The 72,089-nt window shown below is 37.4% G+C and overlaps 5 protein-coding genes, 1 long non-coding RNA gene and 1 other non-coding gene across 8 annotated transcripts; 3 read left to right on the plus strand and 4 right to left on the minus strand.

The window, feature by feature from the left end:
• Positions 1 to 507: 507 nt before the first annotated feature.
• Positions 508 to 4,549, plus strand: LOC126612459 (uncharacterized). The gene is made up of 3 exons (XR_007619123.1): positions 508 to 737; positions 828 to 897; positions 4,004 to 4,549. It is a non-coding gene; the product is annotated as an uncharacterized LOC126612459 (long non-coding RNA).
• A 12,281-nt stretch (positions 4,550 to 16,830) lies between these two features.
• Positions 16,831 to 21,375, plus strand: LOC126610875 (homeobox-leucine zipper protein GLABRA 2-like). The gene is made up of 11 exons (XM_050279018.1): positions 16,831 to 17,059; positions 17,195 to 17,481; positions 18,129 to 18,246; positions 18,350 to 18,544; positions 18,659 to 19,033; positions 19,136 to 19,237; positions 19,360 to 19,569; positions 19,877 to 20,051; positions 20,153 to 20,424; positions 20,520 to 20,606; positions 20,708 to 21,375. Exons 1-11 carry the CDS (start codon positions 16,979 to 16,981, stop codon positions 21,089 to 21,091), a joined length of 2,286 nt encoding a protein of 761 aa, XP_050134975.1. The 5' UTR covers positions 16,831 to 16,978; the 3' UTR covers positions 21,092 to 21,375.
• An 879-nt stretch (positions 21,376 to 22,254) lies between these two features.
• Positions 22,255 to 22,968, minus strand: LOC126610876 (30S ribosomal protein S17, chloroplastic-like). The gene has a single exon (XM_050279019.1). The coding sequence runs from the start codon at positions 22,861 to 22,863 to the stop codon at positions 22,402 to 22,404; it is 462 nt and encodes a 153-aa protein (XP_050134976.1). The 5' UTR covers positions 22,864 to 22,968; the 3' UTR covers positions 22,255 to 22,401.
• Positions 22,969 to 28,260: 5,292 nt separating this feature from the next.
• Positions 28,261 to 29,739, plus strand: LOC126610465 (photosystem I reaction center subunit VI-2, chloroplastic-like). The gene is made up of 3 exons (XM_050278522.1): positions 28,261 to 28,493; positions 28,604 to 28,730; positions 29,412 to 29,739. Exons 1-3 carry the CDS (start codon positions 28,366 to 28,368, stop codon positions 29,589 to 29,591), a joined length of 435 nt encoding a protein of 144 aa, XP_050134479.1. The 5' UTR covers positions 28,261 to 28,365; the 3' UTR covers positions 29,592 to 29,739.
• On the minus strand, positions 28,802 to 28,875 carry TRNAT-AGU (transfer RNA threonine (anticodon AGU)). The gene has a single exon. It is a non-coding gene; the product is annotated as a tRNA-Thr (tRNA).
• A 106-nt stretch (positions 29,740 to 29,845) lies between the features above and the next one.
• On the minus strand, positions 29,846 to 33,833 carry LOC126610463 (rop guanine nucleotide exchange factor 12-like). The gene is made up of 7 exons (XM_050278519.1): positions 32,199 to 33,833; positions 31,984 to 32,100; positions 31,715 to 31,869; positions 31,551 to 31,625; positions 31,195 to 31,467; positions 30,768 to 31,088; positions 29,846 to 30,626 (listed from the first exon to the last, which is right to left on the minus strand). Exons 1-7 carry the CDS (start codon positions 32,443 to 32,445, stop codon positions 30,210 to 30,212), a joined length of 1,605 nt encoding a protein of 534 aa, XP_050134476.1. The 5' UTR covers positions 32,446 to 33,833; the 3' UTR covers positions 29,846 to 30,209.
• Positions 33,834 to 33,974: 141 nt separating this feature from the next.
• Positions 33,975 to 35,141, minus strand: LOC126610464 (probable E3 ubiquitin-protein ligase RHC1A). 2 transcript variants are annotated; one of them, XM_050278521.1, is made up of 2 exons: positions 34,802 to 35,141; positions 33,975 to 34,726 (listed from the first exon to the last, which is right to left on the minus strand). In XM_050278521.1, the coding sequence occupies exons 1-2, from the start codon at positions 35,139 to 35,141 to the stop codon at positions 34,188 to 34,190; spliced, it is 879 nt and encodes a 292-aa protein (XP_050134478.1). In that variant the 3' UTR covers positions 33,975 to 34,187. The 2 variants fall into 2 exon arrangements, with proteins under 2 accessions (XP_050134478.1, XP_050134477.1); XM_050278520.1 differs by having other exon boundaries at positions 33,975 to 35,141.
• Between the last annotated feature and the right edge of the window lie 36,948 nt (positions 35,142 to 72,089).

The raw sequence follows: 72,089 nt of genomic DNA on the forward strand, positions 1-72,089 counted from the left end.
TGTTTATAGAATTCTGTTTGTGAGCCAAAACTCTAAAAGTATTATTCTAACCCTCTTATCAAAGCTAAACAAAAAGAAAAAACATGGGCAATTTGGTAATTAAATGCCACAAAAATTTTGTTGTTTTTTACACAAATCTCACAGCCTAATAAACATAATACACACTAAAAATTGAGAAGTTTTTTTAACCCCACGTCTCCCACTTCAAAAAATAAACCCCTTCTTCCAAGTTCCACGCCCAATTTTATTTCCTTTTTTATTGGTTTATTTAAAAAATATTATATAAATATTTTTATAACAAATAATGGACACATTTAATTACACACATGTATCGTATGGGCACACGACTGGTTAAAAGATAAAAACAAAACAAAAATCTTAAACATTTTAGGAGAGTGGGAAGCAAAAGTGGGTGTAAGGCCCATGGGTCATATGGAGACCCAGAAGATTGGACTGAAGCCCAAAGCATTCGTTCACGACGGTACCACACTACCATCTTCCCCTGTTCTACCAACGGATATGTAAGAAAAAACCCTAATCTATCACCCTAATGTGTCAACAGTTTCAAAAACCTTTCATCACCGAAGGCTTAGATCGGTTGATATTAGTTGAGATTAGTTGGAGTTCGAAGTTTTGCTTTTCATTTCCTGCATTTTCTCACTAACCAAACAGACCCACTTCACAATGTTGTCTGTTTTCCGACATGATGTGTAAAATCTAGCTTCTCACGCAAAGAGGTAGGCATTTTCTTGAACTCCTTTGTTCGACTCGTCAAAGGATAAATGCTACTTTTTTTTAATTATTATTATCTTAATTTTTGTAAACAGTGTCTCCTGCTAGGTAACTGTTCTTCCAAGAGGATTTGGTTAATGTCGAATTCGAGGTCAACAACTGCAGGTAAGGCTTTTCGTATATGTAGTAACACGTTTTTTTGGGACAAATGAAGCATCAAAGCATTAGATGCATCTGTTATTTGGAGGTTGTGCAAACTTCATATGAAACATTAAACTGTGTTCGAAAGAGCTCGCGAGTTACCGTTTAGGCTTTCCATAGACTGTTTATGTAGAAGATTGGAAGTGAAATGATAAAATTAGGCCATATCTTTACATGTTTTGTTTATAATTTCGGGTTCTTTCTCAAAACATTGTTGTCTACGAATATATAGTTTATATTAGCTACTATCTACCATTTCAAAACAACCAACAAGGGGTAACATGGGATAGTTTGTTAGTATATATCTTCCCTAGTAAACAAACTCCGCTCTATGCTGCAGAGAAAATCTAATGGTATGGTAAAGGAGATCTTAAAGTGTCACGTATACGTTCTCAAGAAGGAAATCACCCTTTTCTGTTGTAAGTGCGATGTCAGTGTCCTACGGCTGTTGAAATAAAGCATTTCTTTCTAAATAAGTAGGGAATATCTTTTGAATTTGAAGAACTTAACTTCCACACAATCGTGTATTAAACTTTATTCTTCCGCAAGTAGGATGGCAGTGTCAAAACTACGTACTCTATTGGTTAATATAGTTACATTTCTCCTTTCTACTCTCCCTTTTATAGACGCAGGCAGAATAATTTTGGCAATTTTAAACCTCTGTGTATTGATCTTTTTGCTGCTCTTGTTCAAGTGGCTATCCTGATAAAAGCTGAGTTCTGAAATATCAGAGATTGACTCCGAAGCATTTCTGGAATTGGTATTATATGTTAGGGAATACTGGTAGATAGAACTATGAGGGTTATTAAACCGTTTACCCACCAGACTGCATGTTTCATGCCGTACCACTGGTAGATAGAGCTGTAAGGCTTATGGAAAAACATGGTTTTCGTGTGGCAGCACCAGTTATTGCATAGAGTGGGTATTCAACTGGAATCTGCTTCTACATGTTGGTCCAATTGTAAATGGTGGGCCAACACATCATCAATTACCTAAGGGTATATTTGGGTGAGGGACTTCCAAATCTCAAGGGATTTAGGCCAAGTGAGGAATGTTTGGGTGAGGGACTTCTAAATTCCAAGGGATTTAGGCAAAGTGATGAAGAAATGGATCACAAAAAGTTAGATAATAGGCCACATGAGAATTGCAAAAGCATGTGAGAGGGATTTGCAACTGACTAGTTGGAATTTAGAATGGATTTGCAATTCTCACGTGGCCTGTTATCTAACTTTTTGTGATCCATTTCTTCATCACTTGGCCTAAATCCCTTGGAATTTAGAAGTCCCTCACTCAAACTCTAAAACATTAGATAGGAGGATTGTAAATGCAGTACATGATTGTCACAAAGGTATCCAAGTGGGATTTGTAAATGGCTCGTTCCAAGTAGTCATATGCAAATTCCTCCCAAATGCCTTTGTAGTGTTCATGCGGTGCATTTTTAACCCCTCCTATCTAACATTTTGTGATCCATTCCGTGCTAACTTGGCCTCAATCCTTTGGGACGTGCAATTGTCTCATCCAAACATGGCCTAGAAGTGATACTTGAGTTAAAGGTCTTTTCTTATTTAGATAGATGGTTTGCCATGCTGATTTGAGATACTATTGGACATTATAGGAGTTGGTTGGTTAGAGGCCTTTTTCTGTTTTCAGTGGACAGCTTGTGACCATGCTTGTATCTATAATTATATCATATGAGTAAAACCCTTCTTTTTTTTCTCACCTCAAAAGAATAGAGATAAACCATGTTTCATGGTTCATGGGGTTTTTTAAGCGAGTTCAGTTTTGTTTTTGAAACATTACAACTTACAAGTGCTAAGATTTTTCTTATACAATTTGATTCTAGGTAATCTTTCCTATTGTATGACGACTTTCATTATCAATCATATCTTCCTTGGCCAAGGATTTAGAGTTTTCTTTGAATAAATTTGCAATGGGTCTATGTTTGCATTATTCTTTGAGTTTAGTTTTCTTGAAGAACAATGTATTGAATAAAATTATTGGTGATCATCCAATTTTAGGAAATGTGCATCCCTCGTTTAATTGATGATTATAAATGCATATGGCTCCATTAACTTTACGTCGGAGCTTGAAAAAAATATGGCATACGTTGGATCAGCATTTGAGTTAGTTGTAGACTGGTAGTTGATTTCATCCCTTTGTTTTGACTGATATGAAGCATCAAATTGTTAGGGAAAAAGGCCATTTAAAAAAAAACAATATCCAACCATTTGACAATGATGATGACATTCATTTCAGATCAAATTCTTTGCATCTACTGATAGAGTTGTCTGGATAGTGTGAGGGTTTTGCATAACATTTAGCCTGCTTGAAATGATTAATCTGACTATATTAGATTATGTGGAGTTTAGGAAGACCTAGCATGACTGATCTATCTATTTGTTGGTATTCAGTTAACGTATTTTAGTTTGTTGAAAAGTTAAAAACTAATCTAGAATTAGTTGATCCATATTTTAGACATTACCTTGACGAAATAGATAAGGGTTTGCTGGGATTGGATTGAATGCTAATACTTTAGAATGGTTGGTTGATGGAGGCTTTGCGTAAAATTGGAAACTGTAGTTTTAAATGGAGAAAAATGATAAAAATTCAAAATTGTTGTTTAAAGTTACAATTTGATTTGATTTGTAAGTTTAGTGGTAATGATTTTACATTGCAGGGAGTGACAAGGATATGCAATTTAGTGTAGCTTGTATAGTTTCTGCCAATCGTTTTTGCTCACCTAACCTCCTGTTATGCATGCATGAGTGTAAATTTATTTAGTAGTTCAATTACTAATAAGGGACAAATCATGGTGGTGAATCTATTTTTTCATTTGAATCGCCTCAATGATAGATACTTGTGCGTTCATTAATGAGTTGCATAAAATTGTTCAGACTGCATATTTCACAAAAATGTCCGTTGCATTTATTTCATTTCTGTATAATCTAGTCATTTTTCTTGGCACTATTTGCTTGTAGCTTTTCACCTGACTTCCATGACCACCATTCCATCTACTCTTCAATAGCTAACTGCCTCTCAAGGTTGGATAAGAAGTCTGCTTTATGTGCAGGATCTTATGAGCTTCATGTCAAGTATGCTAGAAATTGAGTGGTGTGGTATCCTTATTTGACTACCGCGTCCCAAGGTGGGCAGTCTTTTTTTACGTTTCATGGGGCCTGAGTCTGCCGCCATGTGGATTGCGTGTCGTGTTTATTTGCTTGGTGATTGGGAATTTATAACTAAATATCATTAGGAGTTGCAATTGGCAATCCAAAAAGGTCATCCTGCACTCCTCGAAATGCAGTTTCTACCTTATGTTTCTACACGAGAGGAGTGCAGGATGAATCTTTGGAGTGCTAATTAATAACATCTCCCTCATTTTATTACTCGTAGATGTTCATTGATGTCCTGAGCAGGTTCTTTCTGATGAACGAAAGACTTGAGAGCCTAAGGATTGTTCAATTAGACCATAGAATTCCATGTGATAGTGAGAGGTAGGTATTCAGCTGTATCTATTTGATTTTTACTAGAATGTATGAACATTTCCTGCGATGGCTTATATCGGGATTAAACCAAGTTGTGATTGTTTAATGAAATTGAACCCCGATGTTGAATATGTTTTCATGTGTGAATACATGGAATGGCTGCTTGGCAGCATGTCTCCAATCTTTCATATATTTATCTATATGCAGACTAATTGAATGATAAAACTAGTATATTTTGCATTCATGAATTTCCATAAAGTGAATCAGATAACGATGTTTACGCACGACACAAAAGAGAATATTTAATATATACCGTAATTCAGTATGAATGAGATGTTTATACAAGAAACAAACACCCAAAGTTGAAGGAAACAGTGATTTGGAAGAGGTAGACTCAAAACTTGATACGGGACATTCAAATATTTCTGTTCATTTGCATATCTTTCCAGGTTGTTAACTTTTCTCTTAGCAAGTTTAATATTCCAAACTTTGAAATCTTTTTCTTTAATCCTTCTTTCTTTTGAGTCCTTTTGTAGATTACATCATTTCAGGTTTTCCCCACCTCAAATTTACCAAACCTTCAATTCTTTGCCTTTTTTTTTCTTTCTTTCCAAATTGGAATATTTTCAATTAATGTTGTCACACCAAAACTTGTTCCACAAGAAAGCTGAAACTACTTGAAAACAAAGGTGGAAATAAAGCAAACCAAAGCAAAGATGCCACTTTCTTGTGGGTTTTTCTGGTTTCTCTTTTTATTTGCTTTCCTTAATGGATGTCAAAAAGGACAATGCAGAGATAAAGCAGATAGAGAGATGGAGAGAGAGGAGATAGAGAGATCCCAAATGGGGATTTAAATATTTAGGATCATCACATCCTATCCGTTTATCATACATTGTGTGGTTAAAAATCATTATGAATTTTTTTATTTAAAATTAACACAAACAGTACCTAACAAAAGTTGGCCGCATAATGTACGATAAACAATTAGAATGTGAGGATCCGGAAGGATCCTCATCCTCCAAAAGGGATAAGGATCCTCTTTGTGGGGATCTGGGAATCAATCAATCGTGTCCGTTCATCGTACATTATGCGGCCAGTTTTCGTTAGGTACTATTTATATTCAATTTTTAATTAAAAAATTTAAATAATTTCTAACCGCACAATATACGATGAACGGACATGATTGATTGATCCTCCGGATTTCCACAAAGAGGATCTCAAGAGGATCCTATTTAGCCCAAAAGGAACCTCAGGACAATAAATTTGAATATTTTAATTGGTTTTTTAAGAATTATGTGATTGTTACAAACTATCTACCGTTCCAAACTACCAGATGTTGGAGGAGGAGCACAAAGAAGGACATGATGAAACAACATTATAATTTGATGATTTGAATTGCAGATGAAATTAATCATAACCCATATGCTACCAAAACTATAATTAAGGATGGTGATGGCTATGATGATGCTGGTCACTTTATTTTATTTTTATTTACAAATGAAAAAAAAAATTGCATGGAGTTTTTTTTTTTTTTTTTTTTTTTTTTAACAAGTGAAATTATCTATACTGAAGGGGTGTGTTAAGTCTCATAATGGGCGGGCTATAATAATGTGGTTTAAATTTATTTTTTGTAAAAATCAAATCTAAGACCTTTCACTTATAAATAAAGAAAAATATCATTGACTGTAATACTAAATGGCATGGAGCTTTGAATCTTATGTACAACCAAAGGTCAAAGGTATAGGTGTGTTGATGGAAGATTTGATGGGAAAGTAACAAAAAATTACAAGCTCGCATTGTGAATTGGATCAATGTTGTTGGATCGATGTTGTGCCGTCTGACAACAAGAAGGATCAAGGTTTCCCAGAAAAAGTAGGGAATCAGTGGACCACTAGACCAGCTACTTCAACCTGCATGTCACCTAATATTTTAAAATGCCTGACAAGATTTTAATTTTCACATATCATATTATTGGGTTTTTGAGATCAATTAGGTATTCGAATATATTTGACTGTATAGTCATTCATCAAATTAATAACGCGACAAGCATGTGTAACTCATTTATAAATTGATTTGGAAATCACATTTGCATCACATAAACTTGAACTAGTGATTATGGACTTTCGGCTTCTCTTTGATCAATATTACGTATTCCAATATGACAAGCAATCATACTGTTTGGTGGGAATATAGTAAGTGAGGTTTCCGCATTGCATAAAAACAGGTTTCACATCAATATGATGAAGGATAATACGTTCAAATAGAGGGAAACATACATTTCAAATCTCAGGATGCAATGTGATAAAATTGAAACTTCATGAACCATTTAGAAAATCACCTCAAATGTGGAGAGAGGTAAAATGTAGTTAACTCAATCATAAACTCAAAATACTACTCGTAAAATTGATACATAAACAAAATAGTACTTTACCTTTAAAATTGTAGGTGTGGCCTAATTAACCACTCATTCTTCAAGAGAAGCCTATATGCAACTAGAACGCAAAGGTAGTAGTAATCTAAACCTTTTACATATTGTCATGTATTTTAGTTTGCTCACATAATATCGCGTGATCAGTTTGAAATGCTTCCATTTTAACGTGCCATTCTTTCCAAACAAAAAATTTCTTTGTAACCCTAATCCTTTTCTAACAGTACAATCCAATATTAAACTAGAGGGTGCAGGTCCCCAAGGTCCAGGTTACGTTGTTGCTTAGTAATTTGGGTTTTCCCTTAACTTCACTTTCCTTTTGTCCTCCAAAATTTATAGGGATAGAGGGAGGAGAAGCCTCTTCATTTTTTTTTATTTTTTTTTCTTCCTTTGTTTATTTCAATTTAAAAAAAAAACTAAAAGCAATTATCAGCTTCAAATAAACCCTTCTTTTATTTTCATATTAATATCAATAATTATTAGGTGTCCTATCAGAAAAGAAGGAGAAAATTAAAGCAAATGTTCCTCAACTTTAACTCAATTTAAGTAATAGTTCCTCAATTAAAAATTTGTAACCATTGATTCCTTACCTCATCAAAACGTGCAGTTATGGTTCTTTTCGTCAACTCTGTAAGAAGCTACGTCAAAATGAGTCATGTTGGAAGGACAATTGCTACAATTGAGTTTATTTTATTTTATTTTGAGGGAATGCTAAAAGAGTTAAAGTTGATGGACCACTGCTCTAGTTGAGTTAAAGTTTATGGACCATTGCTACAATTTTTCTCATTTGATTTTCCATATTTGCTCATTCATTTAGCCTTGGGTGCGTGGCACGTGACTCATTTTGACGGAAGTTCTAATGGAGTTGACGAAAATGATCATAACTGCACGTTTTGATGAATTAAGGGACCAGTAGTCACATATTTTTAATTAGGAACCATTGTTCCAATTGAATTAAAGGACCATTTCTACAATTTTCTCAAAAAGAAAAGAGGTATTCATCAATTCCCCCCCTGAACTTGTGATCATTGGCCAATTTCCCCCCTCAACTTTAATTTTGGCTAATTTCCCCCATCAACTCTCATAATTAGTCAATTTCCCCCCTCAACTTTAATTTGGTCAATTTCCCCCTCAACTCTCATAATTAGTCAATTTGCACCCTACTATTAATTTTTTTTAAATTTTCCATCTATTCTTTTTTTTTTCTTTCAATCTTTCTAATAACTTCCAACAAAGTACTAAAATTAACATAAACTCACCTGCATAATATAGGGTAAAATGTACAAAAACATAATACAATTAGTATGTGATATGGGTTGATTGTAAGAAAAAGCTATGAATCGGGTTTAAAGCATGTAGAAGAAGAAATAATAATCCTAAATTCATGGATCAGACCTATTTCAATAAAATGGATTATTCTTAATAAGGAGTCGAAAATTATGAATTGACTAGCCATTTTTGCACTAAAGCTCGATTCTCCGCAATTTACTTGAACTTAGCTTTCACTTTTATAAAGAAAATTGTATTCACATACAAAAATGTACACATCAATCCTTTTCGTTATCAATTTTGTATAGTAAAAATCAAATAAAATTACTCTATACTGATTTATTATGACTAATAATACTATTTATGATAAATTGTAAAATTCTAAATTTTAATCTATTTGTAATAGGATAAAGACATAGGAAAATGATTAACATACAACTTATTTAGTTTCTTACACACACTTGTTTAATTATGATCAAATTAAAAAATTAATAGTAGAGTGCAAATTGACTAATTATGAGAGTTGAGGGGGAAAATTGGCCAAATTAAAGTTGAGGGGGGAAATTGACTAATTATGAGAGTTAAGGGGGGAAATTGGCCAAAATTAAAGTTGAGGGGGGAAATTGGCCAATAGTCACAAGTTCAGGGGGGAAATTGATGAATACCTCAAAAGAAAATAATAATTGAGGTGCAAATGTTTATTAGAAAAATTAGTTTTAAGGACAAAGAATTGCGTGCCTCAACATGTGAGGCTCTTGTCTATTTCCTATCAAGTCCACAACATAGTAAGAGGATTAGGTATTTGACCCAGAGAAAGAAAATATATGGACAAATATCCATGCAGTGCAGATGCATATGAAGATGCAGATGCAGATGCAGCCGATGCAGCCGATGCAGCCGAGCTTAGTTTGAGTGGGCTTTTTTGGTAAATTACTAATAAATAATTCGAAAAGCTTGGAGCCAAATTCATTAATTGCATTCACTCCTTTCAACCTTTTAAATGACAAAAGGACACAAACAAAGAAAAATACTAGTAAATCCACAAAAGAAGTCACTCACACTCACACCAGGTACTTCCATCAGCATGTGCTGGTTGTTCGTGACCTATGACTGTATGTTTTGACCTTCCTTTCTTCCTTCCCGTTAAACTTTTTGTTAGCTCCCTCCTCCCCAGCTTCCTCTTGTCTTCTTACTATATGGCTTGGATAACCCTAAGCCAAAGCTCATTAGTCTTAGCTCTCATCTAACTAACTGATTAATCACATAGTTCGAGAGTCTCACAACATAATATATAAAGTAAAAAGCATTTATATAGTGATATTCTATATATTAATAATTTATATCTAGTTATAGAATAAATCGTAATAGCTTCAATTGGACCTAACTATTTATCACTTATTGAGTTTAATGCGTGACTCAATTATCCCATTTATTTTGATATCGTCACTAATACCAACACCACCATCAAAAGTACCAATACCCACAATCACACCTTATTAGTGGGATATCAAAATAAACGGGCTAAATAGGTCACTAATTAAACTCGTTGTGTAATCATTTGTCATGTCTAACTTCTACATTGTAATAATTTATTAGCTTTTAAAGTTTCAGATTAAGAAACTTGTCTCCACATAGTACTAATTATCATTACGACCTTCAAGATGACTCTTTTACATAACTTCTTAACCACTATATGCAAGCCTTAGCTAGACTAGGTCTCTTATCTTTTTTCACTGTTTACATCTTGAAAATTGACATGCTAATGATGCTATTAGTGCAGTACTTTGTATTCATACAACTTTAATTATTATGAATAACAAGTATTTTTATAATAATAAAAATAGTTTGGTCCAAGTGTTTGTCTATCGAAAAATTCTTGTTGTAGTTTAAAAGATACAATAGTTGGGTGAAAGAAAATTATACATTGAAAGTTTCGCAAATCCGAAATAGGAAAAAGGTTTCATATGTACATCATACACTGCATAAGTAGAAATGTGAGAATGCCATGTCGGATGAGGAAAAGATCGTTGAGATATATATTAACATCGTCCTAAAGTTGTGTTAAAGGTTTCTTAATTAGCACAACTATCTAATTTATTAATTTCCATCAAATACGAATTTAACTAATTAATTATAAGGTAGAGAAGAAAGAGGGTTTTCATTAGTATATATATGATATTAAGAAAGGAATAGTCGTGCTGGTTGATGTTAATTGAATTGAATCCAAAACAACTTGCTGAGTAGTGAAGATTATGACCATTAGGTGCTAGTTACCGTAATAAATAAGACGATCATCTTTATAATATTTGAGAATCTTATAGGACAACCATTCAAGTTGAACCTTACAAAATAAAGACCCCACAAGGAAAGGTAAAATACCCTCTTCGAAATAAATAATAAGATCCCACAAGGACATGGGATCCCATTCTTTCAAGTTAAACCTTTTAAAAGCGTTGTTCCATATGTGAGTTAGGCTAGTTGCCTAAAGATAATGTGTCGATTCTTTACATGATTGCGTCCAAATTTGACTCATTCTTCTGGTTTATAGTAATTTAGAGTATCGCCCTTTAAAGTTTAAGGCTTCTCAATTTTTTATTATAACAAACTCTTCAGAATCTATAAAGTTTTATAGAAGATTGAATTGCACTTTTTCTTATTTTTAGTAAATAAAAATTGAATCTGCATTCTATTGTTAATCTCGTTCTACTGGATTGTTCTTGAGCTAAGCTTTTAAAACCCTAATGTTTTCAAAGTATTAACATGGAATTCTGATGCTAAAATGACATGGGTTTACTTATTAAAGGAAAGAGAGATTTAACATTTTGACACTTAAAATGAGAGAATCTTGTGTACGACGAACAGGCACATAAGCAACAAGTATACAGGAACCCTAAGATTGTATTTGGGAAAATTCTGAATAATTTCATTATTAATCAATTCAAGGTGTGCGGGTGTACATATATATATATATATATATATATATATATATATATATATATATATATATATATATATATATACATATATGTATGTATGTGGGAAGTGGAAGCTGCAAGCTTCACGTGTCTCAACTTTGTCATAGAACTTTGGCAAAGTTATCTGTGGTACCCATGAGCTACTGTTGCGTGTGGGAAGTGGGTGATTGAACAGTACGATTCATGTGCTTTCTACTTCGCCAGAAATCTTCGACAGAATGCCCATAATTTTCGCAAAGCTGAGTGTGCGTGTGACAGGTGCTGACAAGGCTGGAAAAGTAGGTGCCTCTTCGATTTCTGAAATCGGCCCTCGTGGTCTCTGAGCAGCCCAGCTTTTGAGAAAGCAAGCCTCTTCGATTTCTGAGATCGGCCTTTGTGGTCTTTGAGCAGCCCAGCTTTTGAGAAAGCAAACACCTCTTCGATTTCTGAGATCGACCCTCGTGGTCTCTGAGCAGCCCAGCTTTTGAGAAAGCAAACGCCTCTTCGATTTCTGAGCAGGCGCCTCTTCGATTTCTGAAGCTTCGTCGAGTGCAGATTTTTATAGGGGCTGACATTAAGTTCCAAAGCACACTTGATTATCCACCAGTAGAAGCTCCATTCTTGCACTTCTAAGATCTTGATTTGTCCGACCTCTTCTCTCTTCAACACCTTTGAAAATGTCTGGCCCCTCCGACCGTCGTTTTGACTTGAACCTTGTTGAAGAGGCAGCCCCGCCTTCTCCAGACAACATATGGCGCCCATCCTTCGTCTCCCCTACTGGTCCTCTTACCGTTGGGGATTCCGTGATGAAGAATGATATGACCGCTGCGGTAGTGGCCAGGAACCTTCTCACTCCCAAAGATAACAGACTACTTTCCAAACGGTCTGATGAGTTGTCTGTTAAGGATTCTCTGGCTCTCAGTGTTCAGTGTGCAGGTTCTGTGTCTAATATGGCCCAACGCCTATTTGCTCGAACCCGCCAAGTTGAATCATTGGCGGCTGAAGTGATGAGTCTCAAACAGGAGATTAGAGGGCTCAAGCATGAGAATAAACAGTTGCACCGGCTCGCACATGACTATGCTACAAACATGAAGAGGAAGCTTGACCAGATGAAGGAATCTGATGGTCAGGTTTTACTTGATCATCAGAGATTTGTGGGTTTGTTCCAAAGGCATTTATTGCCTTCGTCTTCTGGGGCTGTACCGCGTAATGAAGCTCCAAATGATCAATCTTTGATGCCTCCTCCTTCTAGGGTTTTGTCCAGTACTGAGGCTCCGAATGATCCCCCTCCGGTGCCTTCTCTTTCTGGGGCTCTACCGACTGCTGAGACTTCTCCTAAGCAACCTTTGTGAAGGCTCCCTCTTGTTTGTTTATTTTGACTCAAGTATATGTACATATTTGTAACTTATCGGGGATATCAATAAATAAGCTTTCCTTCATTTCAACGTATTGTGTTAAATACACCAAAGCCTTCTTCGCTAAGTTCTTTGAATTTTCTTTTGTTGAAGCTTGTATGTTGAAGCTTTGTGAGTGGAGCATATAGGTTGAGGTAGTGTTCCCTTAATTTCCCGAGTGAGGAAAACTTCTCGATTGGAGACTTGGAAAATCCAAGTCACTGAGTGGGATCGGCTATATGAATCTTAGAACGCCATTGTGTTCTGTCCTGTGTCATGTCCTTCGTTAGATCCAAGTACTCTAAGTCTTTTCTTAGGGTCTCTTCCAAAGTTTTCCTAGGTCTTCCTCTGCCCCTTCGGCCCTGAACCTCTGTCCCATAGTCGCATCTTCTAATCGGAGCGTCAGTAGGCCTTCTTTGCACATGTCCAAACCACCGTAACCGATTTTCTCTCATCTTTCCTTCAATTTCGGCTACTCCTACTTTACCCCGGATATCCTCATTCCTAATCTTATCCTTTCTCGTGTGCCCACACATCCAACGAAGCATCCTCATCTCCGCTACACCCATTTTGTGTACGTGTTGATGCTTCACCGCCCAACATTCTGTGCCATACAGCATCGCCGGCCTTATTGCCGTCCTATAAAATTTTTCCTTGAGCTTCAGTGGCATACGGCGGTCACACAACACGCCGGATGCACTCTTCCACTTCATCCATCCAGCTTGTATTCTATGGTTGAGATCTCCATCTAATTCTCCGTTCTTTTGCAAGATAGATCCTAGGTAACGAAAACGGTCGCTCTTTGGTATTTCTTGATCTCCGATCCTCACCCCTAACTCGTTTTGGCCTCCATTTGCACTGAACTTGCACTCCATATATTCTGTCTTTGATCGGCTTAGGCGAAGACCTTTAGATTCCAACACTTCTCTCCAAAGGTTAAGCTTTGCATTCACCCCTTCCTGAGTTTCATCTATCAACACTATATCGTCTGCGAAAAGCATACACCAAGGAATATCACCTTGAATATGTCCTGTTAACTCATCCATTACCAACGCAAAAAGGTAAGGACTTAAGGATGAGCCTTGATGTAATCCTACAGTTATGGGAAAGCTTTCGGTTTGTCCTTCATGAGTTCTTACGGCAATCTTTGCTCCTTCATACATATCCTGTATAGCTTGGATATATGCTACTCGTACTCCTTTCTTCTCTAAAATCCTCCAAAGAATGTCTCTTGGGACCCTATCATACGCTTTTTCCAAATCTATAAAGACCATGTGTAAATCCTTTTTCCCATCTCTATATCTTTCCATCAATCTTCGTAAGAGATAGATTGCCTCCATGGTTGAGCGCCCTGGCATGAACCCGAATTGGTTGTCCGAAACCCGTGTCTCTTGCCTCAATCTATGCTCAATGACTCTCTCCCAGAGCTTCATTGTATGACTCATGAGCTTAATTCCCCTATAGTTCATGCAATTTTGTACATCGCCCTTATTCTTGTAGATAGGCACCAAAGTGCTCATTCGGCATCTTCTTCGTTTTCAAAATCCTATTGAAAAGGTCAGTGAGCCATGTTATACCTGTCTCTCCCAAAACTTTCCACACTTCGATTGGTATATCGTCTGGGCCTACTGCTTTTCTATGCTTCATCTTCTTCAAAGCTACACCCACTTCTTCCTTCCGGATTCTACGATAAAAAGAGTAGTTTCTACACTCTTCTGAGTTACTCAACTCCCCTAAAGAAGCACTCCTTTCATGTCCTTCATTGAAAAGATTATGAAAATAACCTTTCCATCTGTCTTTAACCGCGTTCTCTGTAGCAAGAACCTTTCCATCCTCATCCTTGATGCACCTCACTTGGTTTAGGTCCTTTGTCTTCTTTTCCCTTGCTCTAGCTAGTTTATAGATATCCAACTCTCCTTCTTTGGTATCTAGTCGCTTATACATATCGTCATAAGCCGCTAACTTAGCTTCTCTCACAACTTTCTTCGCCTCTTGCTTCGCTTTTCTATACCTTTCACCATTTTCATCGGTCCTATCCTTGTATAAGGCTTTACAACATTCCTTCTTAGCCTTCACCTTTGCTTGTACCTCCTCATTCCACCACCAAGATTCCTTTTGGTGTGGGGCAAAGCCCTTGGACTCTCCTAATACCTCTTTTGCTACTTTTCGGATACAACTAGCCATGGAATCCCACATTTGGTTAGCTTCCCCCTCTCTATCCCACACACACTGGGTGATTACTTTCTCTTTGAAAATGGCTTGTTTTTCTTCTTTTAGATTCCACCATCTAGTCCTTGGGCACTTCCAAGTCTTGTTCTTTTTTCTCACTCTTTTGATATGTACATCCATCACCAACAAGCGATGTTGATTAGTCACGCTCTCTCCTGGTATAACTTTGCAATCCTTACAAGTTATACGATCCCCTTTCCTCATTAGAAGAAAATCTATTTGTGTTTTTGACGACCCACTCTTGTAGGTGATCACATGTTCTTCTCTCTTCTTAAAGAAGGTGTTGGCTAAGAAGAGATCATATGCCATTGCAAAATCCAAGATAGCTTCCCCATCCTCGTTTCTCTCCCCAAAACCATGGCCACCATGAAAACCTCCATAGTTGCCTGTCTCCCTGCCCACGTGTCCATTTAAATCTCCTCCTATAAATAACTTCTCCGTCTGAGCAATTCCTTGCACCAAGTCTCCAAGGTCTTCCCAAAATTTCTCCTTCGAACTCGTATCCAACCCTACTTGAGGTGCGTACGCACTAATCACATTGATAAGTTCTTGTCCTATTACAATCTTGATTGCCATGATTCTATCTCCTACCCTCTTGACATCTACAACATCTTGTGTCAAGGTCTTGTCCACGATGATGCCAACACCGTTTCTCGTTCTATTTGTGCCCGAATACCATAGTTTAAACCCTGAGTTTTCTAGATCCTTTGCCTTACGACCAACCCACTTAGTTTCTTGTAGGCACATAATATTTATCCTTCTCCTCACCATAACTTCTACTACTTCCATAGATTTTCCCGTCAAGGTTCCTATATTCCACGTTCCTAAACGCATTTTGCTCTCTTGAACTCTACCCTTCTGTCCTAGCTTCTTCACCCTTCCCCGTCTAATAGGATCAAAGTACTTCTTTTGTGTGTCCCGTGTAAAGTTGATAGGAACATATGCTCCCAAACAACTTTGAGTGGAGTCGTTCGAAAAGAAGTTTCTATAGCCCCCTTGCTCATTTAACACTGTATCCGGGTGCCGATGGAGATACAGCGACCCTTGCTCACTTATCACTGTGCTCAGGCCACACAGCGCGCCACTTACGGGTGACGCCCTAGCTTTAGCGCGATTTCGTTCTGGATTCATTTTCATAAGGATTCGACGTGATCATGGAGTGCCGGCTGTCGACTACCTGACGCCCTCCCCCTCCTCCTTTATCCGGGCTTGGGACCGGCAATGTAAGATAAACTTACACGGCGGAGTTCAAGTTAAACTATATTTAGGGAAAATATGAATAATTTTATTATTCTCCAATTAGAGAGAGATATATATAGGAATTAAATGAGTTACTTTACAAGTATTTCATTGATGTGGGACAAAAAAACTATTTACAACTTAACTAATATATACATCTCGCAACATCATATTTGTGTGAATGGGTGGAATCACCTTACTGATGATACAGACGAACACTAAAATTTCTCCTAAAAAACAAGAAATGAGAATAACAAACTCCACATAGCATCTATCACTTCCATACTTCCTTTTTGGGTATTATTATGCTTAAAAGGACAAAAGATGAGTAGTTATTCAAGGAAAAATGTTTGAGCAAAGAGACCTAAAAGGAGGAGAAATATGAATCCCAAAACCACAATCATTCAACATATTTACATTACTTCTTTTATCAATATTATTTAGAGCTAGTGGGATCCAATCTAAAACCCTGTGATGATTCATTCCTAATTGCTTTGTTGTGCCATCAAAGAGGAAGGGGGTTGTTTTGTCATTTTTGCGTCATGGAGGGAAAATATAAACACATCTATCTATATACATTACATACATGTGTAAACCCTAATCCTAAGTAACAAATTAATTTAATTAGTAGTGTATGAGCCAGCCACCAAAGCCTAGCCAATAAGCTGGCTAGCCATTAGGCTGTAAAATTTGGAATAAGGAGGAAAACAGAAAATTCCGTTGAGGCGTTAGATATATATTCAACTGCTTCCTTGTCAAGTTAGTTGAGGTCAATTCTCTCACATTCCATTTACAGAAGAATATCTAACAGTCAACCCCTACCAGCCCTCTCTCTCTCTCTCTCATCAAATCGAACCCTCCATTCCAACAGCAAAAAATAGAAAAGAGCAACTCTTTCAGTTCATTTTGTTTTATATCCTTAATCAACTACATCCGCCCACCTCTTTGTGCAGAGCTAGCTAGGTAGAGCCACCATTGTCATCCCATAAAACAATCCCATTGGCCACTCTCTCCTTAATAATACCAAGAACATGCACTAAGCTTGCCATGGGCGTCGACATGTCTAACAATCCACCAACTTCTCGGACCAAGGACTTCTTTGCTTCCCCAGCCCTCTCCCTCTCCCTCGTATGTACTTCTTCACCAACCCTCATCCATTTCATTTCAACTAGTTAACCTTTTTAATCTTAGCTTTATCACTAGTAAAGATAAATCCTCTTTTGGGTTGTGCTTAATAATGTTTTTTGTATTTGGGTTTTGAAGGCTGGGATTTTTCGTGATGCTGGGGCGGCCGCAAGCAGGGAGGTGGAGGAAGGAGATGAGGGCAGCGGTGGAGGCGGAAGTGCAGCTGTAGGGAGTGTCCGCCGGAGAGAAGACACAACGGAGATTAGCAGCGAGAACTCGGGCCCTGGGAGGTCGAGATCAGAAGATGAATTTGACGGAGAAGGAGAGCATGACGAAGATGATGTTGATGGAGACAACAAGAACAAGAAGAAGAAGAGGAAAAAGTACCATAGGCACACCACCGAGCAAATCCGAGAAATGGAAGCGTAACTACACATTCCCTCTCTTAATTTTTTAACCCCTAGTTCAAGCGAAATTTAAGACGGTTTAATGTGTTATGACTAGGAACAGATATGGCCTAGTCACATCTTCATTGGAACACTTGAACCAATGAGTCGTTCCTGCAAAATGAAAATAATTTTCGCACATCTCTTCTCTTCTTTTGCACATTTCTGTTCGTTGATTCGTTTAATTCTGTGACAAAAAAATACCAATTTTTCTGTGTAAAATACCATGTTTTAATGGAGGTTGGATTATCAATTCAAAAAAAAAAAAAAAAAGGAAGTTGGATTAGTTAGGATTTTGGAATTTGAACAAAGCACATGCTTTTGTAATTGGTCGGTTTAATCTCTTTTAACTTGCATGCAGCTTTTTTGAAAAAAAGATTACTTTACCATGTACGATGTAAAGGTTCAAAGAGAGTTGGTGACATAAATTTGCTCATCACAAAAGAAAACATACAAACATTGAAAAGTCTTTTGGCTCTTTGTTTTACATACAATTTAAAAATATTGATTAGTTTCCCAATTGCAGTGATTTAATTTTAAAAATACTAATCTAATTTTGAATGTTTTAATGTTTTCGTTCTTTAACCAGATTGTGTTAATCAATTGAGAATGTTACTAATCTGCAGGTTGTTCAAAGAATCACCACATCCTGATGAGAAGCAGAGGCAGCAACTGAGCAAGCAATTAGGCCTTGCTCCAAGGCAGGTCAAGTTTTGGTTTCAGAATCGTCGAACCCAAATCAAGGTACTCGATTTAATTAATCTTCTGACAATTGTGATCGCTTTCACACCAGCTGTTGGATTATTGGTAATGAAAAATTGGATACTTATGGGTTTATTTTACACAGGCTATACAGGAACGCCACGAAAACTCTCTGTTGAAAGGTGAAATGGAGAAACTCCGCGATGAAAGTAAGGCAATGAGGGAGCAGATAAACAAAGCATGCTGCCCCAACTGTGGCACTGCAACCACTAGCCGGGATGCCACCCTCACGACCGAGGAGCAACAACTGCGAATCGAAAATGCCAGACTCAAATCCGAGGTCAGAAGTTAGAACTATTTCTTCAACGACATGAAGCCCCAAAAAAATGATCGATCAAATATTATTTGTCACATACTTTGGACTAATGAACTATGTTTCAATACATGTCTGTAGGTCGAAAAACTCAGAGCAGCTCTTGTAAAATACCCTCCCGGGACATCCTCTCCTTCCTGCTCCGCTGGTCAAGACCAGGAGAATAGAAGCTCTTTGGACTTCTACACTGGAATCTTCGGTCTTGAGGAGTCGAGGATTATGGAGATAGTGAATCAAGCAATGGAGGAGCTTCAGAAGATGGCTACTGCAGGCGAACCACTCTGGGTTCGGAGTGTGGAGACTGGCCGTGAAATACTTAATTACGATGAGTACATCAAAGAGTTCAACATTGAAGTTCCTGGGAATGGGCGGCCAAAGAGATCCATCGAGGCCTCCAGAGAGACTGGGTTGGTGTTTGTTGACCTTCCGCGACTAGTTCAAAGTTTCATGGATGTGGTACGCACTAGCACCTTTCAAGAAGCTGCAATATACAAGTCTTGTTGCTTTTTTCTTGCAAGAATTGTAAGCTAACCGCCTCTGGTATTACGTTGTCTGCAGAATCAATGGAAGGAAATGTTTCCATGCATGATCTCGAAGGCGGCAACTGTTGATGTTATTAACAATGGTGAAGGAGACGACAGAAATGGTGCAGTACAATTGGTAAGCTGCAAAATTTCCTTTTCAACGTGAATACGCAGATCAACATGTCTGCAGCATGGATCAGAATATTCTGCAGATGTTTGATTTCATTTAAGAAAACTCAAAGTCGAGTTTGGTTGCAGATGTTTGCAGAGCTGCAAATGCTTACGCCCTTGGTTCCCACTAGAGAAGTGTACTTCGTTCGATGTTGCAAGCAATTGAGTCCTGAACAATGGGCTATTGTTGATGTTTCGATTGACAAAGTCGAAGATAACATAGATGCATCCTTGGTGAAATGCAGGAAGCGTCCCTCTGGATGCATCATCGAGGACAAAACAAATGGCCACTGCAAGGTACGCAAACGTGTTTCCAAATTTGATCGCATACTTAATTATAATCTTATGAATAGAACACAACATCAAATCCCTCTCCTTTCATGAGATTTCAAACACCTAGACACCCCGAGTGTGAAAATTTGGATATCAAAATTTTACATGAGCGGTGAGAACTGATCTGAGTATTGCTTTTGACAATTGACTTTGGCCATGGAATGGAAAACAACACGAAAATGAAAACCAAAACACAGGTGAAAACAGTAGAATCATGCATAGATTTGTAACGGTGCAAACCAGGTTATAATGATCTAATGACGGTCTGCAGGTGATCTGGGTGGAACACCTAGAATGCCAGAGGAGCACAATACAGACCATGTACCGAACCATTGTCAACAGCGGTCTAGCATTTGGAGCAAGACATTGGGTAGCAACACTGCAACTGCAATGCGAACGGCTTGTTTTCTTCATGGCAACCAATGTTCCCATGAAGGATTCAGCTGGTATGTCCAAGTTAAACAGACTTAAAAATGCATCTAGTTACAATGACTAAATGAGGGTAATAGTCGAAATTAAATGCTTGGAATTGATTACTGGAAATTAGGTGTGGCCACCCTTGCTGGGAGAAAAAGCATTCTAAAATTGGCACAAAGAATGACAGCCAGCTTTTGTCGTGCAATCGGAGCATCAAGCTACCATACCTGGACCAAGATCTCAAGCAAAACAGGGGACGACATAAGGATTGCCTCCAGAAAGAACTCGAACGACCCAGGAGAGCCTCTCGGTGTGATTTTGTGTGCTGTTTCTTCAGTATGGCTGCCTGTCTCTCCTTATCTGCTCTTCGATTTCTTAAGAGACGAGACTCGCAGGAATGAGGTTAGTAAATGTGAAACAACTCTACTAATCTGTAATTAATCATGTTAATAGCCCAACAAAAATGTTAATTAAATTTCTTGTTCCCTAATTGCTAGTGGGACATTATGCTAAACGGAGGACCAGCTCAAACAATTGCAAACCTATCCAAGGGACAAGATCGTGGCAATGCTGTTACAATCCAAGTGGGTTCTCCTTCTTGATACACAAGTTAACGACCCTCGTATTGTTAACCCGAAATCTTTATAATTTATGCTAACATATATTTGGCATTCCAATCTTTTAGAGCATGAAATCAAAAGAGAACAGCATGTGGATACTGCAAGATACCTGCATAAACTCTTACGAGTCGATGGTGGTCTATGCTCCAGTGGATATCCCAGGAATGCAGTCGGTGATGACTGGATGCGATGCAAGCAATATAGCCATATTGCCTTCAGGGTTCTCGATTCTTCCTGATGGACTGGAGTCGAGGCCGATGGTCCTCACATCCAGCCAAGAAGACAGGAGCAGTGAAGGAGGAACTCTGCTGACAGCAGCATTTCAAGTCTTGACAAATTCCTCCCCCACAGCCAACAAGCTAACAATGGAGTCTGTGGAGTCTGTCAACACTCTAATATCATGTACTTTGAGAAATATTAAAACAAGCTTGCAGTGTGAGGATGGCTGATCAGAGTAACTTAATTAATTAGGTTTAGGCATAGTTAAGTTAAAAAATTAAGGTTTTAATATATTTTTATTTCTTCGTTTTTTTTTTTTTTTTAGTTACCAGTGGTTTTAGAAGATGAGTCATTTGTGAGTTTGTTTATTCGTTTTGGTTGGAATGGAGGACTTGGGACTTAAGGAAAAAGTCTCTAAACAAGTATATTGGCAAGATTTGATTTATAATCTTTATAATTTTACAAGTTTCCTTGTAAATAACAATTTATCAATGCCAAAATTTGGTTAATTTAATTGCTATTTGCATTCTTGCCATCTGAAACGGCTCAGTTTCTTAGTATTTGAGCGATATTCTACTCTAGCCTAAGCTATGGAGAGGCGGATTCAAACTTGAGTACAAATGGGAAGGTGCATTGCCATGGCCTGAAAAGTGAAACAAAATTGGTCATCCAAATTTAACTAGAAGGCCTTTTCACCTCAAGAAAAACACTGCCGGCACAGAATGATTACCAACAAACTGGCCACCTACAACATGACACTGTCACGGAAGATGTAACAGTCCTCACAAAGATGAGAGACTGGAGATACTTTTCTTACTGCTATGAATTTAGCACAAATCTGCACTTGTTCAGCTTAACAAAATCAATATTCGGCTCTATAGCATGTACATTATCCTTGGTTTTTATGGTTATCATATCTTTAGCAGTAGTGGCGACTGGAAGAGTAACTCATTCAAAACTCAAATGTAACAGAAGCAGAACAACTGCAGGCAAAAGCACTTGCTCCCATGAGCATTCTAACTTTACAACTTTCCCCAAAAGCATATATCACTAAAAATCCATCTTGTTAAACACAAGAGTTCTAAACCTACAAAAGTACCAATTTTTCACATTAACCAGCAAGCACGCAATATTCTTTCATATTTTCCAGTGAATTGTAAACCCAGAAATCGTCACATTTTGTCATTCTTTTATTTACATTCATCCCATTTGTTATTCAACTGTACTCTAGTATCTATTAATCCAAATTCATTCAAGAAGCACTCGTCGAATCATCGACAAAATATGGAAATTCAAAAAAAATCCACACAATGCAGTCATCAAAATCCCCATAACCACAATCCCCAACACCAACATTTGAAAATCCAATGAAATTAAATGATAAGGCACATCATCAAAAACCCAGTGACATTGAGGTTTCATTAATTTCAGCCAAAGAAAGCTCAAGATTTCATTAATTTTCAACCAATAACACTAAATTCAAAACATTCTCATTAAAACAGCCCAACTCACTAATGCACAATCAAAACAACAACATAGACTAAACCTGCAGAGACTCCAAGGGAATCCCGAGCTCATTCGGCGCATCGCCTTCACCGGACTTGCTCTTCGATTTCTTGGCAGGAACCGGCACAGCAAGAAAAGTCTTGGTCTTGCTAATGGGTCTGCATTTTTCAAGCTGGACAACGTCCCCAACCTGGAACTGGTTATCCGGGTCGTGGGCCTGGTACTTCTTCTTCTTCCTGACCCGCCTCTTGTACTTGGGGTGCGGGGCGAGGCGGGTGACTTCGACGGCGACGGTCTTGTCGCTGGTGGCGCAGACGACGCGGCCTTGGAGGTACTTCAGGGCTCTGATGGGCGGGAGGAAAGTGAGGCGTTGTGGGGTGGGGAAGGCGAGGGAGGAAGTGGGTTTGGAAAGGGGGGAGAAGGGGGTGGAGGAGCCATGGAGGAAAGGGGTGGAGAGCTTGGGAGAGGGGTGGAGGAGTGAAGCTGTGAGTGACATTTTTGCTTTGGTTTGACGTTTGAGTTTGGAGATTTGGGTATAAAGGGAATGATGGAGGATAAGGGATATGAGATGAGGTTTCTCTCTACCCTATCCTTTGGGTTGGGATTTTTGGAGTTTTGGCTCTCTATTGAAAATTTTCTTTGGAAAAAACTCCAAAATGGTGTTTGGACACATAATTTACCATATGACATTATATGTTTTTTTTTTTTTTGAACAAACGATATTATTTACACTAAAGATAATAAAGTTGGGCTAAGCTTCACAATGAACTAGCAATAATATAGTTCAAATTTGTTTTTGGCGAGAATCGAATCTAAAACCTCTCACTTACAAGTGAAGATGAATATCACTAGATTGTAATACTAAGTGACATCATGTTCATATTTTGGATAAACAAATTATTGGTCAACGAAGAGTTCGTATTTAATTGAGATTTAAAATTTTTTTAATAGAGTTATAAATTATGAAGTTTGATGGAATTTTAATGCAAATTTCATAGATTTTATGTGAACTTTGAGTGAATTCTCTTAACATCTCATGAAAAAGGATTAGAATTGTTAAAGTCATGATTGAATACTCGTAAAACTTTTATAGACTCATTCATAAGCATGGATCAATCAATATATATTGGGATAATGCTTGATGTTACATGTTATCTATCTTAGCTTTCTGGTCACTTGACTTTAGATTCCTTATTATGGTAATTGAAATTGTGTTGTGAATTCACCTTCTAGTATTAATTCTTGATTATACAACATTTTTTACCCTTAAAACCTAACTACCAATTACATATTATTTACTTTACATGCTAATCTTGTGAATTGTTATTAGCACCCCAAAAAATCATTATAATATTTCTCTCTCCCTTATGACCTTTATGGAGTGGCAATAACACCTTCCTCATATTAACTGGATAATAATTACTAATTTTAGTAAAATTCTAAGTTGGTTTGATAACCATCTAGTATTTTCATTTTTGTGTTAGAGATAAAGGAGAAACACATGAGAAGGGAGTTACATAGAAGAGTAAAGGAACGATAGTAGGAGAGATGTAAAAGAAATGTATAAGAAAAGTTCCACAAAACGAAAAGTAAAACTAGATATCACTAACGAAATGATGGCATGAGACTTTAGTAATCAAGAGACATTTTATAGTGAGGATGTCCTTTGAAACAAAAAGGAAAGTAAAACATAACTTTGTGTCAAAATCGTTTAGTTTTTTAGGTTCGAGAAATTTCAATATTGAGCCATTTTATGAAACAAAAGGGACAGTAAGACATGCCACCAGTTGGCTAAACAAGTAATTGTCAAGCCCTTGGCTCATACATATTTTCGTTTCAAACTTTTTTTTTTTTGTCAAACAAGATTACTTCCATTAAAAATTAGTATAAGACCAAAGAAAACTAAAAAAGTCAGCTAAACAACATTAGAAAAAAATAAAAGGCCCAAGATACAACAGGAGGCCAACACAAACTTAGACCCAAAGGTAGAAAAAACAAACAACAAAAAAACTAATCTCAAACAGCATAAACCAAATCAACACCGTCATCACATCCTCATAGGATGCCAAACTCCGAACCGAAAAAGTAGACACCATATCCAAATCTCCTTCACGACCCCCTGCAAATATATACAAACAAAGTACCTTATAGATAGAAAGTAAGGCTAAGGATGTATATAAAATACCTATACTATGGCCGAGGCTGCAGAACACTTGGCCTTGATGAGGATCAGACTCGGTTAGGGGAGGGAAAGTGAGGGAGGGAATTACATCTGATATCCAATTTCGGATTGAAGCCCACAGATCCAAGCACAGGATGGGGTGGGGACAAAATATCACGGCTAAGGAGGGAGGAAGGAAAAGTAAATAATAGAAAGCAGTAAATACAGGCGAAATGCCATGCCCCGATCCCAACATACGTCTAAGATCGACAAGTGACGTCACCACATCCCTGTTTATCTATCATGTCTCGCCTCCGAGACAAGACCAAATCACAATCAATGATTCAACCACGCAATCATTTTCTTTTATTTCATGAATGCATTTAACATTTGCTTTAGACTGTCTATGTACCTTAAATAAGGATCAAGCCATTCGTAGTTCACCCTTTGTTAAACTTTGAACTTTTCGCAATACGCTTCCTAGTAGAAAACATAGAGTATCACACTACATAACAACCATATACCTACTAAGATTTGTTATTTTGTTAATCACATACAACACATGGTTTCCAACACTATTCCACAGTCATGTCAATTAATCAATTCCATGAATCAAAGATGCACAACATTAACTTTTAACTACGCTAATCAATCATCAAGATCACATATCATTTCACAAAATTTGATAAAAGAATTCTACATAATTCCCTACCTAGATTCCAAGTAATAACATAGTAAATTTAATTTACAATCACAATTTCTATTGTGAGCAATTTCTATTCACTCGAATTTAGGATTCCGGACTAAACTTTATGGCAATAATCAAGGGCGAGATTCCAAACCACTCAACGAAATCCAACTAAAATATGGTTGCCTATCGAAATGTACCTAGTACACCTAATCATCATAACCCTAAGTATACAGTGATAACCCATTGCAGATATACCAAGCATGATCACCCCTACAATGCATATGGTGCCCCATTGCGGATAAACCAAGCAGAACCATAGGCATAATCTAATCATGCAGGCAGTGATCACCCATCGCAAATATACCAAACATGATCACCCCTGAAATACGTATGGTCCCCTATCACTGATATATCAAGCATGATCACTCCTAGAATGCGTATGGTCCTCATTGCAGATAAACCAAGTAAAACCATAGACATAGTCTAATAACGTAAACAGTGATCACCTATCGTAGATATACCAAGCATGATCACCCTTAACATATGTATAATCCCCCATCGCAGATATACCAAGCAGGACTGTACCCTATAGCTCTAGGTAGTGATCACTCATCGCAGATATACCAAGCATGATCACTCTTAGAATGTGTATGGTCCCCCATTACAGATATACCAAACAGAACCATAAACATAGTCTAATCGTGTAGGCAGTGACCACCCATCGCGGATATACCAATCATGATCACCCCTGAAATATGTATGGTCCTTATCGTGGATATACTGAGCAGGACCATCCATATACCACTGCTACATGGTGCAGTTAGATCAACACACAACCTACTTACCCCTATCTCAACCTCTATGATCACAACGTAAGCACCTGCACTATCAACTTCTCACGACCACTAATTATCTTTTCATACTAGCATATAACTTCTAATAAGATTCTAGGCTCGCATTTCTATATTAGCAATTTGTACACTTCATTTATATTATCTAGAAATTCAATAAACAAGTATAACACAATAAGGTGCCACTTGTACGTAAATCGAGATACACGTCTACCAAGAAAGACACGTCATTGTGATGAACCCTTTAAGCTTCATGAAATCTCAACAACACTCTAAGATAAACAACACGCTGAAATAACTCGGGGCTCGTTGACTAAAGAGTCAACCGTCGATCAAGGTCAATGGTAGGGTCCACAACCCTGGTAATCCAATATAGAAGATCCACCTATCAAATTTCTAATCCGTAAGTTCCTAAAGTTCTTAAATATTATGTACCATAACATACTAGAGTTTGGTGACGATTTAACGGTCGGATCTTTATTCGTTAAAATGGTCAAGTGGTCTTCCTTAATGGAACTAGGTTCAAATGACAGAATTTCACTAACCGGGTGTCAAATATGGAACCGGGGTATCAAATGTAGCCTAGAAGGATCAAGTGGTTCCTCAGGTCATGCACCGCTGCGAGTTTCTAGAAAATTCACCTAACTCTAAAAATTACCAAATTTTAATGAATTGTAGAGCATAACAAGGGGAAGAACTTTCATACCTGGGCCGAAGTCCCATTTGACGGGGAAATACCTGAAATTGCCTTCAATCCGTTGGAAACCCTAGAAATGGTGAGCTTCGATTCGTCAAATCCACAACTCAACCACGCCCATGCTTGTTTGGGGTTTGCTCCTGGATTCAAGGGAAGATTTTGGTGGTGGTAAGCGTTGGAATACCTTTCAGAAATGACGGATCGCCGCTGTGTACCCCACAAAGCCCTCGGCTTCAATTATCATGAAATGAGACCAATTTGTATCAGATTTTTTACGAAAATGGAAGATGGAAGGTTAAGGAGTTGTCCCCAGGTGTTTTTTCACTATGAAACACCGGAGTTGGCGTTGGAATCCATGGTTGCAGTTAGGTCGGGTCACGTAGGAAACGGGTCAAGGAGGTGGATCCGGTTTCCCTCATCTTCCTCTTCTCTGATTTCCCTCATTTCTCCTCCCCCTGATTGGTCACCTTCTCCCCTTTTTCTCTCCCATGTCTCTCATTTTCCTCCTCTCTCCCGCCGCCATCTAGCAGCTTCCAGTCTTTCCTCTTTTTTTTAAACGCTGCTAATTTCTTCGTTTCAACTCCAATTCACGAACGGTTTTCACCTACGCGCTCGTAAGGTCGAGCTTTGTCTAAGGTCTATGAATTTTTAACGATTACTAACCAAAATTCAAAAATCGTAATTAGTTTAATTAAAATCTAAATTTAATAAAACTCATATAAATTCCCGAAAATAGTTTAAAAATCTCGCTAATATGAGATAAACTCAGGGATAATTGAGATCAAACTCAGAGAAAACTAAGATAAAACTCAGAGGAGAACCAAAATAAAAGAAGAAGAAAGAAGATTTGAAAGAGGGAAGGAAGAGAGGGTGGGATGCTGTGAGGGTGAAGTGGTAGAGGAGATGAGAGGGGATGAAAAGAGAGAAGGACAACGGAGGCAAGGAGAAGGAAAAGAGGGAGGGAGTAGTGGAGCTGTTGTCGACCACGAGCAAGAACAAGGGGCGATGGCTAAAACTCATGTCTAGGGTTGAGTTTCTGCAGCAGCACAGAGAGAATTTAGGGAGTCTTTTAGACTAATTTTAAATTTTATCTATAACATAATTTTTCGTTTCAGTCAATAATTTGAATTTAAAGATAAAATTGTACAAACACCATATGAACGAATAGCTAAAAAATCCCCGATTTGATTTTTTAAATTTTTTATTTTTTTAAGTAAACATACGATTTGATCATCATTAAACTGTTATGAAATAGCCTTGCAAATATAACCACAATTTTATCATTCTTATTTACTTCACAAAAAGAAAGTCATAGATCATAACTAATAAAATATGCAGTTGAGTTGTGAATATGATCCAACAAGGATAGGCTTATCCAGCTTCAACTCCAGGTGGCAGCCTGTAAGTGTAGTTCATATCCTCTAAACAAAACCCATCTCGCCACGTGTCATGCTAAGATCCATGCAAAATATCAAAAACCCAATCACGCTGAGTTCCTCACGCCCCTTAACGAACCGAGAAACAGAAGAACAGAAAAAGAAAAGTTAGCAAGTCCAGATACTGAAAGAGTAGCAGCAGAACAGTATTATTGTAAGGCCATGGCATCTCTGGCAACCCTAGCAGCCGTTCAACCGGCCACCATTAACGGCCTCGGCGGAAGCTCCCTCACCGGAACAAAGCTCGTTGTGAAGCCCACTCGCCAGAGCATCAGAACCAAAAACATCAGGTACTACAACATAAATATTTAAAAATAGCAAATGCTTGTTGTTTCTTGTTCTTTATGCATTGTGATGGGTGTGTTGAGTAATATTACTGGTGTGGTCTGCGGTGGTTTAGGAGTGGTGCTGTGGTGGCCAAGTACGGAGACAAGAGCGTCTACTTTGACCTTGAGGATCTGGGCAACACCACCGGGAAGTGGGACTTGTACGGTTCAGATGCGCCCTCACCTTACAACCCTCTTCAGGTTCTGTGACTAACTTAGAATTTGTTTCATGTGTTCATCAATAAAAAAAAATGCAAAAAAAAAACACAAAATGCTTTCATTGAGAGTTGAACTCAAGACCTCCCGCTTACTAAACGGGTGCTCTAACCAACTGAGCTATGAAAGCTTTTGTTGAAAAATCACAGATATTACATTACTTATCACACTCTAGAAAAATGTTGTTCTACAAGTTCCCTCCATGGTTAATAAATTAGTCATTAATTAATATCTAGTTTGCTCATCTGATTTAATCTTGCTAATGATGGCTTTGGAATAATAATCTCGCATTAGCTTTTCATGGAGAATTTTGTATCGATGTTTCTTGAACTTAAGATCTTTTTTTCGTTTTTAATCAGTTATTTAAAACGTGTCAGTTTGCATTCACCGTCAAATTTTCACATTTAATGTTCATTTACTCTATTTGAACAGATGAAAATAACCCTCAATTTAACAAATGTGATGATGGCGGACAAATTGACACTTTTTAAACGATTAGGTGTTTGATACCGAATTAAAAATTCAAAAGCCAAGTCCAGAGGCACTCAAGTTCATGAGGCATTGCTAAAACTTTTCCTACATTCTATACTGATTAAGGGATATTTTACTTCTTGAACTTTATCCAAGCATTGTTTGAGTTAATTAAGTTGTTGAATCTGACTGCAGAGCAAGTTCTTTGAGACATTTGCTGCTCCATTCACCAAGAGAGGCTTACTCCTCAAGTTCTTGATATTGGGAGGAGCTTCCACCATTGCCTACCTTAGTGCCACTGCCTCCGACGACATTCTACCAATCAAGAAGGGCCCACAACTTCCACCCAAGTTGGGCCCACGTGGCAAGATCTAAATTTTATTTGGGATTTAATCCTCATTTTCTCAAGCTTTTCATCATGTGTGTGTAATTGTTTCTCTATTTTGTACTTGTAAAGCACCTGTAATGCAGAATTAAAGCCCCTAAGTTTGGCAATATGTCAAAGGTATTTTTTCTGGTGCAATTTGGGAACTGCCATTCATGTTTTAATATATTATTGTTTGGCCGTAAGATTTCACCTTAGTACCTCTTTCAACAAAGTGGATACGGATGGACGTTTGTCCTCGTGCTTTTGGTTAAGTTTGAAATCTTCATATCATGACGAAAATCGGTGAAAAAAATATTGCAGACGGTATGAAGAATCTGGAGTACAAATAGGGGAGGAATAAAATTAAGATATGTCTAAGAGAAGTCATCAAAATTATAGTTTTCAGTCGGTCTACAAACCCTCATTTGTTTTCCTCCTCCTTCTTCCCTATGTACACGAAGGGAAGGAATAGAATGAACATCACACAACTCCAAGGATGCCAATGAGTGCTGTGAAATTTACATTTGAAGTCTCAGGCCTTCTTGCTCCTTTACATTTCTGTATCTGTCTCGTTTAGTTCCTCATTTTTTCGCTCTTTCTTCTCCGATTTTCCCCTGTTGACACTGCTAGTGGCGTGCCGTTGGACTTCTCAATCCACCTAAGTTCTCTAGATAGGAAATCTTCTTGTTGGTCACTATGTTTGCAATCTTCTGTATATGTGGATGCTTAACCTCACAATAGTCTTCATCCGCAGCATCCAGGTCCTTTTTTGGCTCGGTCTCAGATTGATCTGCGCCCCAACCCATGAAATCCGACAATGTCATTGAACAGGGTGTCTCCCCGCCGGCATTTTCTTCTTTAGAAGACCTATCCGGAGAAGTTGCAATTGTAGTGTCTTCTAAATAGGGCCGTTTACAGGCTACATGTGATGGATTCTGAGTAGCAAAATCAGCATAAAGTACATCTTCGATCCGCGACAAAACTGTGAAGGCCAAGCTTTCTAGTATTCTTGAATAGCTCTCCAGAATAGCCTGTCCAACATCCTGTAAAACCAAAGAACAAGCATATGCATAAGTTCATAAACACGATCAAATACTTTATAAGTGATTTACTTTTTTCTGCAGTATTTTTTGTGTGAAAATGTGCACTAGCACTCAAAATCAAGGGATAAATTATGTTCTTACCGCGTTGTATTCGATTTTACTAACGTCGAGTGACGATTGAGGGATTCCAGGGAACCTCTGCTTGAGGAGGAGTAAGATTGTCTCTGCTCTCTCTTCAAAAAGTTCTCTTTTCTCCAAGCTCACTGCAGAGCCCCAACCCGATTTCCCATCTTTTTGGTTCATCTTTCGCTTCCATATCACCATGGAAGCCTCCATTTTGTTCTTGAGGTCTAGAATTTTGTGCTCTGATGATAAGTCCATGCTGCAAAGAAATTGGTCGGGATCAAAGAATTCAACTGTAATGCTTCGGTAGATTGTGTCACCAAGACTGGCCCTCCCATTCTGCAAAAAATCGACAAACCAAACCCAACATCAGAACGCGGTTATAGAACTCATCAGGCCACATGTAATGTAAGGAGGCAAAGAGGATAGTTCCCTCTTTCTTTACCTTGGGGAGGGATTCAATGTAGTTTTCGGGGATCTCCATTTCTGTTAAAACTTGAGCATTGATGGCCATAGCTGCTTTAAGCACTTGGTTGACGCAATCCTTTTGATATTGTATGAACTTTCGTGCGGCGTCTGATAAACCATTTGGTGGAACTTTAGGAGTAGGTAGCCACCATTTGTCATCTTTTCTCTTTGCAGATCCTTTCTCTTTCTCATCAGCATCTTTGGATACATAATAGAACTCTTGTTTTTCTTGGAAGTTATCTAGACAATCCTGCATAATCCATTAGGAGTTTTGTTAGAGAAAAATAATCCATTAATCCGAGTTTTCTTAAAAAAAATGTTAACAAGACTTACGATAAGCATTGCGTCGAGCTTACGCAAGGCAGGGATGTTCATGTGAAGATCTGTTCGTTGCCGGGTCACCATTATCTGTTAGATCAAAACATACAAATTCTTAACAGAAGGTGAAATGCGAGTGCAAATGCGTACGTGACAAGGAACAAAAGAGGAGATTGTACCTCCATGTTAGTTCCATCCTTGCCCTTCTGTTGTGAAGCAACAAATTCAACTATGTAATCACTGACACACAAGAACCAATCTATTTCTTTTCTCCACCTCTTTTTCCTCTCGGTGGACATGGGTTCTAGGCGAGTTTGTTCCCCAAAAACAGAAGCTGCATTCCGTTCGGAAAGGAATGGTGAACGAAATGCAATCCAGAAATAATAAAAAAATAAAAAAAATCTGCTAGCCTTTGCACTAATACAAACCATATTGATTGTATACATACCGGCAAGATTTGTAATAGCATTCGACAATGCCAACGCTGACGAAACACCCTTACCTCCACCGGACATATCTTCACCCAGAAGCAATTTCGCGAACCTCTCCTTCATCTGTTCCATATCTGAATCAAACCCAACAAGCGATAAATAATTCATAACTCAAAAAAAAAAAAAAAAAAATGTATACATTACAAGTTATATATGGCAGACAAATCATCACCTGTTTGCTGTTGCTTTTCCCTCGCTTCTCTAGCGGCAGCTTCCTCTTTGCTCAACTGCGATTTAGAGCCTTGAGCTCCATTACTACTTCTCGATGAAGCCTTCTTATCATCGTCCTGAAACTCTAACACGGTAGCACTCTCGATGCTCAAGCTCTTTGTATGCCTTCCGGTATTCTCATGCATTCCCTTGAAATGATACAATCTAGACTTGTAATCCTCTTCTTCTTCTTCGAGCGCCCGGACCATTCTCAGCTTTTTGAGGAAGATTTTTATAGAATGAACGACGGAGAACAAGGCATGACTGCTGTTCAACCTATTGGGAGGAGGGAGAGGAGGGCGAGAGGGATCTATTTTGTCGGTTACGCGATTTCGTGCGGGAGAGGGAAGAGAGCTTCCAAATCCAAATGACTTGAGAAACAAGAATTGTTCTTGTTGTTTTTTTGTTGCTGTTCTTGTTGTTTCTTCTTCTTCTTCCTTTTTCTGATGAAATGGTAAGTTTTGACAAAAATGTGGAGGGGAATGATTGGGAAGATTTGATGGGTTAGTTAATTTTGTTTTCTTTTTTTGATATTTTTCAGTTGGGTTGGAGGAACGTGGGGTGCATGTTTTGAGAAATTAGCATGCAAACACAAATGTTTTTTGATAATTTTTTTAACTTCTAGTTTTTGTTTTGTTAATGTTGTTGTTTTGGGGAGGTTTTGGTTTTTGGCTTTTTTGAGGAATGAATGAACTGGATGGTTGAGGTTTTGATGGTGGGGGTCACAGAGCAGCTAAAATCCCGGGAAAGACACAGGTGCTTTTCTAATTTACCACCTCTCTCTCTCCTTGGACCTTAAGAATAAGATTGAATTAGCAGAAACTTATAACTCATGTATAAGGATACGTTAAATAACCCGGTCTATTAAGGATTCATAACCCATCATGTCAAGTCATGTCCATCTCACATTTTGACACAACAAACAACGAACTGGACTCAAATTTATTTTAATTGATCACAATCTATCTCAACCAGCGCACCAAAACAGGCCTATTGGATGGTTTCGGTGGGTCAATAGCAGCCCCAGCTCCTCTCCTAGAATATTCAATTTCATTATACGTAGATGAGAGAGAGAGAGAGAGAGAGAGAGAGAGAGAGAGAGAGAGAGTGTAGTTCCAACTTCCAACAACTTCTTCTCTACTCCAACAACTTCTTTATAAGAACTTGATTATCAGTTTTTATGCTAATCATGACGGTTGTCCAACAGTATTTCTCTCCACTTTATAACTTACAAAAAGTATTATCTGTTCGTGAATCGTGATTAGTATTTGACGATGTTGTTTGCTCACGATGCAACACATTCAGACCTTGGAGCATTACAATAGAAGTGGATTGCAAATTTTGATTCCCATCAAAATTGATCAACAATTTCCTAATTTTTCATAGTGAGTCCAAAAATATCGAACAAAATTCATATAAAAATTAAAAAGAATAAAGTAATTTGTTTTTCGTTGAAACAGTGGAAAAATTCCAATTCCAATTCCAATTCCAAACTTTGTGTTTATTTGTGCATGTTGATTTTCCTTGAAATTATTTAATACAAACACCAAAAATAAACAGTGGTGTGCAGAAATTACTTCCGATTCATAACAAGTCTTGAGCCACTTGATCATACTTAACATACCATTCAATACTTAATCAAACTTAATATCCAATTATCTATACAAAAACCTGTAATTATCTCAATGGAGCACAAATAATAAAATGGAAGTCAATAACAACATAGAAGCACAAACAATAATCCAACATAGTAATCCAACATAGAAGGGAAACAGTCCTTTACATGGAAAGAGGCATATTAAACACCAAAAGCACCTTTTAACAACATACAGTAATACAGATAAAGGGTCTCAAACCCATACTCACCACTAGCAATTTGCTTATTTCAATTGACAGCTCCAGATTCTGATCCCAGCGAAAGAAAGCTAGCAATATCGTGAACACCGTAACCCTAGTAGTCGAACGGCCATCCTGAATACCCCATCTCGTTATTATGTTCCCGCATAGTTGATGGGCTACTTTCAGTTGTTGGGTTATGACTAGTGCTTGAGCTAGAGCTGGAACTAGATGAGCGAAATGGCCACAGAGATGAGAAAAGGTTTCGCCTCCCTTGGTTTTCTCTACCACTCTCCCTTGCACTGGTATTACTACCAAAACTACTGCTTCTACTTCGACTATTTGAGCTACGACTGCTTCCCACTCCTTGCGGACCTTGTGGAGGCAGTTCTTGGCGGCAAACAGGGCATGAGTTGTGTTGGACTAGCCATGGTACGATACAATCAGTGTGGTACAGATGGTCACAAGGCATTTGCTTTGCTTCAGATCCCAGCTCGAATTTGTCCTTGCAAACAGGACAGTGCGCATCAGAACGGAGATGCCTATTTGTGATCTTAACAGTAGGCATTGCATCAATTGAACCTCTGGAGGCTGGGGCAGGGCCTCGCCGGTCATTAGCTGAAAGCTGCTCAAATAGTTCTTCTAAGCCAGGACCTACAAAATAATCCCCAACATTACCCCGTGTCACACCTATTCCAGGCGACCCATTGAAAAAAGCTTCAAAAGTACCGTTTCCAGAAAGTCGAAAAGGAATTTGGCCACCAAAAATCAATAGAGGAGCAAACGCCGGGTTACGCTCTGGAACTAAATCTGGTCTTCCCCTAATGCTATCATTACGCCTTCTGTCTGTCAATTGGTGCAGCGCTGAGAAAGCTTCCATGATCCCAAACCTCCTGTCAGGATCATCATCATTGTCCAGTCCAAAGAAATCCATTGGGCTGATATGAACCATATCATCAAGTTCTTGAACAAATCCTCCATCGCAGCCTGGGCAAACTGCATCTCGCCCTCTCAGCCGAACTGGCTGCCTGCAATTGTAACACCAGTGGGTGTTTCGGCCACTTGACATCTCTCCTCTTCCAAAAACTTATGAGTACATACAACAAGTCTTGCCCCCGAATGCCTCAATATTTAATCATCATCTGAGCACAGTGACACACAGAGATCGCAAATTAAGGTCAAGCAACCTATTTCAAATTCAAAATCATTAAGATACAGTCTGGACCCAAACAAGTTCGAATTTGGCAGTTCGCATAAAGAAATTGAAACTGCGATCCATACTACATACACAGGAATTTATAAAAAATAAAAAAAAAAAAAAAAAAAAAAATCAGATTGCAAAGATATTTATTAGAATCTTTATGTAAAGTGCTTTCGTAAATCCAATGTATTTCTGAAACCAATAAATAAAATCCAATTTATTTCCTAAACAATTACAATTACCCAATTCAGATACTCCAAAATCCAATTCGATTCGAATTGCATCCATCTATTTCAGGTTGATCATTGGTTGAGTAATTCACTAATTAAAATACCAAAAAGATAAACAAATTAATAACCAAGATCAGAAATAATCAGCTCAACAAATATTCTCACTCAGATAATAATCCTTTTGTAAAACAAAATAAATATATTTGGATAATTCATTTTTTCAATCCAATTTATTCCCTAAATGCTCCAAATCAACCAATTCAAATACTCAAAAAACGAATTCCAGTCGAATCCAATCCATCCATTTCAGGATGATCATTGGTTAAATCTAAATAATCAGTAATTCCATATTAAAAATACTAAAATAGTTAACGAAATTATATCCAAGATCAGGCTTTAATAAGCTAAAAAAATTAAAATTAAAATTAAAAAAAATAAATAAATAACTAGCCTCATTTGCAGCAGGAAATTCAGCACTTAAACAACAAAAACAACACTGCGACTTCAGATTCATACAAATAAATAAATAAATATATATATATATATATATATATATATATATTTGTATAATTATATAGTGTAAAGGCAAACCCTAACCTTGACAAGGCGAAGGCGAAGGCGAAGGCGAAGCTATACTGAAATTTCTGAGATGTATCCACATCGATGATGCGACAAAATAAATGAGTGTGAGAGACCCCGCTTCCTTATCTCTCCTCCCCCTCTCGTTGTCTAGTATCCTCCTTTAGATGGGCCTTTTGTTAAATCAGATCCGTTATTTTGATCCAACGGCTGGAAATGAGCGCCTGTAGTTACTCAACTTTATTAGAGCTTTTCGTGCTTTTCTAACCTTATGTCAAATTACTTTGACAAAACTGAAAAAATCATATGTCAGGTATTACAGTATAATAATATTACTCTTCACTTGTAATAAAAGATTTTAGGATAGATTATCGTCAAAGACGAATTTGAACCATAATATTACCAATTCATTGTGAGGCTAAACTCATCTGCTCACTCTTAATGTAGATAATATCGATTATTAAAAAAAAAAAACAATGGTTGAACCAAATTGCTTGCATATATTTACAAGAAAATAAAACACTGCTCAAATATTGCTTGGTTTAGTCGGATGGAATGGTTGAGCTCATTTTACCCCCAGCCATATATTTTGCAGGATGATTTTGATAATCCTTTCAACTTTCAAATCAGTCTTAATTTTAAGCGTATTTCAAACTATGTACGAGAATCGGAAGCATTAAATACTCCTCACATGAAGTACAAATTGTTGAATAGAGTTGTCTTTGTATAACACGTCTCATGTAGGGGTGTGTTGTTAGGATATCGGACCACATGATTTGTGAGATAACTCTCCTACTAAAGAATCTCTCGTAAAATTAGTTGAAATAGTGAATTCTACGGCTTGGATCAATAGCACTATGTGCATACAATTGCCTTAGCTACAAAGAAATATTCTGAAAACTTTATGCTAGATGGAGGAAAGTAAAAATCTCAAAAATGGTGGGTGCGATAATGTAATTTAAATTTTATTATGTTCGACTTTGTAAATTGACTTTTATCATGTCTCATTTTGCAATTTGCCTCCATCCAACCAAACATCATCATCTTACGTGTCCTCCTGCTGACCACCAAGGAGTCAGAGGTGCCATCCACTTACCACTATCGCTCAGACTAGTCACTATACAACCAGTTCAACAAATCCCAACCTCTCCAACCATTTTGATATGTGGGGTACCCACAAAATGTTAGCCTTATAAGGTTATATAATTAAAACACAAACGAATGAGTGATTGACCTGATGTTGGAGAGTTGACTTTTTGTAATTAGTTTAGTTACCTATTTGAGTCATTGTAATCAGATTGTAATTAGGTTATTTGATGTTTCTTTCCTTGTAAATCACTCTTGTACATTATATATTTTACTCTTGGTGAGAAGAATGATATTAGGAAATTAACCCCAAAATAAGTCATAATTAGCATGGTATCAGAGCAGAGATACTAGGATTTCTGCTTTGCCCGTTCCCTCAAGCAAACTCGTCCCTCCCATGGAGAACCTACCACCACTCCACGGTGGAAACAACCTCATTCTAACTGATTCTACTCCTACACTAAACACTACAACCCTAAACACTACCACCCTAACCTTCCCTACCATGAATCCTACCCTACCTATATCGCAAGTTGTTGCACAGAATGTCCATCATGATTCGTCTACTGCTTCGATTGGCATCAAACTCAATGGTGCCAACTATGGAGTTTGGTCTTAGATTGTTGAGATGTTTGTTGCTGGAAAAGACAAGTTGGGCTACTTGTTTGGGAGTAATCCCCAACCACCTATCGACGATTCGGCCTTCACCAAATGGCATACAGAGAATGCTATTGTGAAGGGTTGGCTCATCAACTCTATGGAACCCAATTTGATTGGGTACTTTCTTCGACTACTGACGGCAAAAGGAAGTGTGGGACGCGGTTGCTCGCACGTATTATGATGGCTCTGATATATCTCAAGTCTATGATCTTACCTGTAAGGCTTTTCACATGAGGCAAGATGGACGACTGGTGGAGACATACTATAGTGATCTTCAATCTTTGTGGCAAGAGATTGATTATCGTCGACCTAATCCGATGAAGTGCGGTACCGATATTGAAATTTGAATAAAATTGTTCAAATGGATCGTGTGTACACTTTGCTTGCAGGATTGGATGAGATGTTTGATAAAATTCGTAGTGATATTCTACGAATTGAGCCCCTTCCTTCCGTTGAACAAACTTTTGCCTATGTTCGCTGGGAGGGAATGCGACAAGCTGTGATGAATACCGGAGGACAACTGCCAAGTGGGGCAGCCATGATGGCTCGGCCTGCCACACGAGCCGTAACTCCACCTCGTCCCCGCGCCCCTGATAAGTCACATGCACCGAGCCCAAGACTGCAACCCCAAGTTACTGCCTCGAGCCCAGCACATGGCAGGCTCTTTGCTGCTGAGACGACCTCACGGCCCACCACGGGTCCCCGTCTTCCTCATCTTAAACCACCCATCTTGGCTGGTGGTTGTACTTACTGCGGTAGTAAGAAGCATAGTCGTGATAATTGCTTCCAATTGCATGGCTATCCTGACTGGTAAGAACCATTGAAGCTTCAGAAACAACGGGAACGAGACGAGCAAGCCAATCTCGCCACCTCCATGTCCCAATTATCTTTGATATCTCAAGATGATCCTCCTCTAGTTTTGAGTTCTTCCGACATGTCTTCGAAGTCATCGGGTAACTATGGTTATGTTTTTAATATGAATAGTGATGCTACTCCATTCGGATGGATCATTGACTCCGGTGCCATATACCATATGACTTATGATCCCACTGATTTAGCTTGTGATACTGTTCCATTTCGACGTAATATTACTAATGCTAATGGAGTTACCTCACTGGTAACTGGCGCTGGCACCACGCACCTCATACCCACTCTCTCTTTGCCTCATACATTACTTGTACCTTCACTAAAGCATAAATTGATGTCTCCTGGCGAAGCTACTGAACAATTGAACTGTCGTGTGTTAATGTATCCAAAGTTTTGTCTTATACAGGATATTCTCACAAATGAGATAATTGGTTGTAGTACTAAGAGGGGGATCTTTATTTTGTGGATGATGTCAGTACATGACAGGTCAATCTTGGCCAATGAGCCGTTGATCACAAGAGGCATCAGTTATGGTTATGGCATCACCGTTTGGGTCATCCATCTTTCAGTTATTTGCAGCATATGTTTCCGAATTTATTTGTTGGTTGTTCAATTTCAAACTTTAAATGCGACACTTACATACTCGCCAAGAGTCACTATGTTTCTTATCCGCTGAATTCTAATAAAAGTGTTATTCCTTTTGGTCTTGTTCATTCGGATGTTTGGGGACCATCTTCGATTACTACTTCATTTGGTATTCCATGGTTTGTAACGTTCATAAATGATTGCACACGGATGACATGGTTATATATTCTTAAGCATAAAAGTGATCAACGACTCCTTGTACGGGGTGGCTAAGCGCAAAAATCGTTATCTCTTAGAAACGGCTTGCTCACTCTTGATTGGGGCGTCTGTTCCCTGCTTTTCTTGGGATGTTGCTCTTCAGACCGCCACTTATCTTATCAACCGTCTGCCATCCAAAGTACTGGATTTTCTTACTCTCTTACAAGTCCTTACTACCTTCATGCATCTACAGTTGGTTTTGGTACTTCCACCTCGGGTTTTTGGATGTGTTGCATTTGTTCATCTTCATAAAAATCAACGGACGAAACTTGAACTGTGTGCTCTCTGTTGTATTTTTTTGGGATACGGACTCCATCAGAAAGGGTACCGTTGTTACCACCCTCATTCGCGTTGAATGTATGTTACAATGGATGTCAATTTTTCCAAGTCTGAGATGTATTACCCTTCGGATTCTTCCAATCCTCATCCTCAGGGGGAGACACGACATAACGAGAAGGATTGGACCATGGGTGATACTGTTGATCTTCTGCTGCCATTAGCCGAGCCTATAACGGTTACACTGCCAGCCCAACCAACAACAGCTATAGTGCTGCCCATAGAATCAATGGCAGGCACGGCAATGCCGTCCTCACCCATGGCACCAGTGCTGCCACTTGTCAACTTTGAGACTTCTACTGATACTACTCCCCCATCGTCTCCAACTATAGTACCACCAAATGACCATACTCCTGAGAATATTCTTGAGGTAAGCTTTACTATCCTTGTTGATGATACTGTTGTTCCGAATTATCAATTACCTTTCAGGCACAACTGGGGAAAGCCACCCAATCGATATTCACTAGACACAACAAAAGGCTCTAAATACCCCATTGCCAACTATGTGTCATCACATAGGTTATCAGAACCTGGCAAAACTTTTGTACAACAAATATCCAATGATAGCACACCAAGTTCATTAAATGAGGCACTATCTGACGATCGATGGACCAAGGCAATGGAGGAAGAAATGGCTGCACTCCAGAAAAATCAAACGTGGGATTTAGTTCCACTTCCCCGAGGAAAGAAGAGAGTTGGGTGTCGGTGGGTGTACACCATCAAGTACAAAGCTGATGGGTTTGTTGAATGATACAAAGCACGATTGGTGGCCAAGGGATACACTCAGACATATGGTGTTGATTATATAGAGACATTTTCCTCGGTAGCAAAGATTAATAAGGTAAGAGTATTGCTTTCATTGGCAGCCAACTTAGATTGGCCATTACAGCAATTTAATGTGAAAAAATGCTTTCTTACATGGTAATCTTAAAGAAGAAGTGTATATGGATATTCCACCTGGTTATGCATCGATTTTACAACCTGAAGTAGTGTGCAAGTTGAATAAAGCATTGTATGGGTTGAAAAAATCACCTCGAGCATGGTTTGGTAAGTTTCGGAAGGCTATGAGGAAATATGGGTTCAGGCAGAGCAATTATGATCATACACTTTTCTTGAAACGTCGCATGGGGAAATTGACGGCACTTATCATCTATGTGGACGATATGATTGTTACGGTGACGACAAAGAGGAAATCTTAAGGCTCAAAGATTACCTAGCAACTGAGTTCGAGATGAATGATCTTGGTGGTTTGAAATATTTCTTGGGGATAAAAGTAGCTCGATCTAAACAGGGTATATTTCTGTCTCAAAGAAAATATGTTCTAAACTTATTAGCTGAAACCGAAATGCTTGATTGTAAATCGGCTGACAGCCCTATAGTCCAAAATCACCATCTTGCCATGCACCTTAATCAAGTTCCCACTAACAAAGATCGTTATCAAAGGTTAGTTGGGAGGTTAATTTATTTATCTCACACCAGGCCTGATACATACGCAGTAAGTGTTGTTAGTCAATTTATGCATTCTCCGAGTGAGGCACATATGGGTATGGTTGAACGCATCCTACGATACCTGAAGTCCTCACCGGGTAGAGGCATCATGTTTTCCAAGAATGATCATTGCCGAATAGAGGGTTACATTGATGCAGATTGGGCAGGTAACATTACTGATTGTCAGTCCATATCTGGTTACTTTACATTTGTGGGAGGCAACTTAGTGAATTGGCAGAGTAAGAAACAGAAAGTGGTTGCTTTATCAAGTGCAGAGGCGGAATACAGGGGTATGGCAAAATGAGTATGTGAACTATTATGGCTTCAGAGGTTACTTGGTGAACTCGGATATCCTTCAAATTCAGCCTTGAATATATTTTGTGATAATAAAACAACTATCGATATCTCACAAAACCCAATTCAACATGATAGCACAAAAGACGTGGAAGTTGACAGACACTTCATTATGGAAACGTTGGATGAGAATATTATTCAATTCCCGTTCGTACAGTCAGAGGATCAATTGGCGGATATCTTAACTAAAGCTGTTACAAGTCAAACGTTTGACAACTCTCTTATCAAGTTGGGCATGAACGACATTTATGCACCAACTTGAGGGGGAGTATTGGAAAGTTGACTTTTTGTAATTAGTTTAGTTACCTATTTGAGTCCTTGTAATCAGATTGTAATTAGGTTATTTGATGTTTCTTTCCTTGTAAATCACTCTTGTACATTATATATTTTCCTCCTTGATGAGAAGAATGATATCAGGAAATTAAACCCCAAAATAAGTCCTAATTAGCACCTGATTCCAACGGCGGCCATGGAAGTCGAACATGAAAAGAAGGGCACGGCAACACCAATATCTTTTATAAACACCTAGCCGGATACAACTACTCTATGTGAAGCATTATGTTGTGTGTTCTAAGGCTTATAGGGACCGGTGCTTTTATATAGGTTAAAAGCTAGGGTTTCCATCCATAAAGGAAACCTAAACTTACTTTCTTAGCCTCCAAGTCAAGTATCATAGTCATCTTCAATTAAGGATTTCATCAATTATATTTCCAATATAAGACACCTTATATAGGATTGATATCTTTAAGAAATCAAATCACAATCAACATTATTCTATAATATTACATTCCTATTACATGTAGTAGACCACTTAAAGGTTGATTTATATTGGATAAATCCAACACAAAACCCACAACCAATCCAACCCCATTTCTCCAAATCCATCAATGGAGTCCATTGGCGTGCTGATACCAGTCCCAATGTCCCCGTACTTAGAGAAAGAGCTTGAGTGGCACTTCAACCTCCTTAAGCTATGGACCGCCCTGAAAAATCAGAGTTCCTGAAAGACCTCTCCAGTGCCATCTGAGCCGTTATCGGCAATGCAGGGGAACGGAAAAGACACCGGGCTCGTCGAGTCGTTGCTGAAGTTGGAGATCGTCGCCACCTTTAGTGTCGAAATGGAAAAGGTTGATTTAAAAACGTGTAAGGAAAAGGGTATTCGAGTCACCAACACGCCTGACATTTTAACCGGTGACATGGTGGACTTTACGATCTGTGAGCTTGATCGGTATGTGATGAGTAGGGGTGGAAGAAGAACTAGTAGTAGTTGCTGCATCTAGGTGCGACGAGGCATCACTTCGGGTGTTGTGTAATGTTTGTTTCTTGTTATTCTTTGTGTATGCATATTTTGGGGGGGGGGGGGTTTGAGCCTTAGTTCTTGCAAAAGATCAGAATTTATAAAAAAAATCTGGTGCTAAATTACATATTCAATTTAATCTCTTAAAGCGTACTTTTATTAAAATTTATATTTTGTTTTTGTTTTTTTAATGTGTATTTTTATTTAATTTCTCCACATTAAAATTTTAATTTTATTAATATGCACATATTAGTTTCTTTCAATTATAAATGAACCTATATGAGAAAATATTAAAAGAAATTAATGACACATAAATACTTACATACATAAGTGTACAAAAATGACTATACTGAATGTTTGTACCAACATATATTATAATGAACCTAAATGTACATACTAAAATATATTATATTGAATTAATGTACTTAAATGTCAGTATCGAAATATACATACTGAAATGTATTATATTGAATTAATGTACCAAAATATACGTAACGAAATGTATGTACTGAAATGTATTATATTGAATTAATATATCTATGTATTTGTATCAATGGATACACCGAAATATATCAAATGAATTAATGTACCTAAAAGAAGATTATACAAATTGAACATTTCCTATATTAAATAAAAAAAAATTAGCTTACCTAAATGTAGACATCAAAATATATTATGATGAATGAAATGTAATTAATACATTAAAAATAAATAAATAAAACATCAAAATATAATTAATAAATGAGATGATTAAATGTATCAGGGACTAAAATAAAATTTTAATCTTACACAATGTTACAGTCTAAAACTCATCTTTTTAAGGATTATAATGAAATTTTCTATATCTTTTTCCTTTTTGTTCATAGGTTGTGCTTGCATTTAGTTCATTGGTTGGAAAATGCCGACTTATTTGCTACTTTGTTTTGTGGTATGTGGATACATTTGAAAAATTGGTTTGGAAAGGCATAGTCTAATGTTTTTTTCATTTTATGCGTTCCAACCTCAAACTCTGTTTAATATGCTGATAATTTGTCGTCTTAAATTTCGCATATTGAACTAATATAATTTGTTTTGAATTTCCAATCCAACACTACTGCATTGTAAAATTGGTTTGCAAAGAAATGATGTGTTTATTCATGTGCATTCAACATTATTTGCGCTTTCAATTAAAAAGAATGCAATATATTTTCAATGGTAACCAACGTTGTCTTTTCAAATAATCATGGCAGGATATTAGTTTGAAACATTGATATTTTTATGTTCTTTGATTGCCTTTACATATCTCTTCTATTTAAATACTTGATACCTGAACATTTTAAAGTTGGAGATAAAAAAGTTTAAAGAGTTGGCCAAGGTGGTCGAGGAATTAAGGAGGGAAGTGAAGGCAAAATCTTTGGAGGACAAGACTAAGGAGAGAAGAAGAAGAAAAAGATGAGGGAAAAGAAGAAGAAGGGTGATGAACAAGGTGGTGTGGAAGAAAGGGAGGAACAAGTGGATGGTGAGGATGGGAATGAGAATAATAAAAAGGAAGTCAAAGGGGAAGAACCTAAGGGATCGAGAGGGAAGGAGATTATAAGAGCTATGTGGGGAAGAGGGTTTGAAGGTGGTTCAAGAAATTGTTGATTGAAATAGCCCTTTAGATGTTGATGATAAGGTGGTTATATTCAACCTGAGGGCGAGCATTTGGGAAGCAAAATTAAGGTTACACAAGGGCGACGACTAAGTTTGTGGGAACCAAAGAGGGGCAAAAGAAGAAGAGGAAATTTGTAGATAATACAGTTGTGCTCTTTGACATGACTAGGTGCCTACATGTTGGTGAGCCCTAAATGGATGTTGTGCAGATAGATGACATAATTAAATGCGTAGACAGAAAGTGCATGCTGGATTTTATGGAATATTTCTATCAATTCAAGATGTTGAAGGAGAATGACAAGGAGTAAGTTACTCTTTAAAGTTTGGTTTTTATTTATGCATGAAAGTTTTTTAGTAATTGAATACAATGATGAGCGTTAATGTTTTTTTACTATATTGTTAGTCTAGTTGTCCAGTTGAACATTAAGACAGAAGGAGACACTAGTTTTTGGAGGCGGTTCATTCAGCTGGAAGACTGGCTATCAACAAATATAAGTGACTAAACTGTATTGTCATGGAGTGTTGGATTGTGTTGACATTGCAATGTTGTGAATGTCTAAATTAAATTTCTTTATGGCAGCACATCCATTTGCAAATGTTTCTCCTGGGGAAGCATCAACACGAGCTTTGCATCGTACGGCCAATGTCGACCACCAACTGTAGAAAGTATGCTCAGAAAGCCACTTATTTGATGTAATAGCTTTTGGAATACTTATATGGTAAACTCTTATTTGTTTAATGAAAGGGCAAAACTTATTGTTAATCATTATTTATTGTATCATGTGTTTAAGTAATAGTGGAATCCATTAAATGCTTTCGATCTAAGAGAGAACTGATCTAACTAAGTTATATTAACGAGACCTTTCTCTTATGTTCATTCCTAAAACGTTCATAGTCATAGGATTGCCAATGTGGCATTGACCATTAGCTAAGATTAGTATGTGTTTTGTTGACTCAAGTTATCTAGTGTTGGACACTAAGATATACACATAGGTGCTCGAAAAGGTAATCGAGTACACTAAACAAGAATCAAAAGAGAGTTCTAATATACAAGTCATGTAAGAAATCACAAGTTGCAATATGAAAAGTAGTCATTTGACCTAAGGCATCAGAGTTGTCTAATGGTTAGGTTCTTAATCTTTGACTATGTCAAATGCATTACATTGAGAGTGTCCACGTCATTGTCTAGTCATGTAGACATGTGCATGCACAACAAGGGATCTTTAACCTTCTTTGGTGGAAGGAGAATAATTTGAGATTTGATTCAGGAATCTTTGGCCAAAGCATATGGATATGACTTAGGAAGACTGTTTAAATCATATTCAATAGAATAATATAGAGCAGTATAATATTGGATGGATATGAGACATGAAACACACTATTAGTTAAACAATGTGATTAAGAGTATTATATTAGAGAAGGATTGTATTGCACTGCAGTTGTAACTGGATAGGTTCTCCAACCACTTCTACTTATCTTGGGTAGCCATGACATACTCCTAGGTGTCACTTATGGTTTGTGGAAGTCCTGAAGATTAGCAAACATTAATCTTCATCAAAGGGAGAATTGGAATGTGGTTTCACTTCATAATCAATAGTTAAGAGTAACAATCGCTCACTGCCTCTCCAATTGGAAGCTAATGGATCGTATACTGAGTATGATGAACATGAAGAAATATAAATGAGATAGATAAGCAATTAAATAGTTTAATTGAGAATGGTCAAGATTAATTAATTAGTTAATTAATTATATGAAAGGTTTGTATTGGGCTTTTAAGTTAGTTTCGAGTTTTGGCCCAAAGAGTTTTGACACGCCCGACCCTGATATCCTCCAAACACCACAGTAGACATGTGCTAGTTGACACCCGAGGGTGACAAAGCCATTTTAACATGCATGAAAGTTATGAAGAAAGAACGAACATAAATAACACATGTAAATTTAACTATAATGAATATGCAAATGTGGGAACGTGTTCAAATCATACAACTAATCAAGAATAATGTAGAAGGAATATTATAAAAAGGTACGAACAAAGGAATGGGTCCTACACCGAAAGGACCCGAAGATACCAATGCGGGAGTGCCTTGACGCCAGGGTTGCACACCTCGATTCTAAGTCCTGAAGGGGGCGCAAAACAAAGCATGAGTGGACCAAGTTTATATATAAGTAATACTAAAACAATTACTCTTCAAACATACTAACCCCCAGGTATATATTATAATTAGTAGGTTTTCCGAAAACCTTAGCATGCCATAAAACCTTCATAAAACATATATCGTATATAGTGTGCTTAATAGTGGTATCACAATCACCCGAAGGCCCTACATCGCCTGCCCGAAGGCATATATAAATCTTCTGCCTGAAGGCTCTACATCGTTCGCCCGAAGGCATATATAAATCTTCCGCTCGAAGGCATATATAAATGAATATCCACTAAGTAAGCATAGAAACTTATAAACATAATCTTCCCAAAATATATCTCATCAGAGCTCAATAGCTCAAACATCATATCATAAATCATAAATATCTCAGTAACGTAAATTCGATAAAGCATGATATTTCATAAAGCGTAAATCCGATAACTCATTAAATGTTTCATAAAATGTAGTCATAAAATCATGCTTTTCATGTATGCATTTATAGTAATTAAATCATGTGGAAGGGGTCCACTCACAGATACTCCGTCGTCGAAGAGCCGTTCGAACAAGGGAGGACGAAATCGCCACTAATAAACGCACCTAAGCACATAAACGGACCAATTAGTAAAAACCCTACTAAAATGATTGAATTTAGAAAAAACGGAGCGCTAATTTGGAATCAGGGTGTCGAAATACCCTAAGAGGAGTCCCGGGCAAATTTTGTAAAAGTCAACACAAGGAATATTCCCAAACAGAATATTCCCTAACAGAATATTCCCTGATGGAATATTCCCTAACAGAATATTCTCTAAATGAATATTCACTAACGGAATATTCCATCCGGATTCGGGTCGGGTCAACCCGATTTCAGGCCATGGATTGGTTGGTTTCTGGGCAAGGGTTCTAGAGCTCTGTTCGAGCTCATTTCTTCACCATTTTCGATGTTCTAGCTATGGAAATGGAGCTTGGAATAAGGATAAAAGGTTGATACCAATTTGGAGCTGTTGTTGTTTGTTTGAGTGGGTCCAGAGAGAGTTGTAGAGAAGGGGGACTCGGGAAAGCTAAGGGAAAAGAGAGAAAAGTAAATGGGAAAGATGGGAGAGATGAGAGAGAGCTAAGGGAAGAGTCACGAGGAGAGGGAAGAAAGAGAGAGGGCCGGGAGACCAAAACAAAGCGAACATGTGGGCCCCTAGTTGCTCACAAACAAGGTCTACTAAAGACAAAAAAAAAATATAAATATCTCCCAAACGTGAAATTACAAAATTGTCGTTAACGTTGCATGTTTCGTAAAATTTGGGATGGGTTGTTACAATCTATCCCTGTTAAGAAAATTTTATCCCCGAAATTTGAAATAACTTGCTATAGGTAAATACTCCAAGATAGGAAGAAGAATATATATAAAGAAGATATCAAATCAGAGCGATTGCATAAAAGAGAATGCCACTTCATCGCGATTGGGTTGCAATGATTCATCTTTCATGCCTCCATGCTCATACTTTTTTCCCCAACATATAATAGTAGTATCATAACTATATTAAAAATATAAAGTCAAAAATATATAATAACGTAAGATCAAAACATATGTATGCATAGTAAGATAATGTTAAGATAGATATTTATTAACATAGAAGCCAAAATTTTGTACTAAAAATTAAAACCGAAAATGAAAATGGGTCTCGCCCAAGCATTCGTAACGTCACGTACTTCGAAAATAGGCGTGTATGTCTTTAGGTCGAGCCCAAATAATAATTAAATTTGAAATAACTTGCTATACGTAAATACTCGAAGATAGGAAGAAGAATATATATAAAGAAGAAATCAAGTCAGAGCGATTGCATAAAAGAGAATGCCACTCCGTCGTGATTGGGTTGCAGCGATTCATCTTTCATGCCTCCATCTTCATACTTTTTTCCCCAACAATATAATAGTAGTATCATAACTATATTAAAAATATAAAGTCAAAAATATATAATAACATAAGGTCAAAACATATGTATGCATAGTAAGATAATGTCATGATAGATATGTATTAACATAGAAGCCGAAAGCTTGTACTAAAAATTAAAACCGAAAATCAAAATGGTCTCGCCCAAGCATTCGTAACGTCACGTACTCCAAAAATAGGTGTGTATGTCTTTAGGTCGAGCCCAAACAATAATTAATTAGTAACTACTACCGTAGAAGGGCCTACTTCCCCACTTGCTTAACGAACTCAACAAATAACCCATCGATATTACAGTATGCAACCCACAATATTGACAACTCAATGTTGTCTCGATAAACAAGTAGTAACTTCCCAAGGGTGCAAAATTACCATTTAGTCAAACTCTAAGGCGACATCATCTGAAGCACACAGTTTCCCTCATCGTAATTTCAATCCTCCAAATACCAGTTCACCATACTCTTCTATCTAACAAGTGTTGCCTGTAGGATCTCTCATACTATGTTGCAAATAGTGCCATACCCAAACCAAAATCGCATCGGTGGGTGTGGGACTACTTTGTGTCGATTCTCACATCTATGAAGTAAATTCTTCCAATTACCACCACCTTTAGTACCCCTTTGAGGTCTGGAATAAAGCCCAATCAGTGGTTGGGGCGTCGGAGTTGATTTGAAGACGAATTAAGAACCACCCACATTTAGGGTTTCGACGAAGTTTTACAAAATTGGGGCTTTTCCCGGACAAATTAGACTTGGCCACAGGTATAAAACTTACTCTACTCATTGAGATCTTCAATTCTGTAATTTTTGAGAATTTTTAGAAATAGTTGAATTTTTCGGCGAGAAAGGGCGGCCGACCGCCACCCGCGGCGGTTGGTGCGGCAGCACGTGGCTTGAGGGTCACCAATGCTATTTTTAAGCTATATGTGATGTCTTGAATTCAGTTTTGAGAAGTGAATGATGTAGATTGATCGTTAGAGCCAAAATTCTCTAAGATACATTAATAGGCCATTATATGAATCGACGATCCGACCGTTGGATCGTCATCAAACTTTGATAGATTATTATTCATAATATTTGAGGAATATAGGAACTTATGTATTGGGAATCCGACGTATGGATCTCCTCGAATTAGATTTGTAAGTTCGTAAAATAAAATGTGAACCGCCACTTGGTTTTGACAATTGGCGGAGATCCGACAGTTGGATCGTTCCGAAACTTTAGTATGTTGTTCTAGAAGCATAATTTGTATCCTTGGAAGTTACGGATCAGAGATCTGATTTGTAGATCTTTTGGACCGAATTGCGTAGACTTATGTGCGATGTAAGTCATGTATTATATCAACGAGAATTCTAAGATATGGTTTGATAATTGGCCACAGGCACCGATCGTTTGTGATGCCTCGATGTTCATGCTAGGAAGTTGTAGCGCGAACTCTAGGTGAGTGGATCTTTCCTTGCTCATCATATATTTCATGATTGATAACTCTATAAATGCTTTTAAATAAACTAAGAGATTTATGCCATGACATATATATAATTATATGTTATAAAATACTATTAGATGGTTGAGTTAGATTTCATCGTGATCTATCCATATGCGTATCACTATAAATGATTAATGTGAACTACGAATGACTTGATCCCTGTTTAGGATACGAAGGCAGTCTAACGAGACGTTAGATGCAGCCATATAAGAAATGAAATTAAATAATCAAGACCATAGCCTTGTTTAAGGAACTGAGCAATGTGTGTGGGCTTTTAGTTTTCAATATATATTTATATAGTTGATATTTTTCGCAAAAATATGTTTAAATGAGATTATGCCTTGAATGCCATGCCTATAAGTTTATAATTCGTATATGAATTGGTATATGATGCACTATATATAATTGTGTTACTGTGAGCGTAGGACGTTCAGGTAAGTTCAGGTAAGTTTAAGTAAATTCAAGTAAGTATATGGTATTAGCCATGATTGATGAGATATGAATATGTCGTATAGGTCACTAGAGGTGACTCCGACTATTATATGCTAGCCATAACTGATGAGATATGTGTTGAGATATGAATATGTCGTATAGGTCACTAGAGGTGACTCCGACTATTATATGCTAGCCATAACTGATGAGATATGTGATGAGATATCAATATGTCATTTAGGTCACTAGGGGTGACTTTGACTATTATATGCTAGCCATAACTGATGAGATATGAATATGTCGTATAGGTCACTAGAGATGACTCCGACTATTATATGCTAGCCATAACTGATGAGATATGTGATGAGATATCAATATGTCGTAGGTCACTAGAGGTGACTCTGACTATTATATTCTTGCCATAATCGATGAGATATGTGAGGAGATATCAATATGTTGTTTAGGTCACTAGAAGTGACTCCGACTTACATGCTAGTATATATAATGAATATATGTGATGAGCTAACATATGTGGTGAATACATGATGAGCTAGTAGACGTGATGAATATACGATAAGTTAACATATGATTAAATATGTGAAGCATGGCTTGAATCAATGTATGTATATAAAGGTGTATATTTTTATATTCTAAGTATGGAAATTATACAGGTGTCGTAGCGAGGGGTTATAGCAATTTATATGATTTCTATTAAAATTTTAATTACTGGGCCACTCACCTTTGTCTTGCCTTCACCCCCCAGGTCTTCTTAGCTGAGCTTTCTTATTGTTAAGGAATCAAGGTGATTCTTAGTATTGAACATTATTCGAGGGTACGATTCTTAATTCATTCTTCTGTACTTGCTTATGTTCTAACATCATGTGTGAAGTGGGTTCATTCCCCCTCACCAGTGCACTCTGGTATTTAGGCACTCTTAGATTTAAATTTATTCACAATATTTCCACATCATCACACTTTATGGCTTCGTCACCTTACAGGTGTCGGCCAGCACAGCTCAATTTGGAATCCTAGTGGACAATCCGGGTTGGGGTGTGTCAGTTTAGTATCAGAGCATAAGTTGGGCAGTATTGTATTCATCACACGCGTGATGCGAGCATTTATGGTTTTGTGTCTAATGTCTGAATCTTGCCACCTCGTCGAATACGAAAAAATATGTTAACTTTTCCTCAATTTTGGGCAGTTTTGTGGTCTGTACGACATTTTAGAAAATCATTTTGGCGTTTGTTCTTAGAATTAAAACTAAGTTATTCCTTGTGGAAGAAATGTGTAGATTTGAGGCAAGTTGATGGCTTAAGTTAATGTATTGATAACCGTGTATCACCGGAGATTTTACCAACCAATTCCATCATCGTTCTTCCGTTATTAGAATTGATCCTTTTGAGATTGGAAAGTTTAGCTAGTTGTAATTTCTTGGTAGTATTGTTAGGATATCGCCTAATAGAATTCTTGTGAAGTCTACCTTGTTAAAACTCTGGAAATGTCTCATGTGGCGATGTAGTGTTAAAGTGGTAATACTCGGCGGAAGAACATTTTGGGAAATTACTTTCGGTCCCTGGTAGTGTAATACTTTTGTGATGTTGTCATTCGATCATCAAGAACCTTGTTAGCTCATTCTTAAATTTAACCTCGTTACTTTTGGCCTAAGATAACAACGGAGTTGTTTAGTCTTTCGGATAGGGACAAATTTTCCAAGAGGACCACTTAGACATGGAAATTGTACATTTAGTTCAGATATCTAGTACTCTAGATTTCATGAACTTGTTTTGACCCTCAAATTCTTGAGTATTCTTTTAACCTCCTCTACATGGTTTCTTACTCGGTTAATGAGGAATTCATGATAGATTGACTTGGCGGATGCTTAAGCCGCTTTCATATCGATACTAGCATGAACCATTGAAATATAATCTTATTATGAGTTTACCAGACTTACCGAAAAGAATCCTAAACAAATTTGAGTTGTGGGAATGCGAACCCCGAAACACTTTTAGTAGCCGAATTGGTGCACCTTGGGATAGTATGGTATCGTGGTCGAGTTATGAGTCAGACAATTTATGCATATTCGTACAGGAGGAACAAAATGATATTTTGGTATCCTCAGGAACCTCTCACTAGTTGTTGAGATGACGATAAGTTATCGGTGTTACGGGCTGCAGGTTTAAATGTCAATGGTCAAATTGTTAGATTCACTAAACAAGTGGGCAAGACCGCTCATTTTTTTTTTGACAACATTTGCGAGTTAGCTATGGTTTGAACTCATTAGTGGAATTCGTGACATGACGAATGTTTGGCGAGGTCCATTTTCGTTTTGAGCTTTGAATTGTGTCGTGCAAATATTTCTTACTACATTGTTTTATTTATACGAGTAACGCTCTGGAGTAATTTTTAACCTATTATGAATGGTGATGTAATCATGGTGTTGACAATGATAAGTGTAGTTAGAAAAATAAAATGTTTGGCAAATGATAATTGTGGTTAGAAATTGGTATTCATTAAAGTCATTACAACTTATTGAACGAAATTATGGAATGAGATCTTGAGTTCATTGTGTATAAACGCTTTCTCGTGAGTTTTGCACTTGATGAGGATAATTGACGAGAAAAGTTTACGATTATAAGATTGATTGATTTGGTTGGCCATCAATGAGTTATGGCGTGAAATTCTAGTATTTTGTTAGCCACAATAATCACGGCTTGAAATTTGATATTTGATTGCGCCAATATCATTATGGCCATAATTTCTAATACTCGTGTTGCTAAAAGTGATGGGAAGCGGCATTACCAATAATTATGATGTAAATTTTCCAAATACCATGAATGGGATTTTATCGAGTAAGAATGGAATTATAAACTAAGGTTATGATTTGGTTATTATAATTTAAAATCGTGGGAAGACCACAACGTTTTCTCCATTTATTATTGGTGGATATGAATAAAGATTATGAAATGAAATTTTTAGTTCGTTTAAACATAAACAAACTTTCAGTTGTGTGAGACGTGAAATTCTATGATTATGAAAAGAATTTATGTAGAAATGGTATAATTATTAATATGTTGTTTTAGTTGCCATGGGTCATGAGTAGTCATTGTTGGAAATTGATATTGCGAACAACTGGTGACGAGCATATATTCTTTTGGTTATGGGATTGGTAAGAATTAATTCCATTGACAATTAAGGTTAAAAAATGTGAATTCCTCTTCCTTGGTTGGTGAAATGTCAATAATACTCTAGAAGTGTGGCTCACTAATTTATTTGAACCATGGTTGCATCTTGAAACAATTTAAAGAGGAAGGAAGATAGTATGAGCTTGGAAACATGAAAGAGGAATAATTACATTCCGACCGTGACATAATATTTTTCTCCGTGGCACAAACGTTCTAACTTGATTTCTGCTTTATGTATATATGTCTTGTACTCCTATCTTCGAGTGTGGTAAAACCATGATTCTAAATTTCAAGGACGAAATTCTTTAAGGTGGGTAGATTATGACAACCCGTCCCAGATTTTATTAATTTATAAATTTTAAAATATGAAATTACGAAAACGCCCTAGAGGCGAAGGTTTTGACTTTCATTGACCAACATGTTATGAGGCGTATTAGATATTCTTTTAGCGTATTCCTGAAGTACTTGAGAATACTGACGCGTAGGCGCAAACAGAAGCGAATTTGGAGTAATGGTATTACCATTTATTATTTTATATTTTCTTAAGTACTACTATATTATGGAAGAGTTTGTATTGGGGAGGAAATGAGAGGAAGAATCGGGGGAAAAGAAGAGGAAAAGAACGAAGAAAATGAATGGATGCTGCCAATCGGGAAGAGGACAGAAGTGAAGGGCCAACCAAAGAAGAGAGCAAGGAGGGGAAATGAGGGAGAGGAGATGCGCCGAATCTCCTTGACCCGTTTCACCCCATCGGACCCGTGCGACCCGGCGGTTTTCCACCAAATTTTCCGTCAATTTCCCTGCAAGTTATGTTGGAATATCACCTGGAAAATGTTTCACAACCTTCCCTCTACCCATTACAACCCAAAATTTATAGAATTTAGCTAGGAAATTATCAAAATCGCACCGGTGGGTGCGGGACTACTTTGTGTTGATTCTCCCATCTGTGAAGTAAATTCTTCCAATTACCACCACCTTTAGTACCCCCTTGAGGTCTGGAATAAAGCCCAATCAGTGGTTGGGGTGTCAGAGTTGATTTGAAGGCGAATCAAGAACCACCCACATTTAGGGTTCCGACGAAATGTTACAAAATTGGGGCTTTTCCTGGCCAAATTGGACTTGGCCACAGGTATAAAACTTACTCTACTCATTGAGATCTTCAATTATGTAATTGTTGAGAATTTTTAGAAATAGTTGAATTTTCCAGTGAGCCGGGGCGACCGACCGCTACCCGCGGCGGTTGGTGCAGCGGCAAGTGGCCTGAGGGTCGCCAATGCTATTTTTAGGCTATATGTGATGTCTTGAATTCAGTTTTGAGAAGTGAATGACATAGATTGATCGTTAGAGCCAAAATTCTTTAAGATACATTAATAGGCCATCATATGAATCGACGATCCGACCGTTGGATCATCATCAAACTTTGATAGATTATTATTCATAATATTTTAGGAATATAGGAACTTACGGATTGAGAATCCGACGTATGGATCTCCTCGAATTAGATTTGTAAGTTCGTAAAATAAAATGTGAACCGCCACTTGGTTTTGACAATTGGCGGAGATCCGACCGTTGGATAGTTCTGAAACTTTAGTATGTTGTTCTAGAAGCATAATGTGGATCCTTGGAAGTTACAGATCAAAAGTCTAATTTGTAGATATTTTAGACCAAATTGCATAGACTTATGTGCGATGTAAGTCATGTATTATATCAACGAGAATTCTGAGATATGGTCTGATAATTGGCCATAGGCGCTGATCGTTTGTGATGCCTCGATGTTCAGGCTAGGAAGTTGTAGCGCAGACTCCAGGTTAGTGAATCTTTCCTTGCTCATCATATATTTCATGATTGATAACTCTATAAATGCTTTTAAATAAACTAAGAGATTTATGCCATGACATATATATAATTATATGTTATAAAATACTATTAGATGGTTGAGTTAGATTTCATCGTGATCTATCCATATGCGTATCACTATAAATGATTAATGTGAACTACGAATGGTTTGATCCCTGTTTAAGGTACGTAGGCAGTTTAACGAGACGTTAGATGCAGCCATATAAGAAATGAGATTAAATAATCAAGACCATAGCCTTATTTAAGGAACTGAGCAATGTGTGTGGGCTTTTAGTTTTCAGTATATATTTATATACTTGATATTTTTCCCAGAAATATGTTTAAATGAGATTATGCCTTGAATGCCATGCATATAAGTTTATAATTCGTATATGAATTGGTATATGATGCACTATATATAATTGTGTTACTGTGAGTGCTCTGAAGTGCAAAAGTGAGCATAGGACATTCAGGTAAGTTCTGGTAAGTTTAAGTAAATTCAAGTAAGTATATGGTATTAGCCATGATTGATGAGATATGAATATGACGTATAGGTCACTAGAGGTGACTCCGACTATTATATGCTGGCCATAACTGATGAGATATATGATGAGATATGAATATGTCGTATAGGTCACTAGAGGTGACTCCAACTATTATATGCTAGCCATAACTGATGAGATATGAATATGTCGTATAGGTCACTAGGGGTGACTCCGACTATTATATGCTAGCCATAATTGATGAGATATGTGATGAGATATGAATATGTCGTATAGGTCACTAGAGATGACTTTGACTATTATATGCTAGCCATAACCGATGAGATATGTGAGGAGATATCAATAAGTCGTATAGGTCACTAGAAGTGACTCCGACTTACATGCTAGTATATATAATGAATATATGTGATGAGCTAACATATGTGGTGAATACGTGATGAGCTAGTAGACGTGATGAATATGCGATAAGTTAACATATGATTAAATATGTGAAGCATGGCTTGAATCAATGTATGTATATAAAGATGTATATTTTTATATTATAAGTATGGAAATTATACAGGTGTCGTATCAATGGGTTATAGCAATTTATATGATTTCTATTAAAATTTTAATTACTGGGCAACTCACCTTTGTCTTGCCTTCACCCCCCAGTTCTTCTTAGTTGAGCTTTCTTATCGTTGAGGAATCGTGGCTATTCTTAGTATTGAACGTTATTCGAGGGTACAATTCTTAATTCCTTCTTCTGTAATTGCTTATTCTCTAACATCACGTATGAAGTGGGTTCATTCCCGCTCACCAGTGCACTCTGGTAGTTAGGCACTCTTAGGTTTAAATTTATTCACAATATTTCCACCTCATCACACTTTATGGCTTCGTCACCTTCCAGGTGTCGGCCAGCACAACTCAATTTGTAGTCCTAGTGGACATTCCGGGTCAGGTGTGTCAAGAAATTTTTGGTGATTTTTTTGGGCAGCAATCTTCCCACTCAATCCCTCTTTAATATTGGATGCTATTTTAAACGCACCTAATACTACTAATAGGGGCAATTAATATTTCTACCTCTAAAAACTCATTAATAAATGCGATTCTTTAAATTTGCCCCTAATAATTCATTTTCTTGTAATGAGTTGATGAGTCTATGTATAAAGGACGACATATTAAGCAAGTAAAGAGTGCATGAATAATGGCATGAAGACACACCACACTGCTAAATGGCAGAATTCAAAAATGCTTTTAAAAGAATATTTTGAAATCAATCATTAATAAAATAAAAATAAAAATACAAGTTAATCATATAAAAACATTTATAGTGCATGCAACTATTGGCATGCAATTCTAGATGCAATTAATTCTTGTTTTTAATGTTGATATGTAATTTTAGGTTCAAATTGAATAACCGACTCATTAAATTGAGAATTTTGAAATGCAATTGAAATAAGTTGACTTAACTAGTGGAAGCCAGCTTGATTTCTCACCCCAGTTCACCAACCAAATAAACAAATATTAATGAGGATAACATTTAATTTTCTCATATGTTATAGTTAGCTTTTTAGTTGGGCTTAAATTGTACATACTTTTTTAGTTTAAGTACTGAGTTGAGTTTATGTGTCTTTATGTAGAAATGACAACACATCAAGCTAGTACAAGGTGCATGAGTAATGGCATGAAGACACACCACACTACTAAATGATAGAATCCTAAATACCAAAAATGCTTTTGAAACAAATTTTGAAATCAATCATTAGTAAAAAAAATAAAAATACAATTAAATCTTTCTTTTCATGTTGATATGCAATTTTAGGTTTAAATTCAAGAACTTACTCATTAAATTGAGAATTTTGAAATGCAATTGAAGTAAGTTGACTTTAACGAGTGGAATCCAGTTTGTTTTCTCACCCCAATTCACCAACCAAACAAGAAATCTTTATGTTGTTCCTCGGATACAATTTGATCATTCCACGGCCAAATCTCAATTTGTAGAAAGCCTTTGATGGCTTTATCATATGTCATAACTATCTTTTTATTTAGGCTTAAGTTGTAAATACTTTTCTAATTTAAGATAACACATGAAGCAAGCAGAGATTGCATGAATACTAGCATGAAGACATACCATACACTACAAAATGGTAGAAATACTGGCATGTATATGCTTTTCTAGTGTAAGACTTTAGTTAAGTTGATATGTCTCTATTTAGAAATGACTACTCATGAAGTAAATAGAAATTGCATGAATGATGACATGAAGACATACTACACAACATAATGGTAGAATTGTAAATACCAAAATACTTTTAAAAATATATTTTAGAATCAATCATTAGTAAAAAAATAATACAAGTTAATCTTGAAAAAAAAAACAATTAAAGCGCATGCAACTGTTAAGATTCAATTTTAAATAGAATTAAAATTTTCTTTTTATGTTCATTGAATTTTTAGTTTAAATTCAAGAACTTACGCATTAAATTGAAAATTTGGAGATGAAATTGATAAAAGAGTTGACTTTAGCGAATTGGAGTCAGCTTGGTTTCACACTCTAATTCACTAGCCAAACAAGAAATATTTATAGGGATGACTGTTAATTTTCTCATATGTCATATTTTTAGTTAGGCTTAAGTTGTAAATACATTTCTAATTAAGAATTGAGTGAGTTGATGTCTCTATATATAAATGATGACACATGAAGTATATATCGCATAAATAATGGCAAAACGACACACTACACTACAAAATGACATAAATCGTAAATTAAAAAAAAATATTTTGAAAAGATAGCTTGAAATCAATCATTAGTAAAAAAATAAAAATAAATGTTAATCATGAAAAAGTATTTGTAATGCACGCAACTATTGAGATACAATTTTAGCTACAATTAAATCTTGATTTTCATGTTGATATGTAATTTTAGACTCAAATTCAATAATTTAGTCATCAAATTGAGAATTTGAAAACGAAATTGAAAGAAGCTGATGAGTTGAAACCAGCTTGGTTTCCTACCTCAATTTACCAAACAAACAAAAAATATTTATAAAGATAGTTGTTAATTTCCTCATATGTCATAGCTATATTTTTAGTTGGGCTTAAGTTGAACATGCTTTTCTAGTGTAAGGATTGAGTAAAGTTCATGAGTTTCTATATAGAAATGATCACATATGAAACAAATAAAGATTGCATGAATGATGGTATGAAGACACACTACACTACAAAAAATGGTAGAAGCGTAAATATATAAATGTTTTTAAAAAGATATTTTGAAATCAATTATTAGTAAAAAATAAAAACTAGTTTTGAAAAAATATTTATAGTGCACGCAACTATTGAGATGCAATTTACAATGCAATTAAATCTTGATTTTCATGTTGAAGTGCAATTTTAGGTTTAAATTAAGTAACATACTCATTAAATTGAGAATTTGGAGATGCAATTGAAAGAAGTTGACTTTAACGAGTTGAAGCCAGCTTAATTTCTCATCCAATTCACCAACCAAATAGAAAATAATTATATGGATAGTTGTTAATTTCTTCATATGTCATAACTTTCTTTTTAGTTGGGCTTAAATTGTGCATACATTTCTAGTGTAAGGATTGAGATGAGTTCATGGGTCTCTGTATAGAAATAACTACACATGAAGCATGTAGAGATTTCATGAATGATGGTATGAAGACACACACACACACACACACACACACACTATAATTGTAGAGAGTAATGCTAGAGATACCACATTTAAAAACCAAATTTATAAATCAAGTGATGTGTTACCTATAAAAAAACAAGTACGTTAATCGACACTTAGTTAATAATCCAATCACCTACAACCACATCATTTGGTATTTACGATTCTATTATTGGGTAATGCTAAAATAAAAATGGGTGGTATTTATGTTAACCGACACTTAGTTTCTCCACATGACGTCTTCGCAAATGTGGGATTTGGATAAAGTAATGCCACAAAATTGAACTTTAGAATTTGGGTTTCTTGTGAGGTTGTGGACTACCACCTTGTCAACTCCAGGCCAAACTTGAGTCTCAATCCACCTAAAATCGAGCACTCACACCCTTCACTAGTTCCCTCTCGCTGCCTCTTGTTCCCTGCAAGTATAACCCTCAACTCACAACACTCTCTCTGTGTGTCAGAAACACACTCAGTGAACAAAAAAAAATGTATGAATAACACTAGGTTATAAAGACCAGGTTCTACGCGTGAGCTCATTAGCTCGCAACCATTTGATAACCGTCTGCATGCAAGCTGCAAACCTGAGAAACGCCTAAATGTATAAACTTACATCTCTATCTAACATAATACACATACATGTATTTTGGCACTTATACTTTATCTCCTTTTTTATTATGTTGCTTATCTTTTATTTACATCTACGACTTTCCTTTTCTTTTGAGAAAAGATATTTTAACCTAATCTAAGCCAACTTGGCTAGATCTAGAGTTACTTTAAACAATGTCATTTTAAGTTTGAGAGTTTAAAATGTATTGGTGTTAGGATACCATTCTAGGTGGCACAATAGGATGGTGACTGGTGTACAAGAGATTGTATTAGTTAGCTGGATTAGATATAATTGGCTATATAGCGGTGAGTTGTAAGAGAATAGGCAGTTATGAAATGATATGAATTCTGTTAGTGTTCTCTCTGTGTAATCAAGGAAGACGTAGAGCTAGATCTTAACATTGCTATTGAGCCAATAGTTCCGATCTCTTAATCCTTCATTGTTGCATGTCGTGAAGCTTCGCGTAAATCCATGGAGTCAAGAGTATCCAGCCTGGAAGAAAAGTTTGAGGCATTCCAAAAGTCTCAAGAAGAATTCTGATCAAATCAGCCAGAATTTCGATCACTTCAGATGAATTTCAAAGCGACCCATGAATTGATATTGCTACAGTTGCAATCATTCTCGGCACGATTGAATGAAGGATCCTTGGGAGAGTCGTCCGAGGCCACACGCACCGATCCCCAGTGTTAGGAAAGGTTGAATCTTGACCCAAATCATCAAGAAATTAGGCAAAACTTCAGTCACCTTCCTCGTCCTCCATTCTTGAAGATGGATTTTCCAAGATTCAACGGAACATATGATCTAATGGAGTGGGTTTACAAGGCGGATCACTACTTCGATTTCTTTAATATCGAAGAGTCCAAGAAAGTGAAAATGGCATCCTTTCATTTAGAAGGAGATGCACTTCAATGGTTTCAATGGGCAAGATGCTTGGAAAACTATCCACACTAGAATGATTTCGTAAGGGTTTTCTGCCAAGAATTTAGTCCTTCCGAGTTGGATAATTCCGCAGAGTTTGGTCAATTTGAAACAGACAGGAACTCTGCATGATTATGTGATGGAATTCCAAAGATTATCCAATCAAACAAGGGATATCAATCCCGCACTTCTCAAATCGTGCTTTGTAGGAGGTCTCAAACGGAAGCTACGACATGATGTCAAGATTTTGAGACCCGGAGATGTGCTTGAAGCTTCTGCCTTTGCTCAACAATTGGATTCGGGTGGTTCCCATAATTTTGTGGATTTTGGGTTAGTGAAGAGAGTGAAGGGAAGATTAGATACAAAGCATACTTTCAATGTTAAAATAACGGATGGGGGCAAGGTGTCTACTCAGGGAACATTATCTCAAGTTCTTATTAAGACTCAAGATTTTGAGTGCATAATAGATTTATATGCCATTCCTTTAGGAAGGTGTGATGTAATGTTGGGAGTTCAGTGGCTTTGGACCTTGGAGCCAATCTTGTGGGATTTTGAGAAACTATATATGAAGTTCACAAAAGGGTCATCAACTTACTGCATTACTAGTCCAAAATCACTTTTGGAACAATTAGAGAAGGTCTTAGCCTTACAAATGTCCAAAATGGTGCGGCAAGAAACGACAATGGGGGCTATTTTGTGTCATATTGAGTTGATAGATATGTCTATCCACCATATGGAACCTGCACCACAAGAGCAACACGGAGACCACCTTTCTGCAGTTCAACAACAACAACTACATCAGTTATTAGAAGAAAATAAAATAATTTTCGGCACTCCGACTACATTGCCTCCTCATAGATTTCAAGATCATCGAATTCCATTGTTGGAGGGTAGTAAGCCTCCTAACAGTTGGCCATATAGGTATGGTCCAGTACAAAAATCAGAAATTGAGAAATGTGTGAAGGAATTATTGCAATCTGGTTTCATTAGAACCAGTAATAGTCCTTATTCTTCTCCAGTGATCTTGGTAAGGAAAAAAGAGGGAACTTAGCGCATGTGCATGGATTACAGAGGCCTCAAAGACATTACCATTAAAGATAAGTTTCCCATTCCTCTCATTGATGAGTTACTTAATGAACTGCTTGGTGCACAATTTTTTTCAAAGTTGGACTTGAGAGCTGGTTATTAGCATATTCGTATGCATTATCACGGTGTAGATAAGACAACATTTAGGACTCATGATGGCCATTATGAGTTTTTAGTTATGCCATTTGGTTTGACTAATGCACCAGCTACATTTCAGTGTCTTATGAATGAGATATTTCGGCCATACTTACGGAAATTCACCCTGGTTTTGTTCGATGATATCTTAGTCTATAGCTCTTCTTGGAGTTCTCATTTACAACATTTGAAGATGGTATTTGATATATTAAGGGAGTGTAGCTTATATGTGAAGAAATCAAAGTGTGCTTTTGGGAAATCTCAAGTGGAATATCTCGAACATTTCGTGTCAAAACATGGGGTTGCTACAAATCCAAGTAAGCTGGAAACAATTGCCAATTGGCCAATTCCAACATCCATATTGAGAGGATTCTTAAGCTTAACAGGTTACTATAGGAAATTCATTCCACAGTTTGGCAAAATCATTAGTCCATTAACAGCCTTGACAAAGAAAGATAGTTTTAATTGGACCACAGAAGCAACTCAAGCATTTGAGACTTTGAAAGAGGCAATGTTGTCCCTTCAAGTGCTTGCTCTACCTGATTTCAGCAAGCCTTTTATTATAGAAACTGATGCTTCGGGCACAGGCATTGGTGCAGTGCTTCAACAAACCAATAGGCTTATTGCTTTTACTAGTAAGGCCTTGTGTCCTCATAATCAGGTTTTGTCAACCTATGAGAGAGAAATGCTAGCTATATTACATGCAGTACATAAGTGGCAATCTTATTTGGTGGGAAACCATTTTATCATACAAACAGATCATCACAGCTTAAAATACTTCCTTCAAGGCCAAGCTAACACTCCGTTTCAGCAAAAATAGGTCACTAAGTTGCTGGGATTTGACTATGAGATCCAATTTAAGCAAGGCAAAGATAATCAGGCTGCTGATGCCTTGTCTCGATCTCCTCTCAACACTACTTCATCATCACTGCAGACATTTGAAAAAGTTCAATTAGCTGCCATCTCTTATCCCTACTCTAGTTGGATGGATGACCTTAGGAGACACCTTGAGAATGATCATTGGATTAATTCAAAAAGACAGTCGGTGCTTGATACGGAGGATAGTTCACCATCAATTGCCAATCTCAAGTTTCGATATGATAATGAGTTTCTTAAATATAAAGGCCGGATTGTGGTTAGCCCTACTAGTGAATGGAGGGAGAAAATCTTCAATGAGCACCATTCGACTCCTATTGCAGGCCATGAGGGATTCTTGAAGACTTACAAACGAGTGTCTAGATCATTTTATTGGGAAGGGATGAAAAATAACATTAAAGAACGAGTGGCAGCTTGTGTAGTTTGTCAAAGGAACAAATATGAGACATTAGCTCCTCCAGGCCTATTACAACCCTTACCAATACCAACCATGGTGTGGGTCGATATTTCTATGGATTTCATTGTGGGATTACCTCTTTGTAAGGGTAAGTCTGTGATTTGGGTAGTGGTAGACAGATTGTCCTAATATGCACACTTTGTGGCATTATCACACCTATATTATGTTGCAGGAGTAGCTCAGTTATTCATTGATCATGTTTTTAAGTTGCATGGTATGTCGTAATCAATAGTGAGTGACAGGGATCCAATTTTCATGAGTAAATTTTGGAAAGTTTCTTCACTCTTCAAGGGTTTGCATTATGTTTCAATTCAAGGTACCATCCACAGACTGATGGCCAAACAGAAGTCCTTAATAGGTGTTTGGAAACCTATCTGCTACACTTTTGCAGCTTGCAACCTAAGAAATGGGCAAATTGGCATCCTTGGGCTAAATATAGCTATAACACTAGCTATCACAGTTCTACTAAAATGACTCTATATGAAGTGTTATATGGCCAGCCTCCTCTAATTGTTCCTGCATAAAAAGCGGTACAACAAGAGTTGATTCCTTAGACTAAGCTTTACAAGAAATGAATAGAATGTTAGCCCTTCTTAAAACAAATTTGGAAGCAGCTCAGTACAGGTTGCGAGTTCAAGCAAATAAACATAGGACTAAGAGAGTGTTAGAAGAAGGGGATTGGGTATATTTGCGACTGATACCATATTAGCTTAAGTCCTTGGCTTCACACTCATTCCACAAACTGCAACCCAGGTTTTATGGTCTCTTTCAAATTCTGTCTAAAGTTGGTGCAATAGCTTACAAGTTGAAATTACCTGAAACCTCGAAATTGCACATTGTGTTCCATGTATCTTGTTTGAAGAAGCATTTGGGGTCACAAGTGCAAACCACAACTCCTTTACCTGTGATTACAGAAAGTGGAATATTGCAAGATGTCCCTGTTGCAATTTTGGAAAGAAGAATGATTAAAACAGGCAATGTTGCTGCCACAGAAGTTTTAGTTCAATGGCATCTACAGAAGTTTTAGTTCAATGGCAAAACCATTGTTGTGAAGATGCTACATAGGAACTGTACCATGAATTGAAGCTTAAGTTTCTAGAACTTGTCAATCTTTGAAGATCAAGTTCCTGTTTTGTTTGCCGTTGTAATGCTCAATTGTTTTTCTGTGTTTTCCATGTGTATGTTGGGTTTTAAGGGGGGTATTGTTAGAATACCATTCTAGGTGGCACAATAGGGTGGTGACAGGTGTACAAGAGATTGTATTAGTTAGCTGGATTAGATAGAATTGGCTATATAGTGGTGAGTTGTAAGAGAAGAGGCGGTTATGAAATGATATGAATTATGTTAGTGTTCTCTCTGTGTAATCAAGGAAGACGTAGAGCACAATTGAATTTAGGATTTAGGATTTAGTATTTAGAATGCATGTTGAAGTTGAACAAGTAACTAAATGAAAGCTCAAAGTGATATAATTTGAACACAAGCACATAAAATATAGTAGAGAAAATTATATGTATGTATATTATATTTTTTTAATACAAACGATATTATAATTTTAAATTTGTTGTGACATATGTTCTTATCAATATGTGATTGTGTAAATCCTAAGTAGAGATAAAGTAGGAATCCTTTGGGATCTAGAAGATCTTCCCTAATATACTTTGTATTACTTGGAAAGCAAGTTTCTCTCCTCCTAATTACTATAAATAAAGGCACAAGGACTGGGGAATTAACACACAATTCCTCAAGTCTATTCTCCAATCTCTCTTCTTCTCTTTTCTGCACATCTCTGTAAAATATAGGCCACAACACGTTATCAGCACGCTCTTCACGTTGTGCTTTGAAGAATTTAAAGAGAATTTATTCGTCTAGAATCAGGGGAGTATTACGTTTCAATTATTTTTAATTGATTAAATCTTGATTTTATTGAATTCATATATTGTTATTGATTCAATTTATTTTTCTTCTTATGTTGAACGTGATACAAGCTTGAAGATGAAAGCCGAAATTGAAGAAATAATTTTTCTGCATCAAACCAGTTCATTCATATAATCACGCAATCAGGTTCTTCCAAAACAACGGCTTTTAACTCGATATTTTTGAAGCCCTGATAGCATGAACATTCACCATGATGCATGACCCAACTTTACGTTTAACGTATTTTAGATTCTACATAAATTGTGTATGCCTCATAACCAAAATTGCTGCAATTATGTGAATTTGATATTTTCCATGAATTGAATCTTACATATGTACATGCATTGAAACTATTATTTGCATATGCATCAACGTAAATATGTGATTCATTGAAATATATATTGAATTTCATATGCATATAATTGAATTAAATTATATTAGAATTTTTCAAGAAACCTAGGGTTTCTTCCCCGTGACCCCGACATCACTGGGCTCACGCGAGCCCACAATAGGATGCGAAGCACCGGAGCAAAACCCTTGCTCCAATCTGAAAGATGCCTTTGGCATCAAACCATAACCCACGGTGCCGCCCGAAGTCGGCCACGGCTTCACCACCGTTATTACTAGGTACTCACACCTGCAGTTGTGATTGGGACATAGCCATCGTCGAAGACGATGGGTTTTTTTTCAGAAAGCTCGATGAACACCGCCGGGTTCTTTGAACCCCGATGGTTCTCGGATCCCCCGACGTCGAAACCAAAGGTCGCCGTCTACAACTACGATTCCCAGTTGAACCCACATGCTTCGCCATGCCTTAAACCCCCGAGGATAGTCGCTCGAAGCGACGCCGGCATCCCCCCGGTTCGATTCTGACACCCAGCGCCGCTGGGGTGTCTTGGATCCCAAAACCCGAGCCCTAGTGGGCTCCTGTCCCTCGGCCTGCATCAGCGCCTTTAGGCCTGCTGCTGTTTTGAGATGTCATGGCCCAACCCGTGCAAAAAAAAAAAAAAACAAATTTTGTTTGTTTCTGGGCTCGCTTGCAGCGGCCCAGCCCGAAAAAAGGGATTTTTTTTTTCTTTTGGGCGTGCTTGATGCAGCCCTTTGTGTGAAAAAAAAAAATTTTAGGGGGTCTGCCTGTAGCAGCCCAACCCCATGCTGTCCCCGTGGGCCTGCAGTCCCACCCGAGACACCCTAGCCCCATTTTGGGCCTAGGTCACACGACACCCATTCGTTTACGCCACCCCGTGGACTTCATTTTTTTGTTGGGCCCCACATTTTATCTACCTAATTATTTTTAGGCCCAATGGGTTTTATATTTTTTTCACCCACATTTTAATTTGGCCCGAAGTCCAAATAAATTAATTCAATTATAATTATAAACCTGAAGTTATATCTTTGTATATCCTTGTTGTATATTTGCTTGCATATATATTTGTGTTTGTCTGCAGGTATTATGAACTTAAAAGTTCATACTTCCGAACCCGAAGTTTCGGAAAAGTGCCATACGAACCTGAAGTTTCTTAATGCGCAACACTCATGTTGAGACCCGAAGTTCTCCATGCTTAAATCCGTTTAAACCAAACCATGTCTTAGAACCTGAATGTTCTAAATTTGTTGTTTATGGCAATTTTATTTCCTAAAACACCACTCACATTCTTGTTTCCTCCATTCAGCGTATTGTTGAACCGTAACAAGTTCGATTTCACTGACTTGGAAGTTTCGAATAGTAAACTACTTTATGTGGATACATGACGTGAATAAGCATCCGCCATGATCCTTATTCGAAGAATTATGCCTGAAGCATATCCAATGGAAGTACCTCCCTGCTGAGGACTCCATGACTCTTCAAATCCGTTATGGACTGTTTCAAATCATGCAAAGATGAATTTTTGCCTGAAGCAAAACATGATTGAAACTGTTACGTCCATAAATAGGTACAATTCTCGTAGTCCATTTGTGAAGACTCATTTTGCTCCACCTAATACATTTGGCAGAGCGAAATTTGGCATGGACGGCCTATTGGCCGAACCCCATTGTTTTTTTTTTGTTTCTTTTGTGAATAATTTATTTTGTTCTCGGATTTAAGATTAGTGTTTGGATGTCACCATTATTCTCGAATAAAAGAGTTAATTAACGAAGATTACCAAATGTGACTACAATTAACTCATGCTTAGGTATGTTTTGTGGGGAAGTTAACTGTCTGGTTCTATGCTAACTTCATACCTAATCATCCCCTGACAACCTTTCAGGCTTATCCAACCTGATTGTGGGGCATGGCACTGCCCTATATTGTCCAATGGTATTAACTTTACCATAAAGGGAAGCCTTATACTCACTTCGTTGGAAGAACGCCCTTTTGAGCTTTAAGGATATTCGAGAGTATTATTACCATATCGAAACCAATGTAGAAAATGGAGTAAAAATTCCTTGGCATATCACCATTTTTGCACTTCCTACGAATATAGTTAAATGCATATTCTAGAGAAGATGGAACGCTTAACGAATGGATTACATCCATTCAGCCCCATTATATGGCCGGCCAGAAGCCCGCGATTCCTAAGGAATTTTCGCTATGGATGTACGTTTGGGATATCTAGGATGATTCGTGATGCGCCGTTTTGGGCATCCTTTTACCAGAAGTAAAGAAATCATACCTGGACACGTATTATACCTTAGCACTCTCCATCTTTTTACAAAGGATTCAAATGGGACATTTGTGGATAGATTCAACCACCCTACGGACCATTTAAATATTCTATAGTATTGGTTTATGCTTCTACACGTTTGTCACACGTGTGGTTGTTGTCCAAAAGTTGCATTCTCCACATTGGTAGCTCAGATTAACAAGCTCAGGGCTTACCACCCTGATTATCTGATCAACTTTATTTGATTGGATAAGTTGGAGAATTTACATCGACATTTACATTGAACACTTTAAATCTCGATGGATATTGCATGTCGGTTGGGTTTTTTGAAGTTGAACATCCAGTCCCATGTTCATACCCAGAATGACCTAGCAGAAGTATTCATTAAACGCCTTCAAATGATTGCGTGGTCGACTGGTCATACGTACCACAGTTCCCGACCTCTGCTTGGGGCCATGCAATATTGCAAGCAACCATGTTGGTCCGTCTGAGGCCCGTCACGACCCAACCTTATAAAGCGCGTGTCAGTTGGTTACCAGATACGAACCCGACATATTGCATCTGCGCGTCTTTGGTTGTGCGGTCTATGTGCCATTTGCGCCGCCCTTACGTACACGAGAACAAAAGGGTCCTCAGGGAAGGATGGAAATCTATGTCGATTATGATTCTTCTTCTAATAATTGTTACTAAATAACCTTTGACAGGCGATCTCTTTACCGCTCATTTTGCGGATTGTCACTTTTATGAGCCAGTCTTCCCGTCGTTAAGGGGAGATAAGAACGTCACCATTCCTAAAGAACGACATGAATTATCGTGGACGTCCCCACTATGTCTCATATCGATCCCAATCTAGATCGTCAGAGTTTAACCAGACACTTCCTCTGATCTAGAAAAAGTGACGAGATCACATATACCAGCTGCAAATGTGCCTGCAAAGATATGTACCAAATGTACTTCGGACCTTTGTCCTGAAAGTAGGAAAACCACAATTGTGGCCGACCCTCGTACATTGGCGGCTAGCCAATCAATCTATCTTATGCCAGAAGCATGGTAGATAACTCGGTTCAAGGATTCACCTCCCCAAAAGAGGAGGAATGTGGCACGAATGAATCCGCCCCTTGATCTCTGTCTCAGACCTTTTCATCTCATTAGATTAAATCCGGATTACTCCCGAGACCTGAAGTTCTTGGTCCAGTATACTAGTTTGGATGAGATATGAAATTGGAATGAGATTATCATAAATGATGTTTCATTTATATGGTACTGACATAAATGAAAAGCGACGATAACGAACCGCGTTCCATTGATTAATATCAACGTAGAACTAATTGGTCAACTAAAAGAATGAATCTATGACGAATGAGATGAATGAAATAGTGCAATATGGCACCTTGTGGCGCAAGGTTTCTCTCATACGCCATTTGATTGATTGTAGCATTACAAACGTGGTTGTAGTATCTCTGGGATCGTGATATGAACCTACATGGAGTTTCCAAAGGACTTACATGTACTGATTCAAATAGTTCTAGACCACTAGAACATCCTCTTGATTCCCAAGAAGCCTTCACTTTACGGATGCAGAACTATCTGGGCGGATGTGGTATACCCGTCTAAGTGAATATTTGATCAGTTAGGGATATATGCCCCTGCGTGTATAAAATCCAAAATTGCTAGAGTTGAGCAAATTAACTCGCATGTCGGACTATAAGGTGAATGATCTTGGGAGAACTTGACATTACCTCGACCTGAAGTTTCGAGCTAGTTTTGATGGTATTCTGGTCCACCACTCAAACTAGACCCAGAAGGTGTTACGTATGAGTATATCCCGATCATCTGTATGCTAGATGCAAATGAGACCTTTAACGGAGGGTATGGAGCATAAGGTTCCATATTGGAACGTGAGGCAGCCATATCTAAGTACCATTGGCGTTTGTTGTACTTAACTCAAATGCACTAGATCAGACATCTTATGTGCTGATAATCTTTTGGCATAAAGCAGCACTGCGCCTAAACACGCAGCCACCAAATTTGGTGTTAAAGACGTTTTTTTCCGTTACTACGGATTTAGGCTTATTCCCTATACATCTCAGAATAGATCACACCCCTTGATCTTCTGAATGATGCCTACCTTGTGGGATTCGCTAAATCAGACCGTCTATCTGATCACACAAGGTACGTTCCCGCATGGTTATGTCTTTACCATTAAGGAACACCATAATATCTTGGAGGTTAACTAGATAGACCTTTTGTTGCGAAACCTTTGAATCGTTCCAAGACTCACTATGTCTCATCACATGAGAGATATGGTCGAGAATTCTTGTTGAGCATATTCAAAATCCCTGCGTTTTTCATCCATCGTTGAGTCCCAACAACGATCCATGAATACAACGTTGTATGTATCGGCCAGATCATGATACATCCAACAAGTCAACACCAAGCATATTATGTCTACATCCGCATGAGCATCAGAAGATTGAAGTCAAGCAATCCAATCCCAGATAACCTTGCTAACATCTACACGGAGTCACTACCGAAGTCTACATTTTAGAAGCTTGTCCAAGGAATTGGTATGCGTAACTTTCTCATTTGCGATGCTTGTAGTTTCATTTGGAAGTTTTGTCAAACTCAGGGGGAGTATCTAGAAGTATACTCACTTGATCTTAATGTACTCTTTTTCCCTACGATTAGGAGCATTTTTCCCACTGGGTTTTTGCTACCTAACTAGGTTTTAACGAGGCACCCATCCTGGGCTGATCATACCCTTGTGAGCTCTTCTACTTGCGTCCAGAAGACGTATAGTTTTGACTTAATGCAACTTCTCACTTTTCTCCTTAGCCTATGAGTTTTTCTCCCACCTTGGATTTTGCCATAGCAAAGTTTTGTGAGTTTTACCACTCCTGCATTCTTCCGTTTGTTTTGAGACTCGCATTCGCTACTTGTGCCGACTAAACGAGACAATTTCATCCACTACTTCTACATTTGCCTGAAGATCTGATGCGCCATCTACTTGAGTATTTGCACACTCAAATGGGAGTGTTGTGACATATGTTCTTATCAATATGTGATTGTGTAAATCCTAAGTAGAGATAAAGTAGGAATCCTTTGGGATCTAGAAGATCTTCCCTAATATACTTTATATTACTTGGAAAGCAAGTTTATCTCATCCTAATTACTATAAATAAAGGCACAATGACTGGTGAATTAACACACAATTCCTCAAGTCTATTATCCAATCTCTCTTCTTCTCTTTGCCGCACATCTCTGTAAAATATAGGCCACAACAAAATTCTATTATCCAATCTCTCTTCTTCTCTTTGCCGCACATCTCTGTAAAATATAGGCCACAACAAAATTGTATTATTAAAGAGAGGAGCAATAATGTCAAGGCAGAATATATTAGGGGGGAGAGGAATCTAATTTTAAATGCATAATAATTTAATAAATTATGCTAATTCCAAACTACCAAAAACAAAACAACATATTTTAAGTTTCTTTTATTTTTGACTTCTAGCACCGTCCGTTTGGTCACAAACTTGCACGGTTCGTTTTCTTTTATTTTTATCCCTATTTGCCATTTTGTCATTGAATTAACCAATCGTCGTCGTTTCGCCT

This window comes from Malus sylvestris, chromosome 17 (assembly GCF_916048215.2).
Source record: "Malus sylvestris chromosome 17, drMalSylv7.2, whole genome shotgun sequence".
NCBI classification, from domain to species: domain Eukaryota; kingdom Viridiplantae; phylum Streptophyta; class Magnoliopsida; order Rosales; family Rosaceae; genus Malus; species Malus sylvestris.

What these genes read in the sequence shown, in the direction of transcription:
- LOC126610875 (XM_050279018.1), top strand. Translation starts at nt 16,979, where the DNA reads ATGGGCGTCGACATGTCTAACAATCCACCAACTTCTCGGACCAAGGAC. An exon ending in CAGCCCTCTCCCTCTCCCTC is followed by an intron (nt 17,060 to 17,194) that starts GTATGTACTTCT and finishes TGGGTTTTGAAG; the next exon opens with GCTGGGATTTTTCGTGATGC. An exon ending in ACGAGACTCGCAGGAATGAG is followed by an intron (nt 20,425 to 20,519) that starts GTTAGTAAATGT and finishes CCTAATTGCTAG; the next exon opens with TGGGACATTATGCTAAACGG.
- LOC126610464 (XM_050278520.1), bottom strand. Translation starts at nt 35,141, where the DNA reads ATGTCAAGTGGCCGAAACACCCACTGGTGTTACAATTGCAGGCAGCCA.
- LOC126610463 (XM_050278519.1), bottom strand. Translation starts at nt 32,445, where the DNA reads ATGGTCCGGGCGCTCGAAGAAGAAGAAGAGGATTACAAGTCTAGATTG. An exon ending in TGCTATTACAAATCTTGCCG is followed by an intron (nt 31,870 to 31,983) that starts GTATGTATACAA and finishes AACGGAATGCAG; the next exon opens with CTTCTGTTTTTGGGGAACAA. An exon ending in AGCTCGACGCAATGCTTATC is followed by an intron (nt 31,468 to 31,550) that starts GTAAGTCTTGTT and finishes TGGATTATGCAG; the next exon opens with GATTGTCTAGATAACTTCCA.
- LOC126610876 (XM_050279019.1), bottom strand. Translation starts at nt 22,863, where the DNA reads ATGTCACTCACAGCTTCACTCCTCCACCCCTCTCCCAAGCTCTCCACC.
- LOC126610465 (XM_050278522.1), top strand. Translation starts at nt 28,366, where the DNA reads ATGGCATCTCTGGCAACCCTAGCAGCCGTTCAACCGGCCACCATTAAC. An exon ending in ATCAGAACCAAAAACATCAG is followed by an intron (nt 28,494 to 28,603) that starts GTACTACAACAT and finishes GCGGTGGTTTAG; the next exon opens with GAGTGGTGCTGTGGTGGCCA. An exon ending in CACCTTACAACCCTCTTCAG is followed by an intron (nt 28,731 to 29,411) that starts GTTCTGTGACTA and finishes ATCTGACTGCAG; the next exon opens with AGCAAGTTCTTTGAGACATT.